Here is a 72,089-nt window from a genome sequence, read left to right on the forward strand (position 1 = left end):
CAACCTCAACCTCAACACCAACCACAACACCAACCACAAGGACAACAATAACAACAACCCCAACACCAACCTTTACCTCAACACCAACCTCAGCCACTACAACCACTACCCCAACCACTACAACAACCCCACCACCAACCCAACCACCAACCCCACCACCAACCACCACCAACCCACCACCAACCCCATCACCAACCCCATCACCAACCCCACCACCAACCCCACCACCAACCCCACCACCAACCCCACCACCAACCCCATCACCAACCCCATCACCAACCCCACCACCAACCCCACCACCAACCCCACCACCAACCCAACCACCAACCTCACCACCAACCCCACTAACCCCACCACCAACCCCACCACCAACCCCACCACCAACCCCATCACCAACCCCACCACCAACCTCACCACCAACCCCACTAACCCCACCACCAACCCCATCACCAACCCCACCACCAACCCCACCACCAACCTCACCACCAACCCCCCCCCCCACCAACCCCACCACTAACCCCACCACCAACCCCATCACCAACCCCACCACCAACCTCACCACCAACCCCACTAACCCCACCACCAACCCCATCACCAACCCCACCACCAACCCCACCACCAACCTCACCACCAACCCCCCCCCCACCAACCCCACCACCAAGCCCACTAACCCCACCACCAACCCCATCACCAACCCCATCACCAACCCCATCACCAACCCCACCACCAACCCCACCAATGTCAAACAACGACTCACGTGTGTACTGAGGGCGGATGGTCGTAGACATCATAGGGCAGGTGTGGAGGCTGGCCGGACGTGGAACAATACGACGAGCTGATCTGCTGCTGTTGCTGATGGTGTTGTGTCTGCTGCTGGTGGTGCTGCGTCTGGTGCTGGTGCTCGCATGAACTGTTTTGTGGTAGGTTCTGCTGGTGTATGCTGTACTGGTAGTGCTGCTGTTGGTGCTTCAGCTGGTCGGCCAGCAGGTTGAGGTGGTGTCTTTGATTGGACGGGTCGTGGGTCAGATGACCTTGACCCTGGCCTTGACCCGAGTAGCTGAGGTGCGAGAGGCTGCAGCTGCCGTTGGAGCCGTGGTTGTAGGGGGAGCCGTGGCCGAGAGCCGCTAGGGTGAGGGCCTCGTCTTGAAGACACCTGGAGGGGGGAGAAATGTAAAGGTGAGTGGTACTGTCAGGTGTATGGTACTGAAGGTAGGTAAGGTAGAGTTTATGTGAGGGAGTGTAAAGGTGAGTGGTACCGTCAGGTGTATGGTACTGAAGGTAGGTAAGGTAGAGTTTATGTGAGGGAGTGTAAAGGTGAGTGGTACCGTCAGGTGTATGGTACTGAAGGTAAGGTAAGGTAGAGTTTATGTGAGGGAGTGTAAAGGTGAGTGGTACCGTCAGGTGTATGGTACTGAAGGTAAGTAAGGTAGAGTTTATGTGAGAGAGTGTAAAGGTGAGTGGTTCCGTCAGGTGTATGGTACTGATGGTAAGGTAAGGTAGAGTTTATGTGAGGGAGTGTAAAGGTGAGTGGTACCGTCAGGTGTATAGTACTGAAGGTAAGTAAGGTAGAGTTTATGTGAGAGAGTGTAAAGGTGAGTGGTACCGTCAGGTGTATGGTACTGAAGGTAAGGTAAGGTAGAGTTTATGTGAGGGAGTGTAAAGGTGAGTGGTAACGTCAGGTGTATGGTACTGAAGGTAAGTAAGGTAGAGTTTATGTGAGAGAGTGTAAAGGTGAGTGGTACCGTCAGGTGTATGGTACTGAAGGTAGGTAAGGTAGAGTTTATGTGAGGGAGTGTAAAGGTGAGTGGTACCGTCAGGTGTATGGTACTGAAGGTAGGTAAGGTAGAGTTTATGTGAGGGAGTGTAAAGCCCAAAAGAGAGGTATTTTACAGAAAGAGATATAATAATAAATAAATAAATAAATGCATTTCATACACAAACACATAAATGAATAGTCGCCGAAAAAACTTCAATACGACGGAAGACAAATTCTTACCGTAACATTTTTAAAATTCAAATTATACACATTTCCATGTCGAACAGTTGTACAGCATCCAGTTAGAATCTACAGTAATCAAGATGTTCTAGAATATTCCACAGGTGCTCTATAGTAACAGTGTGTTCTAACTATGTATCACATTGAAAGCCTACTGTAGCAGTGTGTTCTGAAGCGCTACACTGATATTGTATACTTTATAGTGGCACTATGTTCCATGGTGTACAAAGGCTCTCCAGTACATGATTTATTGACGCATTAACGAAACCGCTAATTACTGGTAATTAAAGGCCTAAACCACTTTGAAAAAAAAAAACAGTAAACTGAAATCGCTAATTGCTGATAGTTATAAGTATAAAACACTTTTTTTTAAAACGTTCAGGTCTAATTTTTTTTTTTAATTTAGTTAAATATTTTTTAAATAAATTATTTTATTTAGTCTCCGAGACTGTTTCACAAGTCCAAGACAAACAATATTTAAAATACAGGATTTGAGACTAGATAAATAGAACTGGTTTGACTTGTAAAACGATGCGGTTAATTAAGTACATGATCAGCAATACGTTGGGAAAATAATCAGTTGAATTAATTGGCTGAATAGTAAATTAATTGATGACAGGGATGAGAATAACTTAGCTGACTACTCATACAGCAATGTTTTTTTTTAAGCCGGGGCAGTTTTATTCAAGCAGGTTGTCCGATGGCCAAGAGAAGGCGGTGGAGGGTAGGAGACAGGGCTATTAATTAATTTCCTGTTGAAACAACTGATTGGGGGGGGGGGGGGTGCGGAGGTTCTGTGTACACTGCAGAAATTTAGAAGAATATCACAGAAACAGGTGAACTCTACTTCATCTTACACATGGGTTGCTAGGTCCGGAGTGGGAACATTCTTATAAATGGGAAATCATAATTTGCTGAGGTTGGTCACATGGACGCCAGCAATGTCCGTCTCTAGATCTACATCTACATCCTGTCGCGGTCTGATTGGCTTAAGATCATTGGTCGAGCCGGTTAGTTCGTGTAAAGAGGGATCAACCAAAAGCCAAGTTACTACGAGTATATACCATGGTAGGTGGCGCTATTCGCGAGATTACAATTTAAAAAAAAAAATTCAGAGACCCGGGGAAGTGTAAGTCTGGCATTATGTAAATCGTGAGGGACGTGTGTTCGAATTAGGCAACATAAGAAATGGCGCTAAATTGGACGCATCGAAGAAAGAAAGGGAAGGCCAATGGAGATGTGGAAGAGCACTGCAGGGAAGCAGCCGAGACAGGACTGTCATGAGGGACTGCCGAGAATATCGCCAGAGACCGGCAAAAGTGGAGGGAGCTTTCTGTAGTGGCCCCATGAGCACAAAGGGAAGAGATGATGAATATTTGACAATTGTACCAAGAACAAGGTCACATAAATATTATTCAAACTGTGTGCAAAAATTTCAATAAATTCTTTAATAATATTAATGTAGAATGTATACCGTAAAGATTTTAAACACTTAGGAATGAATGCGTGGTTATTTTTTAAGTGGCTCATAATGGCATTTGGTAATACATTAGGAGGGGGGGGGGGCTGAAGCGGAGAAGGTATGGGATTATGGAGGGATTCTATCACTATTGGTCAAGCCATCGGCCCATTTATCAATAGCAAATGTTTCAAGGTAGGCCTACTTCTTAGGGGTGACAATTTACTGAGGTCACAATGTCTGTCCGTGGGTTTGGGCTCAAATCCTGCAACTCGGCGTGGTCGAGTCGGTAAAGCTCATGGTTGCTAAACCGAAAAGTCTCGAGAGACAACTCTAAAATCAAACAACTGCTGCCTTGTAGTTTGTTCTTGGTTGGACAAAGGCTATGGAAGCAAATCCAAAAAGAAAAGCAGGCTGAAATCGGAGTCAATGGCCTCAATGGCGCATAACCAGTTGACACGTAATCCTTAATTGTGATGGAAGCATGGTCGAGTCGGCAAAAGCTCATGGTTGATAAATTCGAAAAAAAAGTCTCGAGTTCAACCTCTCTGGCAGATAAGGCTCGATCCCTCCCAACACTTAAAATTAAGAACGGAGAAGAAGAAGAAGATATTCTAATGCAGCGATAACCAGATAAACACATCTGCGATGACAACGCAAGGATGTATAGTTAACAATGTAACTAGGTATTAGTCATTAATAATAATTCAAAGTACTATATTCAATAACAAAGGGATGGGGGTGATCACGGGTAAGTAGTATCGATCTATCGATCAACCAGGTGACTGAGGTGATTTGTTCACAGCTGTTTTCACACCTCAGACCCGGTGCAAACATTAATATTAATAAAGGGTAGATAACTGTCGTTTAAGTTAGCAAGCAAGTGATGGGGAGGGTGGGGGGGGGGGGGTAGGGTTTACGTGAAACCGTGTGGCAATAGTGGGAAATAATAGAGGGGAATAGATCTAGATCTATGTGTAACTAGTGGATTGCCACAAGGCTGTTATCATTGCGTAATTTTTTAAATTAACTTTATACTAGTTTAGTTACATATGTTTTAAGCTTTGAAAATATTCATCATATATTGTATTACAGTTGTACACAGTGTAATAAAAAGTCGATGTTAGACAACAAACTTTTTAAATTAAGGCGAACAGACTTGATAATGTTTAACCTTGTACAACGTTAATTGTATTTTTATAGTAATTCGAAATCCAGCACTTATAAGCTAAAGAATTATTTTTGACACAAACAATATCCACATTCACAGATCCACATTCCACTTAATTCGAATTGTTTTTATCCCATCGGAATCCCACTATCGAAAACAGGTTGAGTCAGTACGTACAATAAACCACCGCAGCCCGGTAAAGACGACATTGTGTTTTTTATGACCTAATGGCGGGGGACAATGTATCCACTTCCTGCACGAGTTGAGATGTTACCGTACACCTGTCAAAATTTGTCGTCTCGTACCGTACACCTGTCAAAATTTGTCGTCTCGTACCGTACACCTGTCAAAATTTGTCGTCTCGTACCGTACACCTGTCAAAATTTGTCGTCGCGACACTACCGTCAGTGTCAGCTTTTGGCCAGTGGTGTGGGTGATGGATGGACGGAGACTATTTGAAGTGGGCTGTAAACCCTCGTGTTTTCATTCAGTTAGGGGGGGGGGGGTACTTATATTGTACAGTACAGTTGTCGTTTTATGTGCAGTATAGGAAAAACAAATTTTAATTATGGCTTGATACAATTATAATGCTCTAATCAATTAGACATACCCATTTCTTGGGTTAACAAGCCGATAACAAAGTGTTAACACTTCGGATTAGACTTAAGGCATGGTTTAAGGTCAAGATTAGTGTTGTGTTAAGTAAAAGTTTGTGGTCAAGTAACATGGGGTTATGAGTATGGCTAGTGTGGTAGATCTACCAATGTAGGCCTACTCAATGTAGCAAACCCGTTAACAAACTTTCTTACCTTAAATTCTGGACCCAATCCACAGTAAAAATGGCACCGTTAGTTAGATCTTAATGAATTGACTCAAAAATGTAATCACAGTAAACTCGACTGCCATGTGGAGTTTATGATATTCTATGTTGTCCAACAAAACACTGATTAAAACATGAGATTTTGTAAGTTCTTACAGAACAATGATAAAACGATGAGATTTCCCCTCTGCTACTTTAAGGAAAGAAAAAAAAAACACATAGGGCAATGTTGATATGATAATTTATTCAGATTGAGGCTCGAGGTCACGAATCTGATTGGTTATAAATTCTATAATCATTCAGTCTATGTAGACTATACTGTTGATTTTTTTTTATTTCACTAAATTTAACATTGTACTGAACCTACACGGGACAATTTTAAAAAAAAATTAATTTAGCAGCACCTAAAGGCCATTTTAAAACTCAAAGCATTTGATATTTGACCTCAGTTCGTCCCTCCACATTTCATACTGTTCATCAGACAAGCACAGAAAGAATGATTAGTATGCAACACATTGTTTTTTTTTTAATGCTGCTTATTTTTAAATACAATAATATCAAATATTCTAATGTGTGTGTACAAATGTAATCATTATCAGCTTTTTAAAAATATAACTTTTTGATGGGGTCAGGAACGAAACAAAACAGTGTTTGAAAAATTACCAATAAAACACAAACGAAGACAAACAAGTTTCCGAAAAAAAAAAATTGAAGTTATCTTTTGTTAAAAATTTAACCGGAGCAACACATTTTTTTTTCTATACTTTCCGTACCAGGCCGAGCTGTCCCCACCGAGAATGTGTAACCTCTCGCACCTCCGCACACCCCGACCTACGTTATGTCTACGTGAAGCGCAGGACAGAAGGGGAGCTAAGCACGACCTGGCTGTCACTTTTGTCTTCCCCTGTCTGCGCTTGAAACACTTATTGTCGTTCTTATATTGAAGTGTTGAAACAAGTCAGAGGCGTAGCGAGGGGGGGGGGCGGGGGGGGGGACATATGTCCCCGGGCGCCGACCTTAGGGGGGGCGCCAAATTGAAAGTTTGAGGGGGGGGGTGCAAATGAAAAGTTCGAGGGGGGGGGGGGTGCAAATCGAAAGTTTGAGGGGGGGGGGGTGCAAAAGAAAAGTTCGAGGGGGTGCAAATCGAAAATTTGCTCCCGAGGGGGGCGCCAAATTGAAAGTATGTCCCCGGGCGCCGGGAAGGGTCGCTACGCCTCTGAAACAAGTTCAACGGTTGATTGCAGCCTATCAACATACTGTAACCATGTTTTAGGTTTATTTAGACGTGAATACTGTTTGATATATTTTATAAATAAATTGCCTGTTATATCATTTATCTGCTTTAAAAAAAGTTAAATTCAAAAAGTTAAATTCACAAAGATAATAGCAAGAGATCCACAATCAACTCTATGTTAATAATGTTATAAAATTAAAATGTGGGAATGTATCAACTAAAATCTATACTTTTTTTTTTCAATTTAGGTGTTATACATTTTATAAAGAAGAAGACATAAAAATTAATTTTTTAAAGTGTAGATTTCACAGTACCAAAACAATAAGCTTTAATTTAAAAAAAAAGAGGAAGTTCTTGACATTGAAAGTATACACTCAACAAATGTAAACAGCTCAAGATGTAAGAGTTTGTGAGACAGTCGCGACACAATCGTGAGATTTCTGTGGCTGTCGACGGGAACATTTTACAGCCTAGTCTGTGTGTATACCTCGTGTGTGTGTCTGTGTAGTGTGTGACAGTGGGTGTAGTGTGTTTAGTGTGTAAAGATTGTGTTCGTGTGTTTCTGTCTAGAGTGTGTAATGAGCGTGTAGTGTGTAACAGTGTCATTATTGTGTGACATTTGGAAAACAAATACATTTAATGAAGGTGACATTATAGAAATCCCCCCTGACCAGTTAAACTACAATTGAAAAGAGTGAAAATTTTACTAGAAAAAATAAAATAAACGAATGGGCCAAAGGTACATAACTCAGTATTTATTGTAAGTACGTGGCTTTAAACTCGATTCGCCTCCCTTGTTTTAAACTCCTCCAAAGCCTGTTATCAGGCGTTCAGATGTTGGTTTACCCAGTTGACAGAAACAAAGCATAATACTTGTATGCTTGATTCGTCTATAATAAAACGTTATTATGATAATATGGGCCACTGCACGGGCGTTAATAAATCATATAATGTAACAAAAAATGAGATAAAGAATATTTAATTTTAATGGTAGGCCTACTAATTAATTTAAAATTTAAAAATGGTGAAGCACTAAATCTAGACTAAAGCTTTTCAAAGGTAAAAAAAATCGTTTTAGTGTTGTTTTTTTTTAAATAGATATCATAACATTATGAGGGCAGTAACCAAAATCTAGGCCCTATTATTGGCAACTAGTGGTCTACAACTACCACTCACTGACTAGAGTCTTAGGAAACCTTGACCTTGTCTTAATGAAAAACTGACGTAGTTAGGGAGTCATGTTCTCGTCTGGTCATTGACTGATGTTTGTCATGTTAGGGAGCCTGGAACACGAGTAAATCAGGGCATTATTTTATCGAGACCATCACGTGACTAGAGGTCAGGTGATGTCGATCATGTGATCGTGACATTAGGTCACGTGATGTGTCTAGAATGACAGCCTGTACAGCTGTGGTTGCGTGGCTTGGGCTGGCATTGGCGCCTGAAATCCTCGATGTAGAATATTGAGTTATGTTCCAGCCAATGCTAGGCTACCACAGTTGCATGCTACCACAGTCTCAGGCTACCTTAGTTACATGCTACCTTAGTTACAGGCTACCTTAGAGGCTACCTTAGTTACATGCTACATAAGTCAGCGGCTACCTTAGTTTTATGCTACCACAGTCTCAGGCTACCTTAGTTACAGGCTACCTTAGTTACATGCTACATAAGTCAGAGGCTACCACAGTTTGATGCTACCACAGTCTCAGGCTACCTTAGTTACAGGCTACCTTAGTTACAGGCTACATAAGTCAGAGGCTACCACAGTTTGATGCTACCACAGTCTCAGGCTACCTTAGTTACAGGCTACCTTAGTTACAGGCTACCTTAGAGGCTACCTTAGTTACATGCTACATAAGTCAGAGGCTACCTTAGTTAGAGGCTACATAAGTCAAAGGCTACCTCAGTTTCATGCTACCACAGTCTCAGGCTACCTTATTTACAGGCTACATAAGTCAACGGCTACCACAATTTCATGCTACCACAGTCTCAGGCTACCTTAGTTACATGCTACATAAGTCAGAGGCTACCTTAGTTTTATGCTACCACGGTCTTAGGCTAAATTAGTTACAGGCTAGTTACAGGCTACCTTAGTTACATGCTACCATAGTTACAGACTACCTTAGTTACAGGCTACCATAGTTACATGCTACTTAGTTACATTCTACCTAAGTCGGAAGCTACCTTAGTTACATGCTACCCTAGTTACAGGCTACCATAGTTACAGGCTACCTAAGTCAGAGGCTACTTTAGTTACATGCTACCCTAGTTACAGGCTACCCTAGTTACAGGCTACCTTACTTACAGGCTACCTTACTTACAGGCAACCTTAGTTACAAGCTGCATTATTCAGTGGCTATCTTATGTGACCACCCCAGGGGTGGGGGAAGAGTAACAGAGATGACTTTTTTCTCTGGTGAAAAACAACTGTATATGTACGTAATAAAAGGATATAAAACAATATCGGATAACGTAACAAAATCTTACTATTTCACAACTCGCCCCCCCCCCCACACACACACACCCACACCCCCAACACACACTCTCACTGTGGATTACGATGGACTCGAAGAAAAATAAACTATTTAGGAACCCACAGGTTCTAGGTTCAATATTTATACAACACGAGGAAGACTGAACTATGTCACGAGTAAATATTATTTAAAAACTGTCCTCTGTTTCTCATTGGTTGGCTGCGCTGAGCAAACACAGACTATGAAAATAAGGGGGATAATCACATTTATTTGTTACTAAAATAAGGGGGATAATAAAAACACATAATTAATTATATTATTTTAAATCTGGAATTAACGGGTTTTCCCTGCTTATAGTTCTTGCTAACTATTTCGATTTTTTTTTCTACATTTAATTAATAATTTTCTTTCATATAACGGGTTTTCCCCTGAAATTCTAGTTTTACTTTAAATGTGTTTCTCGTAATCGACGTTATAAAATGGCCCTCTATTCTTGACTGAGCTCGTCTGTAAAGTTTAGCTTCATGTTGTCAATATTTGCTTGTTGTCTCGTCAATGGGGTAATCCGTAAACGACGTCACGCTTTATAAAATCATTTTTAGCTTCCTCCTGCCCTATTTCCATCATCACATTTTGTCTCAAATCGGCAAACATTGCCCCCTACCCCCCCCCCCCCCCCCCAAAAAAAATACAGACTCGACCCCACCGTCCAAAATTTGATGTTACACCTCATAACCTTAAAAATTCTTTTTTTTTTCCTTTTAAAACAGTGTCTTAGTACAAATTGAGAATGTTTATCAAATATTTCAAATAAGAAATAAGTCACTTCAAATCGCGAAACAACGGCTCATATTCTGTTTTCAAAATTACACTAGTGTAGCGTCACCCTTTCTGAACTTACGCCCCTGCTTTGATTATTTATCGTTACAAAAGTACGAACCGCCAGAGGCGTAGAGGGGGGGGGGAGAAAAACTTGCAAATTTGAGGGGGGGGGGGGGGGGGTGCAAATCAAAAGTTTGAGGAAGTGGGGTGCAAATCGAAAGTTTGAGGAAGGGGTGCAAATCGAAAATTTGAAAGTTTGTCCCCGGGAAGGGCGCTACGCCTCTGGGGGGGGGGGGTGACATCATTAAGTGCCGCACCGGGTGACACCCGACGTCGCTTCGCCACTGCGAACCGCCCCTCTCTCACCCTAGCAGTATGACGCCGTTCATGGACGACTCCCATATAGGGAGTGTGTGTGGCCTACAACAAATAGTATCTCGACCAACAAAATATTCCCTAAAACAACATAACAGCCACCAAACAATGTTCATTTATTGTTCCACAAAAATCTCTGCAGTCGTTTAAGAAGACCCAATTACCAAAGTAAATAAAATAGATATGCGGTCTCTTCAAAGGGAAGGAACTCAAAAAATTCTAAACCTAAATAACAACAAATCACACCACAGCACGGAGGGCAAGATTCCACACAAAGACTGTCGTTTCAAGGGAAGCAATCAGGAAAAGGATAAAGTAAATATGTAGGAAGAGTTAAGTGTCTTTGTTCAGTAAACACACAGGTTGTGTATGCGTGCTGTGGAATGAGGGGCGACAACTTTGGCTGTCTTAGATCCTGATTTTTCAGTGAGATGACTCAGCTTATTTGCACTGAAAAATAACAAAATCTTCGACTTACAGCAAAATTACCGACCTCTGTTTACATTGTGTTTACATTAAACTAACAAAATCATCAGATTTTCTATACGAAATCATCGGATTGTGTTTAGTCTAACAAAATTCTAAATTGAAAAAAAGGCGATAAGTCCTATTATGGCATAAAATTTAACAACTTTTTGAGCTCGCTACCCCACCCTGACCCTGACAATATTTTTGACCTAATCTTGACATGATCCTAACTTTGACCCCTGACAGCTAAATGCTAGTAAATTCTGGTTTTCCAATCAGCTTTCTTTTTTAAAAAGCCAAAACTCTGATTTATTAGATTTATTAGATTAAAAAGGAAGCAAGTAAACGAAACAATATAAAACTACTTTTATATTGCTGACCCCTGCAGCTTCCAAAGTGAATTGCTAGCGCTAATGCAGGCAAGCAACTTTTCACAGAAATGTACAACATGATAGACCCTATAAAGACCTCCATTTTTTAAGGAAAATTCCGCTTTAAAAAGACTACTTTAATCTCAAATATTACATTTTATCTCTGAAAACACAGCTAACTTTTGTCTCAGGAGAGTTTAAAATCAAGTGGAGATCTATCGATGCTGTTTTCACAATCATTAAGTTTGATCGCTTCTTTGACCATTAGACCAATAAGGATTATACTTAGAATATAAAAAAACTTGGGTGAAAAATATTTTAATGAGTTGAGTGGGATGAGGAGGTTCAGGAAAAGTCGTTTTTCAGGGGAGACAAATAGATATTTTTTAATGGTGGCGCCACCATCTTTTGGTTCTATGAAGTGAGGCGCCAATGTTTTTTTCTAAGATTTTTTTTTCTTTTAAAGAGAGGAGCCATGTTTTTTTTTTTTTTTTTTTTTTTTTTTTTTTTTTTGAGGCGCAGTCACCGTATAGTGATAACAAGTTGGAAATCCGCTGGCATCAACTGTAGTTAGGCCAACTGTTGGTAAGGCCAACTGCTGGTAAGGCCAACTGCTGGTAGGGCCAACTGTTGGTAGGGCCAACTGTTGGTGGGCCGACTGCTGGTAGGCCAACTGCTGGTAGGCCAACTGTTGGTAGGGCCAACTGTTGGTAGGCCAACTGTTGGTAGGCCAACTGTTGGTAGGCCAACTGCTGGTAGGCCAACTGTTGGTAGGCCAACTGTTGGTAGGCCAACATGCCCGATTAGTTGGGGATCAGACAGACTGATACTCTGTAAGAGATGCCACTTCATTCTTGGAACACTTCAGCTGAGTCACTCACTAGATGTTCGTCACACCATCCCCCCATTCGCCTAAACCTAACCCAAATCTATTGGGTTGTGGGGAACCCCCTGTCGCCAGCATACAAGAATTTGATTGGCCGACGTGTTGGTCAATGAGGGGAATATTTGTGGTGGAGTGCTCTCCCTCATTGAGATGTCGCGAAAGACGTCATCGCAAACGACGACAACAAAACAATATCAGGATGTTGTCAGGGTGAGTGTAAACTGCGACACTTGGAGTTTACTGTATTGAGTATAACAGGAAACAGCTGTCAAATCGTTTCAAGATGCAGCTAATGAATGACAACGGTATGGATTTGAGTTTAAACAATGAATGAAATCGGCAGCAAAAAAAAATCCAAAAATTTGCTCATAACCCATCTGAAATTCAACATTGATATTGTAGGATTTATTGTTGCATGGCTTTGGGTTAGGCGAAAGTTTATGGGTTTGGTCTAGTAGTTTGTGTGGGGTTTGGTTAGGGTTATGGTTTACAATGAAAACACGGAATTGTGAAGTGTGGTGTTGTTAATAGGTCAGTGACCTCTGTGGTGATGATTAGTTGAGCTCCTGTCACGAACGGCTCCAGCTCTTTTCATTGGTTACTCAACTTTAAACTCAAACACAATGTGGTACTAATATAGCCTCTAGATGTTTGTGTGAATACAAGTTTCGTGAGAATCTTAGATTGTGTGAAGTATGTTAGATATTATAACCTGTAACCCTTGCAAGGAACAAGTGCATAAAAAATGACAGCAGCACAACTTCAGAAAACACACTAAATAGAAATCAATAACAACTGCGCATCAACTACAACTTTTTCATATCAAATATCAAAGCTGCTCATCAACTATAACAACAGCACATTAGCTATAACAACAGCACATTAACTATAAAAACAGCACATTAACTATAACACATTATAACAACAGCACATTAACTATAACAACAGCACATTATAACAACAGCACATTAACTATAACAACAGCACATCAACTATAACAACTGCACATCGCCAAAGTAAATTGTCAGCAAAAATGGCATAACATCACAACAACGGCACCAACTACCGAGCAACAGCAACAACTGCACACCAACAAACAACAACAGTACACCAACACATTCTCAGTCACGAGCCCATACTACCACCAAACAATGTAACTACCTAACTGAAATGACAACATAACCTCACACACAACTCCACTTTCACAAAGCTGTTTTAAAAAAAACTCATCCCAACTACATTCTTAAGCTTAAAACTACCCCCTCCCCACCCCTCTCACCCCCGGTAAACAAATGGTATGACAGGTAAACATAATTACATTATACTACAACTCCCCCTGTCATTTAACCCACATACTCCCCACCCCCTTCTTTCCTCTGTCTGTCGTTCTCACAACATCTAGGCCAACATATTTATAACCGAGTAAAATACGGCTTTGGTGTAACATAACCACGGCCTGTCCAGAGTTAGCACAAGGGCAATCTAAAGTAGAGTTTCCTGCGCGCTCCACTCCTAGAAACACAAGACGTAATTAACTGCGGGACAGCTAATGACGGGAGTAGAAGTGACCGACAGTCGGAGGTTTCAAAAAAACTGTTTCGCCAGCTGAGAGATGTATAGACACCGACGCTGAGTTATCAGTGGCGTATTGAGGTTTTGTAGCGCACGTGAACTCAACATTTTTTTAACACGTTAACAACCGTGCAACCAAGTGTAAAACCAACATCATCTGCTTGTATGTTTGAATGTTGACGTTATATGTAGTGCTGTGAGCGAGGGAAAACAAGCAACAACATAAACGTGTATATGTATATGCTACACAAACGAAAATAATAACTGAATGGTTAGGTAGCCCATGCATTAGTTGAATAATTTAAGCCGATTCCTTTTAGTAAAACATGCTTATAATTTTATAATTTTAAACAAGGGGCAAGCTACTTCTTTAGGCTTAATGAACCCTGGTAAGTTTTAAAGACTTTTAAGGATTTATGAGCCCGGTTAGGCTATATGGGTCTAATTAGGTTTTTGGGGCCCCGATATGGGTTAAGATGGGACGGCATGGCCGGGTGGTAGAGAGCTCGACTGCTAACCCGATAGTCGCGAGTTCGGATCTCGGACTCGAGTCCGTGGGACGTCCCTGAGACCACGAGCTATGACCCTATGGAAAGTAAAAACGGCTGGGCATAGCGCTAATCACACTATCCCGGGTCAAGAAACAGATGGATTTTACTTTATCTGCCCTATGGAGCGTTAGGTTTACGAGTTTCGCTAGGAGAAAATATATATCTAGCTCAGCCCTCCCTCCATACCCGCACAGTCCTCCATACCGCGCAGCCCTCCCTCCATACCCGCACAGTCCTCCATACCCCCGCAGCCCTCCCTCCATACCGCGCAGCCCTCCCTCCATACCCCCGCAGCCCTCCCTCCATACCGCGCAGCCCTCCCTCCATACCGCGCAGCCCTCCCTACATACCCGCGCAGCCATCCATACCGCGCAGCCCTCCCTCCATACCGCGCAGCCCTCCCTCCATACCCGCGCAGCCCTCCCTCCATAACCGCGCAGCCCTTTCTCCATACCCGCGCAGCCCTTTCTCCATACCCGCGCAGCCCTCCCACCATACCGCGCAGCCCTCCCCCCATACCCGCGAAGCCCTCCCTCCATACCCGCACAACCCTCCCTCCATACCGCGCAGGCCTCCCTCCATACCGCGCAGGCCTCCCTCCATACCCGCACAACCTCGTTCCATACCCGCGCACCCCTCCCCCATGCCCGCGCACACCTCCCCCATATTTCCCATGTGTTAACGAACAATTTTGTTCAGAAACTGTGACTTCAGTGCGATGCCCTACACAACACACAACACACTACACACGACTGTTGGGGTCAAGTGTGTGAATGTTGTCGCATACTAATTGCTTTCACCTTGACCTTCATTAACTATCCAGAACTGTAGCCAACATGTGACATAATTAAAGCACACATCAGAAATATGTGATATAACAGAAGCACACATAAGACTTGAGATGACTAAAGCACACATAACATAGGTATAAGGTAAATAGCATTTTATGTTAGATATAAGTTGCCCATTTATTAAAAAAAAAACATAATAAGATAGGTGTTGTTATTTTTTTAGATAACGTGTATTAAATGTTTTATTTTATTTTTTATTCTACGTGGCATATCCTTAGTTGATATATGCTACAGTAGATGACATAGCTCATATACATTACCTGACATCTGTTAGGGGACATCCTTTTATGACACAACCTATATCAAATGACACGTCCTCTATCAAATGACATCAATCTAGATGTGCTACTTAAACACCCACCTATTATAAAATGACATGCTTTACTTATACGTTACTCCAATATTCATTGACATGACCTACATTAAATGACATCTCGTATCTTAAAATAAAATCTATTTTTTTCCGCACCATAGCCTCCAGGTGTGTCAAGCTTTGCCCCCCACCTGAGCAGGTTTCACACCCTACCTGTGACAGCCATCACCCCCGGGCTAGAGACTTTTATTAGCGGACGTGTCTTGTCCCGTATTGAGGAGACCGTTTCATGTCTTCAGGTGTTTTGGATTATTTATTTTTTATACAATGCTAATGTAAACTTGACAGACATAGGCAACTTGACGTACAGACGTGCAAGAAGAAGACATGGAAGACTGGAATAAAGTGGTGAAGCAGCTAAAGACAACCAACAGCAGGCTGTAGGGCCACAAGAATGGCTGGATGGACGGAATGTAATCTTAACGTCAACTGTATGTAGCCTTAACCAAAACCAGAAGCTTAAAAGCCTTTAAAAGCGTGATGGATTATCTATTAATGACGTCCCACTAATTAAGCATATATTCTCAGCTCGTAAAGTCAAACATCGTCACCAAAAACCGTGCCTCACTCATCCACACACATTTCCACCGGGAGCCGGACGGTTTCCCGAAAGACACTTGCCCGATTGCCGTTTGCCCGAATGCCGTTTGCCCGAATGCCGTTTGCCCGAATGCCGTTTGCCCGAATGCCGATTTCCCGAACCTTAAGTACCACAGTAATTTCCACCCTTCCACCTTAAGTACCACAGTAATTTCAAACCTTCCACCTTATGTACCACAGTAATTTCCACCCTTCCACCTTAAGTACCACAGTAATTTCCACCCTTCCACCTTAAGTACCACAGTAATTTCCACCCTTCCACCTTAAGTACCACAGTAATTTCCACCCTTCCACCCTTCCTTCCATGGGCGGCATGGTCGAATGGTAGAGCGTTCCAAAGCTAACCCAAAAGTCTCCAGTTCGATCCTGGTCTCGAGACGTTAGGATGTCCCTGAGTCCACCCACGTTAGGGAAAGTAATGCTGGCAAAATGATGGTCACACTATACCTACATATGCCGAGGTCACTGAATGACAAGACATGGCCCAACTGACAAGACATGGCCCAAATGACAAGACAGCCCAACTGACAAGACATGGCCCAACTGACAAGACAGCCCAACTGACAAGACATGGCCCAACTGACAAGACAGCCCAACTGACAAGACAGCCCAACTGACAAGACAGCCCAACTGACAAGACATCTGCCAACTGACAAGACATGACCCAACTGACAAGACATGGCCCAACTGACAAGACACGACCCAACTGACAAGACATGACCCAACTGACAAGACAGCCCAAATGACAAGACATGGCCCAACTGACAAGACAGCCCAACTGACAAGACAGCCCAACTGACAAGACAGCCCAACTGACAAGACATCTGCCAACTGACAAGACATGACCCAACTGACAAGACATGGCCCATCTGACAAGACACGACCCAACTGACAAGACATGACCCAACTGACAAGACATGGCCCAACTGACAAGACATTGCCCAACTGACAAGACAGCCCAACTGACAAGACATCTGCCAACTGACAAGACATGACCCAACTGACAAGACATGGCCCAACTGACAAGACACGACCCAACTGACAAGACATGACCCAACTGACAAGACAGCCCAACTGACAAGACATCTGCCAACTGACAAGACATGACCCAACTGACAAGACAGCCCAACTGACAAGACATGACCCAACTGACAAGACAGCCCAACTGACAGGACGTGGCCCAACTGACAAGACATGGCCCAACTGACAAGACATGGCCAAACTGACAAGACATGACCCAACTGACAAGACAGCCCAAATGACAAGACAGCCCAACTGACAAGACATGACCCAACTGACAAGACAGCCCAACTGACAAGACGTGGCCCAACTGACAAGACGTGGCCCAAATGACAAGACAGCCCAACTGACAAGACATGGCCCAACTGACAAGACATGGCCAAACTGACAAGACATGGCCCAACTGATCTAATCTTAGAGTTTGATTGGCAGGCTGACCTTGACCGAGTATTTCGGGCGAGCAACTTGTGTCTACACAGCGCTGACCTTGGCGTGGTGTGTCGATGTAAACAGATACATCCCACGTGACATGGAGCAGAGGTCAGTCCTAGACTTAAATGACGTCACACTCTAGTAGATGCGGGGGGGGGTGAACTTTTGTGACGATGTGTGACGATTTAAAGTTGAAGAGGTTATGTAAGTATAATATAATTTATTTTTAAAGAGATCATCCATTTATAACGTCTACTTCAAGGGTCGAAAGGAGGGGGGGGGGTCAGAAAAAAGTCAACTTTTTCTTAGCAACGTGTGATCTACAAAACACATGAAATCGCACGAAAATTAGCAAGAACCCCCTTGTGTCTTATCTCATTCATACTTTGAAGTTTGGTTTAAATTGTAAGTAAACATTGCGTTCTGTATTATATCGTGCACAACACAATGGAGTCAATAAGTTTTCACCAAAAAAAACAACAGCAAACTTGTCAACAACAGAAAAAACCTTAGTTAAGTTACAACAAAGTGGGTCAAGTTGCGCTAAGATCAAGAGGAGACAACCAGCCGTCGAGTGGGTGACCACGCCAACCCCAGTACCACGCCAACCCCAGTACCACGTCAACCCCAGTACCACGCCAACCCCAGTACCACGTCAACCCCAGTACCACGCCAACCCCAGTACCACGTCAACCCCAGTACCACGCCAACCCCAGTACCACGTCAACCCCAGTACCACGCCAACCCAGTACCATGTCAACCCCAGTACCACGTCAACCCCAGTACCACGCCAACCCCAGTACCACGTCAACCCCAGTACCACGCCAACCCCAGTACCACGGCAACCCCAGGACCACGGCAACCCCAGGACCACGCCAACCCAGTACCATGTCAACCCCAGTACCACGCCAACCCCAGTACCACGCCAACCCCAGTACCACGCCAACCCCAGTACCACGTCAACCCCAGTACCACGTCAACCCCAGTACCACGTCAACCCCAGTACCACGTCAACCCCAGTACCACGCCAACCCCAGTACCACGCCAACCCCAGTACCACGCCAACCCCAGTACCACGTCAACCCCAGTACCACGCCAACCCCAGTACCACGCCAACTACCACGCCAACCCCAGTACCACGCCAACCCCAGTACCACGCCAACCCCAGTACCACGCCAACCCCAGTACCACGTCAACCCCAGTACCACGCCAAACCCCAGTACCACATCAACCCCAGTACCACATCAACCCCAGTACCACGCCAACCCCAGTACCACGTCAACCCCAGTACCACGCCAAACCCCAGTACCACATCAACCCCAGTACCACATCAACCCCAGTACCACGTCAACCCCAGTACCACGCCAACCCCAGTACCACGTCAACCCCAGTACCACGCCAACTACCACGCCAACCCCAGTACCACGCCAACCCCAGTACCACGCCAACCCCAGTACCACGTCAACCCCAGTACCACGCCAACCCCAGTACCACGTCAACCCCAGTACCACGTCAACCCCAGTACCACGTCAACCCCAGTACCACGCCAACCCCAGTACCACGTCAACCCCAGTACCACGCCAACCCCAGTACCACGCCAACTACCACGTTAACCCCAGTACCAAGCCAACCACAGTACCACGCCAACCCCAGTACCACGTCAACCCCAGTACCACGCCAACTACCACGCCAACCCCAGTACCACGCCAACCCCAGTACCACGTCAACCCCAGTACCACGCCAACTACCACGCCAACCCCAGTACCACGCCAACCCCAGTACCACGCCAACCCCAGTACCACGCCAACTACCACGCCAACCCCAGTACCACGTCAACCCCAGTACCACGTCAACCCCAGTACCACGCCAACCCCAGTACCACGTCAACCCCAGTACCACGCCAACCCCAGTACCACGCCAACTACCACGCCAACCCCAGTACCACGTCAACCCCAGTACCACGCCAACCCCAGTACCACGCCAACTACCACGCCAACCCCAGTACCACGTCAACCCCAGTACCACGTCAACCCCAGTACCACGTCAACCCCAGTACCACGTCAACCCCAGTACCACGTCAACCCCAGTACCACGCCAACCCCAGTACCACGCCAACCCCAGTACCACGCCAACCCCAGTACCACGTCAACCCCAGTACCACGCCAACCCCAGTACCACGCCAACTACCACGCCAACCCCAGTACCACGCCAACCCCAGTACCACGCCAACCCCAGTACCACGCCAACCCCAGTACCACGTCAACCCCAGTACCACGCCAAACCCCAGTACCACATCAACCCCAGTACCACGTCAACCCCAGTACCACGCCAACCCCAGTACCACGTCAACCCCAGTACCACGCCAACCCCAGTACCACGCCAACTACCACGCCAACCCCAGTACCACGTCAACCCCAGTACCACGCCAACCCCAGTACCACGCCAACTACCACGCCAACCCCAGTACCACGTCAACCCCAGTACCTTGCCAACCCCAGTACCTTGCCAACCCCAGTACCACGCAAACCCCAGTACCACGTCAACCCCAGTACCACGCCAACCCCAGTACCACGCCAACTACCACGCCAACCCCAGTACCACGTCAACCCCAGTACCACGCCAACCCCAGTACCACGCCAACTACCACGCCAACCCCAGTGCCACGTCAACCCCAGTACCTTGCCAACCCCAGTACCTTGCCAACCCCAGTACCACGCCAACCCCAGTACCACGCCAACCCCAGTACCACGGCAACCCCAGTGCCACGTCAACCCCAGTACCACGCCAACCCCAGTACCACGCCAACCCCAGTACCACGTCAACCCCAGTACCACGCCAACCCCAGTACCACGTCAACCCCAGTACCACGTCAACCCCAGTACCAAGCCAACCCCAGTACCACGCCAACTACCACGCCAACCCCAGTACCACGCCAACCCCAGTACCGGTCTGGTGCTGTAGGCCCTACCTCCTCCTTTGGTGCCTGTCTCCCAACTTTTTCTTCTGTCACTGCCTGTAAATTCTCATGCACTTGATAGGATACCTATCATACCCCCGGGTAATGTTTTACAGACCTATATTTTAAATGGGGGTTTTAAAAATGTGCACCAAACGACCAGAACTTATTTTTATTATTCTTTGAAATTGCATTTAAATAAGTGATGATTGATACAAACTTATCCCAGAAGACGAACGAGCAGAGAATGTATTTGTTAAAGTCCTGCCTGAGGTTAGCCTACCAGTAAAATATTGACTTTGGGTCGTAAAACCTAATCACGTGACTGTGGCTAGGTGTTCAGTTGTAGGGGGGGGGGTGGGATTGTAAATATTATTGGAACAGAGTCAACATTTGTTTAATGAAACAAAATATGTTTTTATCAGGCTCAATGCGAATCGTGTTGCACTTTAAGCATTGTTTTCTGTGCTATTTGTGTGCTGTTTGTTTTGCTGTTTTGTGTGCTGTAATGTGTGCTGTTTCGTGTGGTATTTTGTGTGCTATTTTTATGTGCTATTTGTGTGCTGGTTATTTTGTTGTTAGTGTGTGCTGTATAATGTTCTGTTTTGTGTGGTGTTCTGTGTGCTGTTTTCGATTCTGTTTTGTGTTTGAAAGAGAAATGTCCGAACTGTAGCTGGTATGTCCATTAGAGAGTGTAATTCAGACCTAAGCAAGAGTTTAATTTTGAGCTATGGAAGGAGCTTACTAGAGTGTTTAGAAAAAGTACACTTCAGTGTTTAGAAAAAGTACAATTCAATGTTAAGAAAAAGTACAATTCAGTGTTTAGAAAAAGTAGAAAAAGTACAATTCAGTGTTTAGAAAAAGTACAATTCAGTGTTTAGAAAAAGTACAATTCATTGTTTAAAAAGAGTTTATTTCAGAGAGTGCTGTGCTCGCAAACAACACTTCAGGCTTTACAAACCTACAAACGTTCAATTCACCAGTATTGGAAGCAGTGGCGGAACTAGAAAAAAAAGGCTCCCCCGCAAAGAAAAAATTAGGACCCCCTATATATATATATATATATATATATATATATATATATATATATATATATATATATATATATATATATATATATATATATAATCTATATCCTAACTGAGTAATTTTGTCTACTTCATTGCAATATATAACAATTCTGATAGAACAAACCAGAAATAATTTAGTCCTAACTCATGTTAACCAAACAATGTCATTTACATGCTGGTCAAAAAAATATATAAAGACGTTAGCTTGATTCGTAAATGGTTTCTCGCGTTATGTTTATTTTTTTCATTTTTGGCTTTTATAATATCAATTTTGAAATCATTGATTTTTATAGCTATACTATTGTATAGTACGTTTTATTTATGTAACAATTCAGAGAATCAATTGCTTTTTAATATACATAGTACAAAACTATTTAAATGAGCTTCGTAGGCATCCCTATTTTAAAGAAGGGCAGTAAGTCATGGAAATAGTGTGAATGTTTACCTACCTTTCAAACTATAGCTCTTGTAGATTTTAAAATATTTTTCTACGCAACAATCTTAGTTATAGTAGACCTGTTGTTTTTTTTTTTTTTTACCAAACCACTTTCAAGATGCATGAAAAGCATAATTTTTGAAAAAAAAATTCATTGTTTTTGGTCGGAACTGGGCCCCTAAACGTCCTGCCCCCCCCCCCCCTCCCCCCCCCCCCCCCCCCCACGCATTGCGGGGTCTGGCGGTATGGTAGTTCCGCCCCTGATTGGAAGGAAGATAGAACAGCGGAGAGATAGGAACCATAAATACATTTAGCGTTGGGGAGTGGGAGAGGGGCCATGAATCATGTTAAATAAATAAGACGGGTAGTATACCTGTCCAAAGTGATAGTAGATTCACCTAACCTTGTCAGTGACTCTAACCATAACTAGAGCTCAAACTATAGAGCTCTAACGTTAACGTAAACACCTGTGTTGTAATAGAGCCTTGTGTTGGATTACACTCTGCCTTGTGGGTCTAAGAACTGAAATAGTTGACCTCAATATGGGGATAGTTCTATAAACGCAATATACTACCGGTATAATTTCAGAGAAACACTATTGGACCACTAATAAGAAGGCGGTATCATCCTGCAGTCACCGGATATCGACTTGATTAAGTTTATCTGATGATTGTTTTCTTAGAAAAGCGGGTGTGGAATTTACAGTTGGATTGATACAAAATTATAACTACAAGAATGTTATAGTTATAACTAAATTAAAATTTAACCATAATTATCAGATCATAATTATCATGGTGTGATTTTATGCTACACTACACGAAATAAAACTGCTTAGTTTATAAAGATGTAAACTATATTAATTTCAATATTTCTAGAATATTTGGGGTTTTTTTAACGGGAGTGTCGGGGCACCCACAAATTTTAAGGTCGGATCCGGGGTTGACACTATATAATGTCATTGAGCCCACCCAGCTCTGATGGGTACCTGGCATGTCTTTATGACGTCCCTGAGCTTACACAGTTATGACGGGTGTCTGGCCTGTCTATGTGCCGTCCTTGAGCCCACCCAGCTCTGATGGGTACCGGGCATGTCTTTATGACGTCCCTGAGCTTACACAGTTATGACGGGTGTCTGGCCTGTCTATGTGCCGTCCTTGAGCCAACCCAGTTCTGATGGGTACCTGGCATGTATCTGTATGAAACCCATTATTCCACCCAGCTCTAATTAGTACATGGCTTTAGTTGGGGAAAGTAAAGAGGCTGGGTGTGTTCCTGGCCATCTCCCAAATGCTACTTTACCCACAAGACTCGATGCCCCGGAGGCTCAAGTTGTATTTCCGCTCTGTTTACATTCTATGATGGACAGTTTTCAATGAAATGAGAGCAATGACTCAGGACAACCTTGTTCAAAAATATGGCGAAAATAAAATTGGATTGATAATAGCTTGGCAACAGTAGGTCACCTAGGAGTATTATGTCACATGGGAGTATTTGGTGACCTGGGAGAAGTAGGTCATCAAGGAGCAGTAGGTCACGAAGGAGTTTTGGGTCATATCAGAGTAGTGCAGGGGTATCCAAACTTTTCAGCCCGAGGGCCGCATTAACTATCAAATATCAGTTCGGGGGCCAGAGTTTCTTCCATGCATCTCTTTGGGGTGGCGGTGTCCCCGTGACCCCCCCCCTCCCCCCCCCCCCCCAACAAAATATAATGTATACAGAAATATATACACATTTAAAATGCCCCCCCTAGGAGAAAAAGACTGAAAGAAACAGTGTCATGGGCGACAACACACTCGAGGTCCAAGTTTGTTCTCCTTGGGCAAACACACTTTCTACCAGCAATTTTTTTTTTATTTGTCTCAAAGAAGTCATTTTCTTGCAATTCAACGACTTCCATCTGCAGTTCATCTGGGCAACTGGTTACATTTGCTTCAAATGGGTTTTTAAAGAGTCTTTTTTCTGCCTTAGAATCCTAGTCAGAAAACCGCTACTGAAACTGCAGCTGGAGGTCTTTGATGATCTCGCATGCAAATGATATGGGGAACTCGGCTATTGCTTCAGCAATAAAGACCTTGCACTGCTGAAAACGCGTCAAGTTGTTGCCCTGTACTTGTTCCAAAAACACGGAACAGCTGTCCAGAGACTCATCCATTGCAATTGAAAAATTGCGAAACTTGTTAGCAGTGTTCACTATTTGAGTCACAATGTTTTCATCAATGTCTGCACCACGAAGGGCAATGGTATTTGCACCCAAAGCTATATTTTCAAATTGTTTTGAATTTTCTGGGCAAAGTTCCTTAGCCACCTCTAACAAACATTTTTTTCCGTGCACAAAAAGATCTCTGCGGGCAGGATGAGAGGACCTCGCGGGCCACATGTGGCCCGCGGGCCGTAGTTTGGAGACCCCTGGAGTAGTGGGTCTTCAAGGATAAATACGTCACTAAAAAGCATTAGGTCATACGAAAGCCTATGGTTAGCTGGGAGAAGTATGTCCCCTAGGAGCAGTAGGCCAGCTTGGAGCAATAGGTCAGCTGGAAGCAGTAGATAAGCTGGAAGCAGTAGATAAGCTGGAAGCAGTTGGTCATCAAAGTCCAATGGGAGCAGTAGGTCACCTGAGAGCAGTAGGTCACCTGAGAGAAGTAGGTCACCTAAGTGAGCAGTAGGTCATCTGGGAGAAGTAGGTCACCCGAGAGCAGTAGGTCACCTAAGAGCAGTAGGTCACTTGTTCCTGTTTTCTCAAGCAGGCAGCAATGACATTGACGAAACGACATGCAGCGGAAACTACTTTGTTGTAGCCCAACATTTCTTTGTTTTATCTTATTGCTCCGAGACAGCGCCCTCTGGACGTATGCAAAGTCGTAAACCACATGACGTAACCAGGTGTGCGCTATTTTTAACCTGCATGTCTAACTACCGATTTCCACCCTTTCAAATTTAAACCAAACGGTAGGAATGTGTTCCCGTTTTAAATGTCACAGCGGATTTTTTCCGGTATGAAATAATGTGTTCGCTGACGAAGTTTTGGAAAGTCAACTAACTTGTTTTTTTTTTAACTTGACAAGGATGTCATTTGTTCGTCTAGACTTTGTTCTAAATGTGGACTGGTCATCTATATACTACTAAAAGTCAAGTTTGTTTACATGTTTGAATATTTATTTGTTTGCCTGATCGAAAATTGTGATATGTTCGACTCTATCTGGAAAGCTGTAAAATGGTATGCAGGTAGAGAATAATTTTTTAATGCAGACAGACTGTTGATCACAAATTTATTTAAAGACGTTAATTAATTAATTGATTTATTCATATGCAGATTAACCCATTTTTTTAAAAAAGATTTGAAAAGCCACTAGACTCGACGGAAACAGTGACGTCACATGATGTGTTTATTTTTTTACATCGATAATGGCGGCCTATCGAAGAAGATTGTGTTCCCATTCCAATGTTTAACGCGTTCTAAAGCTAATTTTCTGTCGGCTTTAACTTTAACAATACGTCCGTTTGCTGTATTTATTACGTTCCAACACTTATATCAATTTTCAACTGTCTTTTTCATTTAGTTTTACAATAAATTTCTCTAGATCTAAAGATCTGCTGTCGAAGGAAAGTTATGAATCTAGAATCTAGCCTAGGGCCTAGATCTAGATCTAGGTCACTAGACTCAATGTAAATTCTAGATCTAGATTAATGTAAATTCTACATCTAGAATCTATTTCGGGCCTTAATTATTTTATATAAATCTTTGTTTAGCTTCAATGATCATCTAATTCGAGAATACATGGGCTTTTTTTGTTATCTACGTTCTATATCTAGATAAAGTAGGATTACTCACTAGCTTGGAGGCGTGGTCGGCTGCTAACAACAATATGGCGTCCGGACCGGACGCATGACTTCCGATCATTTTTAGGCCATGTTTACCACGAACAAAATGGCGGGTGTTCACATTATTTAAACATTGTATAGGTGGCCAGGGCTAGATATGCCAGAAAAGCATTTTAAAATTTGCTTTGGAGAATGAAGGCTAAATTTTAAAGTCAGTGTCATAAACATTAATAGAACTTTTTTTTTTTTACGTTTTCAATTATTTTTTCTTAAGCCCTATATGTGAATGATAAGGTTGACTATCAGGACCTCGCGGGGCACAGGGCAGGTGAAGTAGGGTTCATCTGTTTCTTTGTCCTAAACAAATTAAGGGATAGTGTGGTCAGAGACATGCTCGGCTGGAATAGTTTTTGTTGTCTGAGACTTGGCGGGACACTGGGCAGGTGAAGTAGAGTTGAGTAGGTCACCTGTGACGTCAGTATATGAAGGGATAGTCCGAAATCGGTGTTTTCGGTGTTTTTAAAAGATAAGAAACATATTTTTGAATGTGGGGTCTGTTTTTTGTGACGATAAGTGACACTGCAGTAGCGTAGCGAGGAGGGGGGGGGGGGGGCGGGAGGGGAGGGGAGGCGGGGGGGGGGAGGGGAGACGGGGGGAGGTGGTGGGTGGAAGGGGGGGGGCGGGGGACATATGTTGGGGCGCCAAAATGGTTTGGAAAAATAAATTGAAAGGTTGAGGGGGGTTCAAATCGAAAGTTTGAGTGGGGGGGGGGGGGGGGGTTGAAAATCGAAATCTTGGGGGGGAGGGGGTTAAAATCGAAAAGTTTGTCCCCAGGCGCCGGGAAGGGTCGCTATGCCTCTGAGTGACAGACGTGATGTTTTTTGATGGATGACCCCCGAAACCCACAGTTATCCAACGGATGACGGGTATTCTAGTATATTTTTAAAATTCGTCAGTTGTAGCCAATATGGCAAGTCAAATAAAACTTTGCTGACGCAAACAACATACTTTTTCAACGAATAAAAAAAACGTATCTCCAACAAACTGCAATTATTGTAAACAACCAATTATTACACTAATTAAAAAGATGTACAACAAAAATATATAATAAGGCTCTATTAAAAAGACAAAGATTTTTAATGGGCTGATTCTCTAACTAAACAAGTTGACTGGCATTGGCATTGGATTTTTTACAAATCTCGACGTTTTACACCTCACTGATACGGAAAAACATAATTTTGCAATCTTGTCCGTGTGTCTGTGTGTCTGTGTGTGTGTCTGTGTCTGTATCTGTGTAAACACGATAACTTGAGTACCGTTACAGCTAGGTTGATGAAATTTCATATATAAGTATTTTATCAAATTCGTAGATCCGTATCAAGTTTTGAGCGATTTCCGATAACCGGAAGTGGTACTTTTTCTACTTTAAATTTTTCAAAAGCCTATAACTTAAGTACTATTTCAAATAGATAAATGAAATTACACATGTAAGTAAAAGATCTAATTCTCTACCTTCTGTCAAATTTTGAGTCATTTCCGTTGACCGGAAGTACTAATTTACGCTGACCGGAAGTACTAATTTACGCTATTTCCGATTTCTCAAAAAACGCATGTAAACTTATAAAGTACTAATAATATTGCGCACTATTATGCACATTTTGTTTTGGCGTTCGCTTGGTCCGCAATTCTTTTTTCTACGAGATTCTATTCTATTTTTAAAAGTTTAAGTAATTAAAAATCATGTCTATATTCCGAGTTATATAAGAATATTCGAGAAAGTTTAGGGGAGATCACTCCCGGTTTATTTGTTTTAATGTCTTTAGACTTAGAATATAAAGGGATTGTGTGGTCAGAACAACGTGATTGTGCCAAGGGATTGTGTGGTCAGCACAACGTGATTGGGCCAAGGGATTGTGTGGTCAGCACATTGTCCAGCTGTCATCACTTTTCCCAGCTTTGTTCCTGTACCCAAATCAAGTTCATACTATGGGATAGTATTAACCGCCATCTTACCCAGCCGCCCCCCCCCCACCAATTTCACGCCTCTTTTAGGATATAGACAGCCATTTTACCTAGCCCTACCCTCAACCCCCCCCCCCCCCCCACACACACACAAACACACACGTCACCTTGTATAACCACAACACCGTAAAAACACTGCCATCTGTTTCACCATTACAAAGTTTGGTGTTCGCCACAACACTGATACATATAATCTCAGCACATCTCCAAGGAAATGTTTACTTCTACCACACAAGTTATTTTACTAATTATTCTCATCGAAGAGTAAACAAAACCAAATCAGGAGTTATCTCTCCTGTTATTCATCTCCATCTCTAGGTAGGGTTATCGTGTATTTTCGTTATCTTCAATAACAATTTTCTTTTTTTTTTCTGTAAGCCATCCTCTGTCAGAAAAATCAACAACAAAAACACGTGTCTTAATCGTCTGCTGATGGAGTTTGTCGGTGCCTGGTCTAATCTCTGGCACCAGCTAGAGAAGTTGTGAGCAGGGGAGGAGGAGGTGTCAGATAATCTTGTGGTCAGGCTGGTGGGGGTCAAGTCACACATACACAAACATAACGGGGTTTTAGATACAGAAGGGTAAACAGACGAACACACACACATACAAGAAAGCAGTTGAACCCACTTCAGTACAAAAACACAAAAGAAGTTGTTGAAGCTAACTCTACATTACTTGAAAGCTAACTCTACATTACTTGACATACAAATGCCTCTTTCACTTTACAATAAATATGTAGTGCATATATAGTTGCATTAAATTGTATACTGAGATCTTAGTATATCTCTTTTACAGTAAATATAATAATGCCTTGCTTATTTAATCTCAAAGGCGTTTCTATGTGTGTAACCCATAAATATAACGCCGAGCGCATTATCATTTATAAATTAATAGTTTGCGAAAATTGTATTTGTAGTAAATTTATAGATCTGGGGAAAGGCCTGATTGAATATGGTAGGGCGTGTGGTTGCTAACCCGAAAGTCTCGAGTTCGGAGTCCACTCAGCTCTGATGGGTACCCGATTCACATTAGAGAATCAAAGGCCGAGGTAATAGAAACTGATGAACTCTACTTGATCTGCCCCATGTGTTTTGGACACAAACGAAAATAATTGAAGATGAAATTTATAGATCTAGTAGTTCAAGCCCTAGTTAAGTCTATGAGGATTCTCTTAATTCACTTATTAAGGAATAATTTAAATGCATGGAGAAGTCCAAACCAAAGTTACATACATCTATAGATTCTTTAAATTAAATAATTCAAGTCGGCGAACGTAGTCGTATCTGTTGTAGGCCTAACTTTTTGTACACCTTGGAAAGGTTAAATTCATTTGTGCCGTGTGCATGCCTCGTCACACTTGCAATCTATTTTCTAGCTACACACTACACGGTTGAATCTAACACCAAAAAAACTCATCTTCAAAAAATTTATTTCATTATTCGAATCTGATTTTGGATAGGATTAATTTAACATAGTAATGGAAAAATAAGTATTTTTCGTGGGCTAAATATTTATTGGATATGATTTAATCCAGCGATTAGACCAGCGTAGTTAAAAAAAAACTGCCCATAGCGTTTCGTGTAAACGGGCCGAAGTGCTAGTAAAGCAAATTAAGGTCAATAAATACTTACATGCCCTCGCTTTTTAATATATCCTCGAGTTCCGCTGGCAGGTCGTAGCCCGCGTTGTCTAGTCCTAATTCACGACCTGGAGGAAGTTAATTGCATTGTAATTAGTAACCTCATTAGTGATTTTTTAGGACATGCAAACTTCTTATTTTAAGAGCATCACAACCCAATACTGTTTGATTGTTTGTTTACTTGTCGTGTCTGTGTCACATCTCTAGGCGGGTTTTTTTATAATAGTTTCTATAATACATATTGGTATGAGGGGGGTTGGCACGGTTTATTCACCTGGGGTTGTTTAAATTTAAATACATGTATCACAATGTAATCAATTACAGACAGGTGGTCGGTGACGCCATATGCCTACAGCGAGGATGGGGTTGTGTGGCCAGCACAATATGATTGTGCCAAGAGATTGTGTGGTCAGTATAGGGGGTTGTGTGGTCAGTATAAGGGGATTGTGTGGTCAGTATAAGGGGATTGTGTGGTCAGTATAATGTGATTGTGTGGTCAGTATAATGGGATTGTGTGGTCAGTATAAGGGAATTGTGTGGTCAGTATAAGGGAATTGTGTGGTCAGTATAAGGGGATTGTGTGGTCAGTATAAGGGGATTGTGTGGTCAGTTTAAAGGCATTGTGTGGTCAGTATAAGGGAATTGTGTGGTCAGTATAATGGGGTTGTGTGGTCAGTTTAAAGGCATTGTGTGGTCAGTATAAGGGAATTGTGTGGTCAGTATAAGGGAATTGTGTGGTCAGTATAAGGGGATTGTGTGGTCAGTATAAGGGGATTGTGTGGTCAGTATAATGGGGTTGTGTGGTCAGTATAAGGGGATTGTGTGGTCAGTATAAGGGGGTTGTGTGGTAAGTATAAGGGGATTGTGTGGTCAGTATAATGGGATTGTGTGGTCAGTATAGGGGGATTGTATGTTCAGTATAAGGGGATTGTGTGGTCAGTATAAGGGGATTGTGTGGCCAGTATAAAGGGATTGTGTGGTCAGTATAGGGGGTTGTGTGGTCAGTATAGGGGGATTGTATGGTCAGTATAAGGGGATTGTGTGGTCAGTATAGGGGGTTGTGTGGTCAGTATAGGGGGATTGTGTGGTCAGTATAATGGGATTGTGTGGTCAGTATAAGGGGATTGTGTGGCCAGTATAAGGGGATTGTGTGGTCAGTTTAGGGGGTTGTGTGGTAAGTATAAGGGGATTGGGTGGTCAGTATAGGGGGATTGTATGGTCAGTATAGGGGGATTGTATGGTCAGTATAGGGCAATTGTATGGTCAGTATAATGGGATTGTGTGGTCAGTATAGGGGGATTGTATGTTCAGTATAAGGGGATTGTGTGGTCAGTATAAGGGGATTGTGTGGCCAGTATAAGGGGATTGTGTGGTCAGTATAGGGGGTTGTGTGGTCAGTATAGGGGGATTGTATGGTCAGTATAAGGGGATTGTGTGGTCAGTATAAGGGGATTGTGTGGCCAGTATAAGGGGATTGTGTGGTCAGTATAGGGGGTTGTGTGGTAAGTATAAGGGGATTGTGTGGCCAGTATAAGGGGATTGTGTGGTCAGTTTAAAGGCATTGTGTGGTCAGAATAAGGGAATTGTGTGGTCAGTATAATGGGATTGTGTGGACAGTATAATGGGGTTGTGTGGTCAGTATAAGGGGATTGTGTGGTCAGTATAGGGGGATTGTGTGGCCAGTATAAGGGGATTGTGTGGTCAGTATAGGGGGATTGTATGGTCAGTATAAGGGGATTGTGTGGTCAGTATAGGGGGATTGTATGGTCAGTATAGGGGATTGTATGGTCAGTATAGGGGGATTGTATGGTCAGTATAGGGGGATTGTATGGTCAGTATAGGGGGATTGTATGGTCAGTATAGGGCAATTGTATGGTCAGTAGAAGGGGATTGTATGGTCATTATAGGGGGATTGTATGGTCAGTATAGGGGGATTGTATGGTCAGTATAGGGGGATTGTATGGTCAGTATAAGGGGATTGTATGGTCAGTATAAGGGAATTGTGTGGTCAGTATAAGGGGATTGTGTGGTCAGTATAGGGGGATTGTATGGTCAGTATAGGGGGATTGTATGGTCAGTATAGGGGGATTGTATGGTCAGTATAAGGGGATTGTATGGTCAGTATAGGGGGATTGTGGAATCAAAGGAGATAGTGCGAGCACACTACAGTTCATTTGCCGAGGTCACAGAAACAGGTGAACTCTGCTTACTCAGTATTGACCGCCAAGATCGAAAGTGTAACTTTGCTTTCCCTTTTAGCATTTCGGCTGATTTTTTAATTCCATTATGGCGAAGAGTTGACTTCGGCCGACAGGAGGATATATATATATATATATATATATATATATATATATATATATATATATATATATATATATATAATTGAATTTGAACTTTACAATTTTTTACAACAATAAAGTTATGTTTCTTATATTTCCCTTTACCGCAGATAATTTTATTTTAGACCTAACCACAGTGACGTAGGCAGGGGGGGGGGGTTAGGGGGGGGGGGGTCATAACCCCCCATAGACCCCTCGGTATATATATATATATAAAGTATGAGGTGGGGGTGCAAATCGAAAGTTTGAGGGGGGGTGCAAATCGAAAGTTTGAGGGAGGGGGTGTGCAAATCGAAAGTTTGTCCCCGGGTAAAAATTGGAAAACCCCCCTTGAGACGATCCTGGCTACGCCACTGCCTAACCACACTACAGTATAGAATAAACCAAACGTATGGCCAGTGTTGGACGAAGGTTCTGATCCTCTAGTCCAAAAATATATGTGTACAACACACGTTCAATGTAAGAAAATGGAAGTAAAAACGGACAATGACTGGCCAAATAAAATTACAATTTGATTTCTCCGGTATAAGGATTTGGAGAATTGGTATTCTTAAAAAAATTGCCTTCCTTCAAGTTGAGCCGTGTCAATTCTTGTGTCCAGCTTTCGAGAACCGTCGCCCGGGCCCGGGCTAGAGCTTCCATCAGGTGTACCTGAGGTTAGTGACTCAGGCCCGTTACCATTCGCGTTACGCATAAGTATGTGCTCGGCGTTAGCTTAGTTTTTGTTTGCCGTCGTGTGGGTCAATACAGAGGTAGAGGAGTCCCACCCCAGGGCCTACACTAACTGCTCGTGTGTTTAAACACTCAATACAGCAGTAGAGGAGTCCCACCCCCAGGGCCTACACTAACTGCTCGTGTGTTTAAACACTCAATACAGCAGTTGAAACACTCAATGTTTAGCCCTACTGCTCGTATTTTTAAACACTCAATATAGCAGTAGAACCTTCCCAATCCATTGCTAGCCCTACACTAACTGGTCATGTATTGAAAGATAATGCTCTCATCCATAAGTCTCCTCTATGCGCTGTACACACTTCTCACCCAGATACCAGCACAACGATGAATAGTTCCATCACCTACGTCTTTGATAATAATCTAAATAACACCGAGTGTATACTATTAATGATAGGTTTATAGTTGTATTAAAATTATGTAAAATTCTCTTTCATACATCACGAACATAGGGGGATTAGAGTTATCGTTTTAGCATGGTATTTGAAGGAAAGTCAACACTGCGACCAGCCGATGTTACTTTCTGCCACTTAATTAAGTGAGGTACAGATTAGTTCTGGATGGACCAATAGATTGTCCATCAGAGCTAGGTGGACCAATAGGGTGGCCATCAGAGCTGAATGGACTAAAGGTAGTCTAGGGCTATGTTTCAAGTTTATGCCTCTATGACGTCACTCAGGAACGAACACGTTCAAATTTTTGATAGATCGTCGGAAGCCCATGAGCCCTCTGTATTCGATACCATAAGATCGTAGGAAGCCCATGAGCCCTCTGTATTCGATACCATAAGATCGTAGGAAGCCCATGAGCCCTCTGTATTCGATACCATTAGATCGTGGGAAGACCATGAGCCCTCTGTATTCGATACCATAAGATCGTAGGAAGCCCATGAGCCCTCTGTATTCGATACCATAAGATCGCGGGAAGCCCATGAGCCCACGGTATTCGATCCCTCCCTCTTCGACCAACGACTCGACCTCCACGAATACCTTTTGTTGACAGCGTGTGATCGAAACGCGATGACGTCACTGTAACTGTTCATGGGCGTACCGTGGGATGAGATAACGGACAGAATTCACCAATCTTTCTTCCACCCAGAGTCCTTAATGGCATCATCCCCCCCCCCTTACTACGCCATTCAAGCAAATCAAAATGTGTTACCAGCTCCACCTAAAAATCACCAAGCCCCATCAGTATCGTTGATACGACGTTCACACCGAGCGACCAAATAGAGAGTGTCACAGTTGAGATGGGTCTACTCAAACAAAACATTGCCAGCCACCTACGTGTTGGCCAACTGTTATATTTTAATGGACGAATCGTCTGCGCGCTGTTATATTGTAATAGATGAATCATCTCTTCGTCCATAGACAATCGAGCTCCATATTTCTGTACACATTTCACTCATGTGCTAGAGACATTCAGGTTTAGGAAATCACAAATATGTAGAGAACCTGAGTTCACCTTCATCGGCGGGTGGGTTTTTTTATGAGTTCATGCTATTTCCGGGCGGGTTTTATTAATAAAGGTGCACAATAAAGGATTAATCTTTTCGCGTGTTTCGTACAATTGTGATGTGTTGTTTGAACTTGTTTCATTACATCATCGTTATCAATAATGACGAACAATGACCTTTGCCCCAACTAATCAATATTCAAACATTTCCGATTGCATAACTTTGCAGGTTTTTTTTAATGTGTTTGTTAGTGATTATTATTGCAGCTTTATCAAAATACGAGCAAATTCTGAAAATAGAGTGTTTGTGGCTGAAGAAAAGCACTACAATGTATAAGATGGTTTATTATAATGGTTTGTGTAAGGTGGTTTAGTCCCTCTGTAAGGTGGTTTGTTGTATAGGTTGTTTGTTGTATACGTTTGTATAGTGGTTTGTTGTATAGGTATGTGTAAGGTTGTTTGTTGTATACGTATATATAATGGGTTGTTGTATAAGCATGTGTAAAGTGTTTTGTGCCAGGGTATGTGTACAGTGGTTTCTTTATAATGTGGTTTAGTCGGATATGTGATACTTTACCATCGTAAAACGTTATACAGACTGCGACAATGAGTGAAATCTCACCCAAATTATGAATTGAAAATTATTTTTAAAAATAAAACAGATCTACGAATCTATATCAATGTACGTAAATATTATTGCCGTACGTTAGCTCATAATTTAATCTTATCTAGTGATACGACTTTTACTTCACCGTTAAGATTCGAAAACAGATAAATCAATGATAAGCACTGATCTACGTAGGATCAGCCGATACAAATTTGAGATTATATTAAAGGTAATTAATTTAATATACGAACCTAAAATAAACAATAACAAAAGGGAACATAACGAGGCCAGTTTAATTTATGTGAAATTATGTACAAGTAAAAATACCAGTTTCGATCTGATTGTCAACAGGGCAGGTGAAGTAGAGTTCACCTTCCATTTTTCGAATGATCTCGATACACGGAGAGATAGGGTGTCATTGATATGCCCTGTCGTGTATATGTTCACCATAACGGGACATATAGAGCTGGGTGACCATGTGAAGTCATATAGAAACTAGCCTGGAATCAAACCAAGACCCTTGGGTGATCAATCGTACGCGCTACCTCCCGATCACACTTCGAGTAAGTTGACCTTAACTTACAAACGACTAATATAAATGACAGTTTGTTACATCTTAGTTCGAAACCCGCATTTCCATCGTTTGATATAAATTTGATGACTCAACTTAGAGCTACCAAAACAATAACAGTCATTGATAAACTGAAACGAGGAAAAAATCAAAACAAAAGGTATTTCAGCAATGTGATACGTAGTATCGACCACAGCTTAAATGGGAAACACAAGTATCTTGAAATTAGGGATTGACTTATGTAAGATATCAACGTATCAGAGGTCGGTAATTGTGCTTAAAAAAATAATTGGCGACACACTGCTTGAGAAGGTTAACCAAAAAGTAATTCCACTTCCAACGCCAACAAAGATCTATTTTTAGACGTCACGTGACCTTGTGCTTACACACGAGCGAAAATGACCCTGGAGGTCAACACAAGGTTCGTGAATTCTCGTCACAAAACAGGCTTAGTGGTTTCCCCTCCCCCACCCCTCGCTCCTATGTCTTATTCCTCACAACTTTAAGGACCCCCCCCCCTCTCCATTCCCTCTCCTATCACGTGATTTGTGGCTCTAATTGTGTCACCACAAATGTTAGGTTGTTGTCATAAAGGTTGTCTAGAGCAGGGGAATTATCCTGACGGTCCTTTTATTGTCTAGAGCAGGGAATTATCCTGACGATCTATTTGTTTAGAGCAGTGGAATTATCCTCACTATCCTTTATTGTCTAGAGCAGGGAAATTATCCTGACGATCTATTTGTTTAGAGCAGTGGAATTATCCTGAACATCCTTTTATTGTCTAGAGCAGTTAAATTATCCTGACTATCCTTTTATTATCTAGAGCAGGGGAATTATCCTGACGGTCCTTTTATTGTCTAGAGCAGGGGAATTATCCTGACGGTCCTTTTATTATCTAGAGCAGGGAATTATCCTGACCATATGGCTCTAATTATGTCACCACAAATGTTAGGTTGTTGTCATAAAGGTTGTCTAGAGCAGGGAATTATCCTGACGGTCTATTTGTTTAGAGCAGTGGAATTATCCTGACTATCCTTTATTGTCTAGAGCAGGGAAATTATCCTGACGATCTATTTGTTTAGAGCAGTGGAATTATCCTGAACATCCTTTTATTGTCTAGAGCAGTTAAATTATCCTGACTATCCTTTTATTGTCTAGAGCAGGGGAATTATCCTGACCATCCTTTATTGTCTAGAGCAGGGAATTATCCTGACCATATGGCTCTAATTGTGTCACCACAAATGTTAGGTTGTTGTCATAAAGGTTGTCTAGAGCAGGGGAATTATCCTGACAATCCTTTTATTGTCCAGAGCAGTTAAATTATCCTGACTATCCTTTATTCTATTTTACCCGTACTATGTTTTTAACAATCCTATGTAAGTTGACGAAATATCTCAGACAACATTTCTCAAGGCAACGTATTTATAGCTTTGAGAATGGTTTTTTTAATACTCTCGGGCAGATATGCACGTTAGCAAAGGAAAGCAATCCGTCTAAAAGGGAGAAAAAAAACTTCTAACTCAAACAATTACTTGCAGATTTGTCTTGGGTGGGCAAAGGATTTGGAAGCAAATCTAGAAAGAAAAACAGACTGAAGTAGGAGTCAATGGACATTATAGCGCATAGCATGTTGACATGTAATAAGTAATTGTGTTGGTGAATATCTCCTTCAACGATTTTGGATGTTTTGTCGCCCCCCCCCCCTTCAACACCATTTTCCTCGACGCCTAAGCACGTGATTATATTGTTTAATAGCTGATTCACTCATGCGTAGCATACATAATTGCATTTATTTTTTTAATAATTAATTTTTTTTTAAAATTATTATTTTGTGGGGTTAGTTAGAGATTCTGTGTGACTTTAATATAGTGTTGTGTGTGTGTGTGGGGGGGGGGTGACTTCTTTGTGAAGACGAGTGACGATAAAAAGGGTGGGAGGGGATTTGTGTGACGTCAATAAAATGGACCCCCCCCCCCCCTGCCCCCACGAGCCTTACCTTTCCCTTATTTTTTTTTAAATTTGCGAGACGATATAAAATAAACAAAATCTAATCCTCAAGTTTGCCCTCGGTAGGTCATCTTGTATGTCATGTCTTCTTATATGTCATGTCATAGTGCATGTCATCGTGTATGTCGCCTTATGTCATCTCATATGTCATCTTGTATGTCATGACTTCTTATATGTCATGTCATAGTGCATGTCATCGTGTATGTCGCCTTATGTCATCTCACATGTCATCTTGTGTATCATCTAGTATGTGATCTTGTATGTCATCTTGTATGCCACTCTGTATGTCATCTTGCATTTCACATTGTAAGTCACCTTGTATGTTATCTCATATGTCATCTCGCATGTCATCCTGTCTGTCATCTCGCATGTCATCATGTCTGTCATCTCGTATGTCACCTTGTCCTACGATAACACCCAGGACACCATACGATAATGCGGTCGATCAATGATGTCCAGCCTAGCGACAGTGTGGTGCTATCAACTGACGGTGTCTATCAGGTTTCCTCACGGCAATTCTGTCGTCCAGGCTGTAGTATTCTATAAGGTCAGAGGTCGCTTTGATAACTAGCATAGTACTACTCAACCAGGCTGCTCCTTCGTGAAACAGTCGTGCGTAAAAGTTGTTGTTGTAAAAAAAAAAGAGAGGCTGTTGTTGTGAAATTGTTTTTAAACAAAGGTGTAGAGAGCGGTGAGGTCGAGTTGTAGTGCTTAGCCGCAAGTATCGAGCTTGAGTTAGTAGATCGTACGTGAGTTCGTGCAGGTCGGGAGGGTGATGATATGGTTGATATTATCGGGAGGGTGATGATATGGTTGATATTATCGGGAGGGTGATGATATGGTTGATATTATGGCTGAGAGTATGTCTGATTATGGCAGATATTATGGCGGATATTATGGCTGATTTTATGGCAGATATTGTGCCTGATATTATGGTTGATATTATGGCAGATATGGCTGATATTATGGCTGATATTGCTGATATTATGGCTGAGAGTATGGCTGATATTATGGTAGATATTTTAGCTGATATTGCTGATATTATGGCTGATATTATTGCTGAGAGTATAACTGATAAATGCGGACCAAATAATAGAAGACAAATCGCAATACAGCCAGTGGCCCTAGAAGCTTTGAGGATTCAAAACATCTTACAGCTGTAGCAGACTATAGCGATTAGGATATAATTGCCACAAGGGCCCGGGATAACCTTAATTAAGCTTTGGGTCCCGGGTAACATTTCGCGATGGGCCCCGGATAATCTTGTGTTATGGGGCCCCGTGTGGACATTTTTGAAAATACGGATCAACGATTGTAAAATCAGCACAGCTTAACAAAGTGTAGGCCTATTAGGCAGAAGTTTCACTTCCCCTGTTACCACTAGCTATACACCCCAGCTGTACCAGTGTGTGTAACGCTACTGTGGGTACCGGCAATAAAGACAGGAAGGGGGGGGGGGACAGATTTATTACGTCATAATTTAGAGGGCTACGACTTTCTTTCCCACGTTTTCTTTAACTTGCTTTCGCGTCTGTTTGGTTCTCCAATCAAATCTTGCGATCGAAATTTCGGGCACTTCCCGGTTAGCTAGCGCGCTGTAATTTTCAGGGAAGCTTTGTTTCCGATGACCATAGAATATTCAATTGTTATTATTACTAAATTGATCCATGGAAACATTTTATTGAGCATTTTAGATCGCTATATAATGGTACAAAAACGTGGGGGAAAAGGGACATAACCCAGTAACTGTAATTTGATGAAAACAAGGTTCGGGACTCTCCCTCTTTTTGCTTACTGACTAGTGTTCACGCAGTGTTTGTGTACAAACAACAAGAACGTAACAACTGGTGGCCAGTATGGGGGAGACGATATGGTCGAGTGGTTGGGCACACGATTGCTATCCCACTCGGCGCGGGTTCAAATCTATGTGTTCTAGTCAGTAACGTATTCACACAACGTGTTTTTTACGAGTTGTCTTTTTACGAGACTTTAATGCTATACAACTTTTACGAGATTTTAATGCAAACAAACAGACAAAGACTAAAAAGTAGAAAATAACAATCATTAAAAAAGTTTTAAAAAACCCACGTTTTCTGATTGAACTAAAAAGTAGATAAAATACTTAAAAAAAACTTTTTAAAAAACCACGTTTTTCTTGTGGACTAAAAAGTAGAAAATAAATTTTCATACATTTGATGACAAAAAACGTGGGTCGGGCAGATGGGTCGGGAAATTTGATGGTGAACGTACCCACGTTTTTTGTCATCAAATGTATGAAAATTTATTTTCTACTTTTTAGTCCACAAGAAAAACGTGGTTTTTTAAAAAGTTTTTTTTAAGTATTTTATTTTCTCCTTTTTAGTCCGTTGCTACACATGAAAAACGTGTTTTTTAAAAAAGTTTTTTATATAGTTTATTTTCTACTTTATCTAATGACTTGATTAAGTATGAATTGACTAAGTGTTTATAAATACACGGACTAAAAAAATCTTGAGCGACCAGGATTCGAACCTGGGTTGTCGCGGCCACAACGCGAAGTACTAACCACTATACGATCACGGCCAGCGCGCTCACATCGATTGGGGCCGAAGTAACTGTGTCAACAAGCCTCCAGTCTTGTCGGTATCTTTAGAAATCATGTCCTCAATTTTATGGTCCTTTGGGCGTAATTAAATTAAGCTAATTACGGTCTCTAATTGCTAGTTTTTATGATTGCATCTGAAATTGTTAGGCGAAAGTAACCTGCATGCCAAATTTCAGATCTATAGAGCAATCAGAAGTGGGCTAATTTTCGATGTCAATTTTAACAACAAACACACGCGAAGCTGAGTTAATAAAAACGTGTTAAAAATAAATGTTATACATCACAATAATGCAAGCGATCACTCTACTATAAGCGATCAAAAACGTGGGGCGCCGTGATTTTCTTACAGTTTCTAATACTGTTGACTCTCTACAAGCTCCCTAATAAAAGTGGGTTTTTTTTAACTTTTTTATTTTAGATAGTGTTGCAGTTTACGGGAAGTGGGGAGGGGCGAAAGTAGCTAATAATAAATCAATAATCGTATGGAATCGTTATTATTAATATATATATATATATATATATATATATATATATATATATATATATATATATATGTTGAAGCATTGAATCATTGGATATTTCTTCACGTCTATGTTTGTGTGTGGCATTAAAAAGGTCGGTGGATGGTGGTTCGGTTGGTAGACTTTAACAGTATAGGCAGACAGAACAAAGACCACCAGGAAAGAAGTGGAAATGATGTCGTCTTAGAGAAACATTAAACTTAAGGCACGAGAGGAGTCAAAGACTAGGCCAAGAAGGCACAAAGAAACACAGAGCCACAGGACCACAAAGACTACCACTCTTAACACTTATTTAATCGTAATATCACGTGTATAACCTTCTCCAGAGTTTTTTTTTAAATTCATCAGTTTATGATCAAGGTTACTGTGAGCGATTAAGCCTAGAGTAATCCCCCTACACACACACACACACCACCGCTCGCACGTTTAAAAAAAAAACACTCGTAAATTGATCAAAATCCCATTGAAAAGTGCTGATAATTATTTTTTTTAATCTCTATGAAAGGGGCGTCACTCAGAGAAAGGGGGATTACCATTTATGCCTGGGGATATGTGAATGAATTTTTTTTTAAGGACGGTGGGAAAATAGCTTTCTGTATTTTTAGTAACCTATGTAGCCCGTATATCAATACAAAAATACTCTTCAGTGATATATTTAGTTTATTGGCCTGAAAGATCTTATGTAGGAGTGTTAAAAATTGAGAATTTGGTTTATATCCGGCTTGGTTATTTCGACAATCGTCAATTAAAATAATTAAATATACCACAAGGCATTATCAATCAAGACGATAATATTGTCGATATAGCACACATTGGAGCAACAAAATACTATTGCTGGTTTAATAAAAGACCCCACTGTTAATCACATTGTTAATTTATATAATATAAAACTGTATGGAGTCTCGATGCAAAGCTAAACTTAAACCCAACACCAACTCAGCAAAGTGCGACAATAAATTTAAACTTTAGATATAATCCTATTCTGCTGTTTAAAAAAAAAATTCTAGACTTATATAGCATAGAGCTAGTTCAGCTTTGTATATATATATATATTTATTTATATATATATATATATATATATATATATATATATATATATATATATATATATATATATATATATATATATATATATTTACTTATTTATTTATTTATATAGGCATATATATATATAGGAACACATACATAGGACTCCTATGTATGTGTTCCTATTAGGACTATAATATATATATATATATATATATATATATATATATATATATATATATATGTCCAGTTTTTTCAACCTTGTACTTATCGTTGTTGTGTTAGGTATTATATTCTATATAATATTTTATGTAAGGATTTTTTTTTCACAATAATTACAAAAATCTTTTCACAAAACTCCGATTATTGATATACATTTAGAACTCTATAGATTAGAATTAGATCTTAAAATAGAAGAATTAATGTAATTCAAAGCAATTTGAAATTATTGTAAAAAAAAATGTTTTACCTAAAACTCCATGAAGAGTTGGGTCGTCAGTTAAAACATCCATTTTTAATTATTATATTTTTCTTTCAGGGAAAAATATTTATACTAGTAAAATCCTTCATACGAATTTAAACACCACTGAACCACCAACATATCCACAGTCCAGATATTTTCCACATTGTACACCAAAGCGAAATTATAACTTTTAAAACTTTTCAGTTCAGATGTTTTGTTTTTGTTTTTTCCTCTTTTTTTTTCTTCTAGTTAACCCTTCATTCGCTTCATGTCAAATCCCACATAATTGTGTGTGGTGTGTGCCACACAGCGTGTGCACTAAGTATACACAAACTACACGCTTTCAGTTGCGTGACGTAGACCCGCGCGACACGATTTTTTTTTTTCCCTTTGCCAATGAAATGGAGAAGTGTAGTTTCTCGCGCGAGCGGCTTGGATAAGCAAGGAGGCGTGGCAAACGTGATGGCCGCTAAGATACGATTAGGTACGCTAGTGTTTTAACTGATCTAGCCTAGCCTACAACATACTTCAGCATAATGAAAACTAGGCCCAACGTTGATATCGGCCGAGTGATAATTTCAGTTATTTTTTTTTTAACGGAACTAGCCTAATGTGTTGTTTTTTTTATATGTACGACTTAGATTTAGTATGCGTTGGACGTTTAACAATCTATATTTTGTTAGTTGATAACACAGATAAGATAACGGACAGTGAAAATTGCAACACATTTAAAGCGTTTAACAACAAATGAGATGACAGCCGGCAGCTATCAGAGGAGTAGGCAGTGGGTTAGCCTCCCCGTTGCCCCCCCCCCCCCCGGAAATTTTAGTAAGCGCCCTTCCCCCAAAATCAGAATTAAATATATGGTCATCATAAATGCTAAAGTATTACAGCACATTGAAAGTTTTTGAAATCAGAGTTGGTATAAAACCACGCTTTTCAATATAAAAGAAAAACATTCGGAAGAATAACCTACATATAACTAAAATATCGGTCTTGCAGTTCAGTTCATACATTTTTTAATTAGCTACTGCTTTTTTGTGTTCTTTTAAGATCATTTTTTAGTATAATGATCAGAGTTTCTTCCAGGCATCTCTTCGGGGGGGCGAAGCCCCCCCCCGAAAATTTTTTACCGCCCCCCCGAACGAGATGAAATTTATATAATTTATATAGAAAATATATACTTTTAACAGTGTCCGCCCCCCCGAAGAAAGTGTACCGCCCCCCCCCCCGAAAATTTCAAGTGCCCCCCCCCGGAGAAAAAAGTCTGGAAGAAACACTGATAATGATAAGGTATGGGCTATGGGTTAGATAACTGTATTCTCACACACCTTTTTACTGGTAATTGCAAAAACAATATTCACAGAGATTTACGTTATAAAAGCTATGATTCTGGCGGCGTGATACTTTGGTAGGCTACATCATTACGCGGGGGAGGGGGTGCAAATCGAAAGTTTGAGGGGGGGGGTGCAAATCGAAAATTGAAAGTTTGTCCCCGGGCGCCGGGAAGGGTCGCTACGCCTCTGATAATACGGGGGCACGAAAAAAATTGCGGGGGGGGGGGGTCGCTTTTAATAAGTTTTGCCTATGGCGCTAAATAACCTGGCCCCGGCACTGGGGGGGGGGGAGATGTTCAAACTTCATTCGCCATTGTCCGGTCTCTTTAGGTCAATTATCCAACCCAGCGTGTACCTAGATGTGACATTAATGTCGCTCTACACAATTGTGTTGCTGAGGTGGGGGGGGGGGGGATAACCAACTCAGAGTAAACATAGCGTCAGTTTTTAGATGACTGTTCTAAACATACATTTTCAATTATACATGTATACTGTTTCAGAAATAGATTTAAATAAGTAGCAGTGGTATTATGACAATAATTTTTTTTACAGAGGGGTCCATGGGGGGGGGGTTGTAACCCCCCCCCCCTGCCTACGCCACTGTCCTCACCCTCCCTTATAGATCAGGCTAAATATTAAAAGTAGAATTTGGAATGTGTTGAGTAAAATAAAATATAGTTTTTCAAAAGTATACATAGGGCCTATATAATAAGTGATTGTGAATTTTAATTTAACAATTTCATTCCTATAAAAGACAAAAACTGGTGCAGGGCATTAAACTTATTGATCTTTTAAAATGGAAGAAAAAAGTTTTTAAAGTAGCTTATGTTGTCGTACAAAGCCTTTTATTTTAGTTTGCAAAAATTATTAAGTTAATAAACTAGTAAAAGGTGAAACTTTTTTTCTTAATTTTTTACTGTTAGCGGCTGACTGCAACCGAATGTTTATATTCGTTGATCCTGTGTTTTGTTTTAAAATGCCTAAATCAATAGAGTTAAAAACCTTAGATTTAAATCCAAATCACATTCAACTCTGTAGGCCTACCTAATTTAATTAGCCTAATTAGGATTGTGCATTTCCAAATTTGTAACACATTCCTGTTCCTGCTTTTCTCAAATGGCAGGTATGAACTAAAAATGTGAAGAAATTAGTTGTCAGTTTGAATTTGAGATCAGATTGCATTTTTTTTTTAAATTGTCTGACTGACTTACTAGATCTAGTTACTAGATCTAAATCTAGTAAGTCTAGTTGAGTGAGTTTTGCATTTAAATAGATTGGGCAAAAAGTATATTGCACAATGTGGCAATTGTGTCAGCCATTTGCCTTGTGCAAGCATAATTTTTTTTCCAAATTTTTAGACTCCTTAGAGTATTACTATTACTGATACATCATAGGCTATTTCATAGGCCTACACTCTACACATATTACATAATTCATAATACATATGGCCGGCATATGGCCTATTATAGTAACATATTTTGAGGGTTTTTTTTATTGTTTTTCAGAATATCAGAAAGAACTCACCAAGGTTGAGGAGGAATTGGAGCTGGTGGAAGTTGAGCTTCAAGAATTATTAGAGAGACAAAGTCAGCTACTGAACAAACGAACAGAATTAAAAACAATTCTTTCCCAACATGAGGAAGAAGCTCACCAGAAAAAGCTGGACATCAAATGGGATAGTGAAGGTGTGTGATGGGGAGGGGGAGAGGAGTAGATCATTGTAAGCATCAGAAGGGTTTTGTAATCTTTCGGATAGCTGTTATTATCTAAAAGATCAGTAGTTAACTTTCATAGTTCAAAGTCTTAAATCCCAGATGAGAGGCTTTTTCTACTGCATGTTATGCACTGAGTTTTTCCAGAATTTATTACTCTCTTGTTGTAAATAATGCACATTTCTGTTTAATTCAGTTCTGAGTTAGTGATCTATTGAATTCTCCAAATTGTGTTAGTAAGTTAGGAATAGAGTGTATTTAACACTTAGTTTTCCATGGAGGTAATTATCTTTGCTAGAAATTACATTTCATTTGAACAGCTTAATGTGTAACTCCATAATAGGTCACATATTGGCAGAGCATAGCTGAAGATTCCTTACTCTCAAGTCTATGAAATATCTCGTACATAAATCTTAATCAAGTATTCTTTTTACACTAGGATAAACAACTCACTTTACGTTGATTTCTTTACAGAAATTAATGTATACTTAAAACTGTCCATGTTTTAAATATGATTGTCATACATTTTAAAGACTTTTGTTTGAATAAACATGTTGGGATTAATTTGTTTATCTTTGGTTTAGATTTCCCTTGGACCAAAGAGATGGATGAAATTATGAAGAATGTGTTCAAAATTAAAGAGCTGCGGCCAATGCAGAGACAGACCATGAATGCCACCTTGCAGAAAGAGGATTGTCTTCTCATCATGCCAACAGGGGGTGGCAAGAGTTTATGCTTTCAGTTACCTGCCCTTGTTGACAAAGGTAAGATCATTACTGCAGTAGCTTTATTTATTGTTTGTGTTCATAGTTTTAAAAGTTGTGAATTTAATTGAAATATGGTATTAAATTTTTAAAATTTTAAAACCTTTTTTAATTATCTACAATTATTATTCTTTTTTTACTTACCAAATTTCTAATTTTTCAGCTAAGCATATAGATTAAAATGCAGTTCATGTAGAATTTCAAGTCTTCTAAAAAATTATAACAATAGATGGTTTAAATTTGATATTGTTTATATGAACTTTAAATTTATGTTTGTTTTGTATCATTTTTTTCAAACAGTAACACTTTTTGTATTCTCAGGTCTTACACTGGTAGTCTCACCTCTGGTGTCTTTAATGGAGGACCAACTAATGGCCTTACAAGAACTTAACATTCCATCTGCGATACTGTGTGCCTCAACTAGCAAGGAAGATATCAAATTTGTACAGGTAGCTTCAGATCTTTGTTTTTTTTTTTTTTAACGAGGTGCATAATATTAGGATATCAAATTTGTAAAGTTATTATTGAAACTGCATATTATTCGTAAGAGGTGGTTATAAGATTTTCAGATTTTTCTGTAGATGTCTTTTAACCAAATGTCTAATAATGAAAACTAGCAAAACTGTACAAACAAAATTTTAAAACAGTGGTTAACTTGAACTATTAACAGGTTATAATTTACACAACCATATTGCTACAACAATTACCCAAAGAAAATTAAATACAACTTTAAATTATCATCTCTTCTGTTATCTGTAGGATGATATGGTGAACCCCAAAGGTAAGCTCCGCCTACTTTATGTGACCCCTGAGAAGCTGGCCAAAAGTAAGAGGTTCATGAACCGCTTGGAGAAATGCTATGCGGTCAACCACCTGGCCAGGATTGTCATAGACGAGGTTCACTGCTGCTCACAGTGGGGGCATGACTTTAGGCCTGGTAAACTTTACTTTCTTGATTACACCTGGTAAACTTTACTTTTTTGCTTACAGCTGATAAACTTTACTTTCTTGCTTAGACCTAGTAAACTTTACTTTCTTGCTTATACTTGGTAAACTTAACTTTCTTGCTTATGCCTAGTAAACTTTATTTTCTTGCTTACAGCTGGTAAACTTTACTTTCTTGCTTACACATGTTAAATCTTTATTTATCTTTCATGCCTTGAAAACTTGACTTTCTCACTTTTGCATGATAAATTTTACTCTTTTTTTTACTTACACTTGATAAGCTTTACTTTCTCCCTTACACCTGTTAAATTTTACTTTTTTGCTTACACTAGGTAAACTTTACTTTCTTGCTTACATATGCTAATTCTTATGCTTACACATTCTAAATCTTACCCTCCATCCTACGCCTGGAAAACTTGACTCTCACTTTTGCATGGTTAATTTTTCTCTTTTTTTACCTACACCTTGTAAATGTTTATATTATACATACTTAACTCTGTATACTGAAATTTTGTTTTTATATAAGAAAGATTTCAATATATTAATAAAGAGTTGATACTCCATTTTTGATTAGATTACAAGTTTCTCGGAATAATGAAACGCCAGTATCCTAATGCCCCCATCCTTGGCTTGACCGCGACAGCCACACTGAAAGTTCTGGAAGATGTCAAAAAGATTCTGAACATCCCAAAAGCTTTGTTATTTAGGGCATCATTCAACAGACCTAATTTATTCTATGAGGTAACATAACTCTTGAGTAACTAAAATTTAAAATTTCTGCAGAAAGCTTTTTATTAGAGTGTTCTCCCCTTAGCTAGATATTACTAAAGCCTTGTTATTTATGTCCATGCTATTGTTGTTGTGCAAAATAATTACTTATTTTATTTGCCACTTTCTTAATTTTTTCAAGGTACAAGAAAAACCCAACTCACAAAAAGAAGCAATAGATAAGATACATCAACTGATAACTAGTCGGTTTAAAGGGCAGTCAGGCAAGTTGATGGCTACTCATTTATTCACTATTTTTATTGTGCTATTAGTGTTTCTTTGACTGAACTCAACTAGTACCTGATATGTAATTAACATAGGTTGACAGCCTAAAATAAAGATTTGAATCTTATATCATCCAACAGGTCGAAATGACATTTTAAAAGCTTATCACTATTTTTTGTTAAACTAATACTAACCCCAAGACAGATGAAAAACTAAATAAAAATACTGGTAGGACATAACTGTTTGGTTCCACTTTTTTTTTTTGGTATACCCATTACGGTCAAGTTTAGAATTTTTGTAGAGAAACTAGCAAAAGTACCAGAAACTAACATTGGTTATTATTTTTAACATTATTGTCTTCTGATTCCTGTTAGATTTGTGTACTATTTCTTGCAAGTTTAGTCTACTGTTTTTCAAGTTTTATATGCTGTTTCTTCTGGTATTGTGTACTGTTTCCCCAGGTATTGTGTACTGTTTCCCCAGGTATTGTGTACTGTTTCCCCAGGTACTGTTTCCCCAGGTATTGTGTACTGTTTCCCCAGGTATTGTGTACTGTTTCCCCAGGTATTGTGTACTGTTTCCCCAGGTATTGTGTACTGTTTCCCCAGGTATTGTGTACTGTTTCCCCAGGTATTGTGTACTGTTTCCCCAGGTATTGTGTACTGTTTCCCCAGGTATTGTGTACTGTTTCCCCAGGTATTGTGTACTGTTTCCCCAGGTATTGTGTACTGTTTCCCCAGGTATTGTGTACTGTTTCCCCAGGTATTGTGTACTGTTTCCCCAGGTATTGTGTACTGTTTCCCCAGGTATTGTGTACTGTTTCCCCAGGTATTGTGTACTGTTTCCCCAGGTATTGTGTACTGTTTCCCCAGGTATTGTGTACTGTTTCCCCAGGTATTGTGTACTATTTCCCCACGTATTGTGTACTGTTTCCCCAGGTATTGTGTACTGTTTCCCCAGGTATTGTGTACTGTTTCCCCAGGTATTGTGTACTGTTTCCCCAGGTATTGTGTACTGTTTCCCCAGGTATTATGTACTGTTTCCCCAGGTACTGTTTCCCCAGGTATTGTGTACTGTTTCCCCAGGTATTGTGTACTGTTTCCCCAGGTATTGTTTCCCCAGGTACTGTTTCCCCAGGTATTGTGTACTGTTTCCCCAGGTATTGTGTACTATTTCCCCAGGTATTGTGTACTGTTTCCCCAGGTATTGTTTCCCCAGTTATTGTGTACTGTTTCCCCAGGTATTGTGTACTGTTTCCCCAGGTATTGTGTACTGTTTCCCCAGGTATTGTGTACTGTTTCCCCAGGTATTGTGCACTGTTTCCCCAGGTATTGTGTACTGTTTCCCCAGGTATTGTGTACTGTTTCCCCAGGTATTGTGTACTGTTTCCCCAGGTATTGTGTACTATTTCCCCAGGTATTGTGTACTGTTTCCCCAGGTATTGTTTCCCCAGTTATTGTGTACTGTTTCCCCAGGTATTGTGTACTGTTTCCCCAGGTATTGTGTACTGTTTCCCCAGGTATTGTGTACTGTTTCCCCAGGTATTGTGTACTGTTTCCCCAGGTATTGTGTACTGTTTCCCCAGGTATTGTGTACTGTTTCCCCAGGTATTGTGTACTGTTTCCCCAGGTATTGTGTACTGTTTCCCCAGGTATTGTGTACTATTTCCCCAGGTATTGTGTACTGTTTCCCCAGGTATTGTGTACTGTTTCCCCAGGTATTGTGTACTGTTTCCCCAGGTATTGTGTACTGTTTCCCCAGGTATTGTGTACTGTTTCCCCAGGTATTGTTTCCCCAGGTACTGTTTCCCCAGGTACTGTTTCCCCAGGTATTGTGTACTGTTTCCCCAGGTATTGTGTACTGTTTCCCCAGGTATTGTTTCCCCAGGTACTGTTTCCCCAGGTATTGTGCACTGTTTCCCCAGGTATTGTGTACTGTTTCCCCAGGTATTGTGTACTGTTTCCCCAGGTATTGTTTCCCCAGTTATTGTGTACTGTTTCCCCAGTTATTGTGTACTGTTTCCCCAGGTATTGTGTACTGTTTCCCCAGGTATTGTGTACTGTTTCCCCAGGTATTGTGCACTGTTTCCCCAGGTATTGTGTACTGTTTTCCCAGGTATTGTGTACTGTTTTCCCAGGTATTGTGTACTGTTTCCTCAGATACTGTTTCCCCAGGTATTGTGTACTGTTTCCCCAGGTATTGTGTACTGTTTCCCCAGGTATTGTGTACTGTTTCCCCAGGTATTGTGTACTGTTTCCCCAGGTATTGTTTCCCCAAGTATTGTGTACTGTTTTCCCAGGTATTGTGTACTGTTTCCCCAGGTATTGTGTACTGTTTCCCCAGGTATTGTGTACTGTTTCCCCAGGTATTGTGTACTGTTTCCCCAGGTATTGTGTACTGTTTCCTCAGGTATTGTGTACTGTTTCCCCAGGTATTGTGTACTGTTTCCCCAGGTATTGTGCACTGTTTCCCCAGGTATTGTGTACTGTTTCCTCAGGTATTGTGTACTGTTTCCCCAGGTATTGTGTACTGTTTCCCCAGGTATTGTGTACTGTTTCCCCAGGTATTGTGCACTGTTTCCCCAGGTATTGTGTACTGTTTCCTCAGGTATTGTGTACTGTTTCCCCAGGTATTGTGTACTGTTTCCCCAGGTATTGTGTACTGTTTCCCCAGGTATTGTGTACTGTTTCCCCAGGTATTGTGTACTGTTTCCCCAGGTATTGTGTACTGTTTCCCCAGGTATTGTGTACTGTTTCCCCAGGTATTGTGTACTGTTTCCCCAGGTATTGTGTACTGTTTCCCCAGGTATTGTGTACTGTTTCCCCAGTTATTGTGTACTGTTTCCCCAGGTATTGTGTACTGTTTCCCCAGGTATTGTGTACTGTTTCCCCAGGTATTGTGTACTGTTTCCCCAGGTATTGTGTACTGTTTCCCCAGGTATTGTGTACTGTTTCCCCAGGTATTGTGTACTGTTTCCCCAGGTATTGTGTACTGTTTCCCCAGGTATTGTGTACTGTTTCCCCAGGTATTGTGTACTGTTTCCCCAGGTATTGTGTACTGTTTCCCCAGTTATTGTGTACTGTTTCCCCAGGTATTGTGTACTGTTTCCCCAGGTATTGTGTACTGTTTCCCCAGGTATTGTGTACTGTTTCCCCAGGTATTGTGTACTGTTTCCCCAGGTATTGTGTACTGTTTCCCCAGGTATTGTGTACTGTTTCCCCAGGTATTGTGTACTGTTTCCCCAGGTATTGTGTACTGTTTCCCCAGTTATTGTGTACTGTTTCCCCAGGTATTGTGGACTGTTTCCCCAGGTATTGTGTACTGTTTCCCCAGGTATTGTGTACTGTTTCCCCAGGTATTGTGTACTGTTTCCCCAGGTATTGTGTACTGTTTCCCCAGGTATTGTGTACTGTTTCCCCAGGTATTGTGTACTGTTTCCCCAGGTATTGTGTACTGTTTCCCCAGGTATTGTGTACTGTTTCCCCAGGTATTGTGTACTGTTTCCTCAGGTATTGTGTACTGTTTCCCCAGGTATTGTGTACTGTTTCCCCAGGTATTGTGTACTGTTTCCCCAGGTATTGTGTACTGTTTCCCCAGGTATTGTGTACTGTTTCCCCAGGTATTGTGTACTGTTTCCCCAGGTATTGTGTACTGTTTCCCCAGGTATTGTGTACTGTTTCCCCAGTTATTGTGTACTGTTTCCCCAGGTATAGTGTACTGTTTCCCCAGGTATTGTGTACTGTTTCCCCAGGTATTGTGTACTGTTTCCCCAGTTATTGTGTACTGTTTCCCCAGGTATTGTGTACTGTTTCCCCAGGTATTGTGTACTGTTTCCCCAGGTATTGTGTACTGTTTCCCCAGGTATTGTGTACTGTTTCCCCAGGTATTGTGTACTGTTTCCCCAGGTATTGTGTACTGTTTCCCCAGGTATTGTGTACTGTTTCCCCAGGTATTGTGTACTGTTTCCCCAGGTATTGTGTACTGTTTCCCCAGGTATTGTGTACTGTTTCCCCAGGTATTGTGTACTGTTTCCCCAGGTATTGTGTACTGTTTGTGTACTGTTTCCCCAGGTATTGTGTACTGTTTGTGTACTGTTTCCCCAGGTATTGTGTACTGTTTCCCCAGGTATTGTGTACTGTTTCCCCAGGTATTGTGTACTGTTTCCCCAGGTATTGTGTACTGTTTCCCCAGGTATTGTGTACTGTTTCCTCAGGTATTGTGTACTGTTTCCCCAGGTATTGTGTACTGTTTCCCCAGGTATTGTGCACTGTTTCCCCAGGTATTGTGTACTGTTTCCTCAGGTATTGTGTACTGTTTCCCCAGGTATTGTGTACTGTTTCCCCAGGTATTGTGCACTGTTTCCCCAGGTATTGTGTACTGTTTCCTCAGGTATTGTGTACTGTTTCCCCAGGTATTGTGTACTATTTCCCCAGGATATTGTGTACTGTTTCCCCAGGTATTGTGTACTGTTTCCCCAGGTATTGTGTACTGTTTCCCCAGGTATTGTGTACTGTTTGTGTACTGTTTCCCCAGGTATTGTGTACTGTTTCCCCAGGTATTGTGTACTGTTTCCCCAGGTATTGTGCACTGTTTCCCCAGGTATTGTGCACTGTTTCCCCAGGTATTGTGTACTGTTTCCTCAGGTATTGTGCACTGTTTCCCCAGGTATTGTGTACTGTTTCCCCAGGTATTGTGTACTGTTTCCCCAGGTATTGTGTACTGTTTCCCCAGGTATTGTGTACTGTTTCCCCAGGTATTGTGTACTGTTTCCCCAGGTATTGTGTACTGTTTCCCCAGGTATTGTGTACTGTTTCCCCAGGTATTGTGTACTGTTTCCCCAGGTATTGTGTACTGTTTCCCCAGGTATTGTGTACTGTTTCCCCAGGTATTGTGTACTGTTTCCCCAGGTATTGTGTACTGTTTCCCCAGGTATTGTGTACTGTTTCCCCAGGTATTGTGTACTGTTTCCCCAGGTATTGTGTACTGTTTCCCCAGGTATTGTGTACTGTTTCCCCAGGTATTGTGTACTGTTTCCCCAGGTATTGTGTACTGTTTCCCCAGGTATTGTGTACTGTTTCCCCAGGTATTGTGTACTGTTTCCCCAGGTAATGTGTACTGTTTCCCCAGGTATTGTATACTGTTTCCCCAGGTATTGTGTACTGTTTCCCCAGGTATTGTGTACTGTTTCCCCAGGTATTGTGTACTGTTTCCCCAGGTATTGTGTACTGTACTGTTTCCCCAGGTATTGTGTACTGTTTCCCCAGGTATTGTGTACTGTTTCCCCAGGTATTGTGTACTGTTTCCCCAGGTATTGTGTACTGTACTTTTTCCCCAGGTATTGTGTACTGTTTCCCCAGGTATTGTGTACTGTTTCCCCAGGTATTGTGTACTGTTTCCCCAGGTATTGTGTACTGTTTCCCCAGGTATTGTGTACTGTTTCCCCAGGTATTGTGTACTGTTTCTCCCGTAAAGACTCAGAAGAAGTGGCCCAGGAGCTGAAGTCAAGAGGTCTCAAGGCTGGCTGGTACCACGCAGACATGGATGCCAATTCTCGCAGTACAGTCCATAAAAAATGGCTGTCAGGCGAAGTCCAGGTAGCGTTGGTTGTTTAGTTAAAGTTGCTTCTTGTTATAAGAATGTGGCTATGAGAATTATTATTTAGTTCATCTTTGAAATATGACTCGAATAATTGAGTCTTTATACTTATTACAGTATTTTATATTTTTTTTTTTTTAAAAAGTTTACTTTTGTGTAATTTTCATTTAATATTGTTTTTATTAACTTAAATAATTTTATTGAAATAATTATTTACAATTATTACATAACATTATTTAAACAAGTATAAATAAGATTTTTTAAAATTTATTGTAACATTCTTCTAATTTTGGGTCGAAGGTGTTAACCTTTTTCACAAACTATCAAATTGTAACTTACATTTTTTTTTTTTTCAATTTTATCTATAATGCTTTTATCTTAATTTTAGAATTTTAACCCTTTGAGCCCTGGCCTCCCTGGCCTAGTTTCTCCCATTACCTGAGCTCCCAGGGCCAAACCAATTTTCACTTATCTGCTTCTAACTTTGCCTATAACTTTTGAACCGTTTGAGATAATCAGACAAAATTTTGTATCCAGACTCAGGATCAAACATCAAAGCAGAAAGATTCTGAAATTCTTTATTTGTTTATAATGTATGAACAGAAAAATGTATATAAAACGAACACGTAATTATTGTTTTGATAGAACATAGAAGAAACAAATTTACATTTAGTAATTGTTTTTTTATTATTGATACCTGGCCATACTAGTTCATAGACAGAAGTCCACTTTTGTGTGATAACTTTCAAAACAGTTATCACTGCCGGACCCGATACAAAGAAAAACTTCGCATGTTTTGCTCCAGTAAACAGTTGTTGTTTTTTTCGTTTCGGCAAGTCTTTGTCATTGGCACCACGTGCATCATAACGTACTAGAACAGTTTCATTGTCACTATCAATTTCAATGTCACTGAGTTCAGTCTCAAATTCAACGTCACTATCATCATAATATAGACCAGGAATATTATCTTCTTCATCAGAATCAATAAGTAGATGTATTGCCTGAGATGCAGTCATTCTACTTCTTTTGTTGATATTTCGGTCTTTTGCTTCATCTTTTGCACCAGCTTTATGTGCTGAAGTCGATGGCCGTGGCTCAGCTTTTCGTTTCGGCGGCATTGCTACGTATTGTAAACACTTTCACTTTTCCTAAAATCTATTTTTAGAATCATAATCACGCACTAAAAAGACATATGCGCAGTTTTAGTCAGTATTCCGCTAATTATATTTAATTAGATGGTATACCGGCCGCTAGAAATATGACGCTAGATCATCGGGCCGGAAAACCTGCTTTTCGGACATATATGCCTAATGTTGAAGCCGGTTTACCGGCCTGGCGGGCTCAAAGGGTTAAAGATATAAAAAGATCTAAAAATATGTTCATTTTTGTCAAACTTAATTAAACTAGGTATTGTTCAGAAATGTGTTAAGAGTCATATTGTTTAGAAAAAATAGATGAGGGTTTAAAAATAATTTGTTCAAGTTGAGAAAGAGGTATCCAAATTGTAATGAACATTTTCAGATAATAGTTGCCACTGTGGCCTTTGGTATGGGCATTGATAAGCCAGATGTGAGGTTTGTGATACACCACTCCATCAGCAAGTCTATGGAGAATCTTTACCAGGAGAGTGGCAGGGCTGGTGGGTTTTTAATTACAATTAATAAAAATGTGTTAGTCTAGCCTGACTGACAGTATAGTATTGTATTGTTCTATAGGTCATGACATCTGACTGTATAGTGTTGTATTGTTCTACAGGTCATGACATCTGACTGTATAGTGTTGTATTGTTCTATAGGTCATGACATCTGACTGTATAGTGTTGTATTGTTCTACAGGTCATGACATCTGACTGTATAGTGTTGTATTGTTCTAAAGGTCATGACATCTGACTGTATAGTGTTGTATTGTTCTACAGGTCATGACATCTGACTGTATAGTATTGTATTGTTCTACAGGTCGAGACATCTGACTGTATAGTGTTGTATTGTTTTATAAAGCATGTCATCTGACTGTATAGTGTTGTATTGTTCTATAAATCATGACATCTGACTGTATAGTGTTGTATTGTTCTATAGGTCATGACATCTGACTGTATAGTGTTGTATTGTTCTACAGGTCATGACATCTGACTGTATAGTATTGTATTGTTCTAAAGGTCATGACATCTGACTGTATAGTGTTGTATTGTTCTACAGGTCATGACATCTGACTGTATAGTGTTGTATTGTTCTATAGGTCATGACATCTGACTGTATAGTGTTGTATTGTTCTACAGGTCATGACATCTGACTGTATAGTGTTGTATTGTTCTAAAGGTCATGACATCTGACTGTATAGTGTTGTATTGTTCTACAGGTCATGACATCTGACTGTATAGTGTTGTATTGTTCTAAAGGTCATGACATCTGACTGTATAGTGTTGTATTGTTCTACAGGTCATGACATCTGACTGTATAGTGTTGTATTGTTCTATAGGTCATGACATCTGACTGTATAGTGTTGTATTGTTCAATAGGTCATGATGTCTTACTGTATAGTGTTGTATTGTTTTATAAAGCATGTCATCTGACTGTATAGTGTTGTATTGTTCTATAAATCATGACATCTGACTGTATAGTGTTGTATTGTTCTACAGGTCATGACATCTGACTGTATAGTGTTGTATTGTTCTACAGGTCATGACATCTGACTGTATAGTGTTGTATTGTTCTACAGGTCATGACATCTGACTGTATAGTGTTGTATTGTTCTACAGGTCATGACATCTGACTGTATAGTGTTGTATTGTTCTATAGGTAATGACATCTGACTGTATAGTGTTGTATTGGTCTACAGGTCGAGACAACAAAAGGTCTGACTGTATAGTGTTGTATTGTTCTTTAGGTCATGACATCTGACTGTATAGTGTTGTATTGTTCTACAGGTCGAGACAACAAAAGGTGTGACTGTATAGTGTTGTATTGTTCAATAGGTCGAGACAACAAAAGGTCTGACTGTATAGTGTTGTATTGTTCTTTAGGTCATGACATCTGACTGTATAGTATTGTATTGTTCTAAAGGTCATGACATCTGACTGTATAGTGTTGTATTGTTCTACAGGTCATGACATCTGACTGTATAGTGTTGTATTGTTCTATAGGTCATGACATCTGACTGTATAGTGTTGTATTGTTCTACAGGTCATGACATCTGACTGTATAGTGTTGTATTGTTCTAAAGGTCATGACATCTGACTGTATAGTGTTGTATTGTTCTACAGGTCATGACATCTGACTGTATAGTGTTGTATTGTTCTAAAGGTCATGACATCTGACTGTATAGTGTTGTATTGTTCTACAGGTCATGACATCTGACTGTATAGTGTTGTATTGTTCTATAGGTCATGACATCTGACTGTATAGTGTTGTATTGTTCAATAGGTCATGATGTCTTACTGTATAGTGTTGTATTGTTTTATAAAGCATGTCATCTGACTGTATAGTGTTGTATTGTTCTATAAATCATGACATCTGACTGTATAGTGTTGTATTGTTCTACAGGTCATGACATCTGACTGTATAGTGTTGTATTGTTCTACAGGTCATGACATCTGACTGTATAGTGTTGTATTGTTCTACAGGTCATGACATCTGACTGTATAGTGTTGTATTGTTCTACAGGTCATGACATCTGACTGTATAGTGTTGTATTGTTCTATAGGTAATGACATCTGACTGTATAGTGTTGTATTGGTCTACAGGTCGAGACAACAAAAGGTCTGACTGTATAGTGTTGTATTGTTCTTTAGGTCATGACATCTGACTGTATAGTGTTGTATTGTTCAATAGGTCGAGACAACAAAAGGTCTGACTGTATAGTGTTGTATTGTTCTTTAGGTCATGACATCTGACTGTATAGTGTTGTATTGTTCAATAGGTCGAGACAACAAAAGGTCTGACTGTATAGTGTTGTATTGTTCTTTAGGTCATGACATCTGACTGTATAGTGTTGTATTGTTCTACAGGTCGAGACAACAAAAGGTGTGACTGTATAGTGTTGTATTGTTCTTTAGGTCATGACATCTGACTGTATAGTGTTGTATTGTTCTACAGGTCGAGACAACAAAAGGTGTGACTGTATAGTGTTGTATTGTTCTTTAGGTCATGACATCTGACTGTATAGTGTTGTATTGTTCTATAGGTCGAGACAACAAAAGGTCTGACTGTATAGTGTTGTAGTGTTCTCTAGGTCATGACATCTGACTGTATAGTGTTGTATTGTTCTATAGGTAATGACATCTGACTGTATAGTGTTGTATTGTTCAATAGGTCGAGACAACAAAAGGTCTGACTGTATAGTTTTGTACCGTCTGGCTGATGTAGCCAAACAAAGCTCAATGGTCTTCACTGAACAAACTGGGCTGAGGAATCTACATGGGATCATACGCTACTGTATAGATGTACGCAGGTGTGTTTTTATTATACGATATTGTACGAGATTTCTTCAGATTTGCAGATTTTATGTTTATCGTCATTGCACATAAGCTTGTCATTTTATATTGTGGGTAACTTGATAGACTGATTGAGATTAGTAACTTTAGTGTAATATAAAAAGGGAGTGGGGAAGTTTTTTAATTTCTAATTGGTTTATGGTTTGAGGCTTTGTGTGCCTTAATGTAGACGAATGTGGGAATTATACATTTTAAATACTTACATAAAAAGTGATAGGTGGTTGTAAAATGACTGTACAATTTGATTCCTAGAGATATTCTTAAAGAAACTTCCAAAAATCTCAAGTTTGTTTACTGACTGTGTTTGAGTTAGTAGAATGTCATTATGCTCATCCAGAATATGGAAGGCGATTGTCCAACCACAGAATCCCTCATATACTGAGGTCATGTAAATAAATATAATTGACCACTTTTACTGTATGGTCTAACAGAAAAAATTTCTACTATCTGTCATCAGATGTTTAGCTACCCTCTGTCACAGTTTTAAAACCAACTCACTCATCCATTCATCAGTTTTATGAAGTTTACCACTATAAACTTGACACTTAATCTACCTTGTTGATATTATTATATATGTTGTTAATGTGTTGTTTCATTTTTTATCAACATAAGCTGCCGGAGGTCAATCATCGCCCGCCATTTTGGGGAGGTGTGGGAAAGTTCACAGTGCGATCAAATGTGTGACCATTGTCTGAGATCTCACCACATCAAAGGTGACTTAAAAGTCCATTGCTGGACACTACACAACAATCTTCCCCTGCACATGAAACATGTTTTAAAAACATTGTTATTTATTTAGAACATTTGTTGTTGTGTTTGTTTGATTTATGACTGTGTATCAGTTGTGTTGTTATAAGAAATGACCCTATACAATGGTTACTGCAGTAAATAACCCTATTAAACTTACACACAAATGACTTTCTTCTATACTGCAGTAGATGACCCTACACACTCCTACCTTAACACTGTAAATGACCCTACACACTCCTACCTTAACACCGTAAATGACCCTACACACTCCTACCTTAACACCGTAAATGACCCTACACACTCCTACCTTAACACCGTAAATGACCCTACACACTCCTACCTTAACACCGTAAATGACCCTATTTACTATTACCTTAACACCGTAAATGACCCTACACACTCCTACCTTAACACCGTAAATGACCCTACACACTCCTACCTTAACACCGTAAATGACCCTACACACTCCTACCTAAACACTGTAAATGACCCTACACACTCCTACCTTAACACCGTAAATGACCCTACACACTCCTACCTTAACACCGTAAATGACCCTACACACTCCTACCTTAACACCGTAAATGACCCTACACACTCCTACCTTAACACCGTAAATGACCCTATTTACTATTACCTTAACACCGTAAATGACCCTACACACTCCTACCTTAACACCGTAAATGACCGTATTTACTATTACCTTAACAAATTACCTTAACACAATAAATGACCCTACACAGTAAATGACCCTATTTACAATTACCTTAACACAGTAAATGACCCTATTTACTATTACCTTAACACAATAAATGACCCTATTTACTATTACCGTAACACAATAAATGACCCTACACAGTAAATGACCCTATTTACAATTACCTTAACACAATAAATGACCCTATTTACTATTACCTTAACACAATAAATGACCCTATTTACTATTACCTTAACACAATAAATGACCCTACACAGTAAATGACCCTATTTACAATTACCTTAACACAATAAATGACCCTATTTACTATTACCTTAACACAATAAATGACCCTATTTACTATTACCTTAACACAATAAATGACCCTACACAGTAAATGACCCTATTTACTATTACCTAAACACAATAAATGACCCTATTTACTATTACCTTAACACAATAAATGACCCTATTTACAATTACCTTAACACAATAAATGACCCTATTTACTATTACCTTAACACAATAAATGACCCTATTTACTATTACCTTAACACAATAAATGACCCTATTTACTATTACCTTAACACAATAAATGACCCTATTTACAATTACCTTAACACAATAAATGACTCTATTTACTATTATCTTAACACAATAAATGACCCTATTTACTATTACCTTAACACAATAAATGACCCTATTTACTATTACCTTAACACAGTAAATGACTCTATTTACTATTACCTTAACACAATAAATGACCCTATTTACTATTACCTTAACACAATAAATGACCCTATTTACTATTACCTTAACACAATAAATGACCCTATTTACTATTACCTTAACACAATAAATGATCCTATTTACTATTACCTTAACACAATAAATGACCCTATTTACTATTACCTTAACACCGTAAATGACCCTACACACTCCTACCTTAACACCGTAAATGACCCTACACACTCCTACCTTAACACCGTAAATGACCCTACACACTCCTACCTTAACACCGTAAATGACCCTACACACTCCTACCTTAACACCGTAAATGACCCTATTTACTATTACCTTAACACCGTAAATGACCCTACACACTCCTACCTTAACACCATAAATGACCCTACACACTCCTACCTTAACACCGTAAATGACCCTACACACTCCTACCTTAACACCGTAAATGACCCTATTTACTATTACCTTAACAAATTACCTTAACACAATAAATGACCCTACACAGTAAATGACCCTATTTACAATTACCTTAACACAGTAAATGACCCTATTTACTATTACCTTAACACAATAAATGACCCTATTTACTATTACCTTAACACAATAAATGACCCTACACAGTAAATGACCCTATTTACAATTACCATAACACAATAAATGACCCTATTTACTATTACCTTAACACAATAAATGACCCTATTTACTATTACCTTAACACAATAAATGACCCTATTTACTATTACCTTAACACAATAAATGACCCTATTTACAATTACCTTAACACAATAAATGACCCTATTTACTATTACCTTAACACAATAAATGACCCTATTTACTATTACCGTAACACAATAAATGACCCTACACAGTAAATGACCCTATTTACAATTACCTTAACACAATAAATGACCCTATTTACTATTACCTTAACACAATAAATGACCCTATTTACTATTACCTTAACACAATAAATGACCCTACACAGTAAATGACCCTATTTACAATTACCTTAACACAATAAATGACCCTATTTACTATTACCTTAACACAATAAATGACCCTATTTACTATTACCTTAACACAATAAATGACCCTACACAGTAAATGACCCTATTTACTATTACCTTAACACAATAAATGACCCTATTTACTATTACCTTAACACAATAAATGACCCTATTTACAATTACCTTAACACAATAAATGACCCTATTTACTATTACCTTAACACAATAAATGACCCTATTTACTATTACCTTAACACAATAAATGACCCTATTTACTATTACCTTAACACAATAAATGACCCTATTTACAATTACCTTAACACAATAAATGACTCTATTTACTATTATCTTAACACAATAAATGACCCTATTTACTATTACCTTAACACAATAAATGACCCTATTTACTATTACCTTAACACAGTAAATGACTCTATTTACTATTACCTTAACACAATAAATGACCCTATTTACTATTACCTTAACACAATAAATGACCCTATTTACAATTACCTTAACACAATAAATGACCCTATTTACTATTACCTTAACACAATAAATGACCCTATTTACTATTACCTTAACACAATAAATGATCCTATTTACTATTACCTTAACACAATAAATGACCCTATTTACTATTACCTTAACACCGTAAATGACCCTACACACTCCTACCTTAACACCGTAAATGACCCTACACACTCCTACCTTAACACCGTAAATGACCCTACACACTCCTACCTTAACACCGTAAATGACCCTACACACTCCTACCTTAACACCGTAAATGACCCTATTTACTATTACCTTAACACCGTAAATGACCCTACACACTCCTACCTTAACACCATAAATGACCCTACACACTCCTACCTTAACACCGTAAATGACCCTACACACTCCTACCTTAACACCGTAAATGACCCTATTTACTATTACCTTAACAAATTACCTTAACACAATAAATGACCCTACACAGTAAATGACCCTATTTACAATTACCTTAACACAGTAAATGACCCTATTTACTATTACCTTAACACAATAAATGACCCTATTTACTATTACCTTAACACAATAAATGACCCTACACAGTAAATGACCCTATTTACAATTACCTTAACACAATAAATGACCCTATTTACTATTACCTTAACACAATAAATGACCCTATTTACTATTACCTTAACACAATAAATGACCCTATTTACTATTACCTTAACACAATAAATGACCCTATTTACAATTACCTTAACACAATAAATGACCCTATTTACTATTACCTTAACACAATAAATGACCCTATTTACAATTACCTTAACACAATAAATGACCCTATTTACTATTACCTTAACACAATAAATGACCCTATTTACTATTACCTTAACACAATAAATGACCCTATTTACTATTACCTTAACACAATAGATGACCCTATTTACTATTACCTTAACACAATAAATGACCCTATTTACTATTACCTTAACACAATAAATTACCCTATTTACTATTACCTTAACACAGTAAATGACCCTATTTACAATTACCTTAACACAGTAAATGACCCTATTTACTATTACCTTAACACAATAAATGACCCTATTTACAATTACCTTAACACAATAAATGACCCTATTTACTATTACATTAACACAATAAATGACCCTATTTACTATTACCTTAACACAATAAATGACCCTATTTACTATTACCTTAACACAATAAATGACCCTATTTACTATTACCTTAACACAATAAATGACCCTATTTACAATTACCTTAACACAATAAATGACCCTATTTACTATTACATTAACACAATAAATGACCCTATTTACTGTTACCTTAACACAATAAATGACCCTACACAGTAAATGACCCTATTTACAATTACCTTAACACAATAAATGACCCTATTTACTATTACATTAACACAATAAATGACCCTATTTACTATTACCTTAACACAATAAATGACCCTACACACTCCTACCTTAACACAATAAATGACCCTATTTACTATTACATTAACACAATAAATGACCCTATTTACTATTACCTTAACACAATAAATGACCCTACACAGTAAATGACCTTATTTACAATTACCTTAACACAATAAATGACCCTATTTACTATTACATTAACACAATAAATGACCCTATTTACTATTACCTTAACACAATAAATGACCCTACACACTCCTACCTTAACACAATAAATGACCCTATTTACTATTACCTTAACACAATAAATGACCCTACACACTCCTACCTTAACACAATAAATGACCCTATACATGGCTGCCCTCAACAGATGGGACAGTTCAGAAGGACGTGACCAAATACTGTAAAGATGTTATAGCACTACTAGACGCTGCAGCTTCAACAGAGCAGCGGGTCACCTCGGCCAAGTTGTTGGAGGCCTGGTTCAGTAGGGGGGTCACTAGTTTAAAGGTGAGTGGGTCACTGGGGGGGTGGGCACTAGTTTAAAGGTGAGTGGGTCACTGGGGGGGGGGCACTAGTTTAAAGGTTAGTGGGCCACTGGGGGGGGGGGCACTAGTTTAAAGGTGAGTGGGCTGGTTCAGGGGGGGGGGGGGGGGGGCACTAGTTTAAAGGTGAGTGGGTCACTGGGGGGGGGAGGGGCACTAGTTTAAAGGTGAGTGGGCTGGTTCAGGGGGGGGGGGGCACTAGTTTAAAGGTAAAATCTCCCTACCATTGCGTAAAATCTCCCTACCCTTGCAGGTAAAATCTCCCTACCATTGTGTAAAATCTCCCTACCATTGTGTAAAAATCTCCCTATCCTTGCAGGTAAAATCTGTGTCTGTGCCAGCCATGAGTAAAGAGCAAGCAGAAAGAATTCTGGCCCACATGTTGGTCGAGGGCTACCTACAGGAAGATTTCCACTTTACGGCCTACAGCACAATCTGCTACATTCTACCAGGTATGTAGGTCTGCTTGCTTTTTCTTATTTTAAACACCACTAGGTACGTAGGTCTGCTTGCTTTTTCTTATTTTAAACACCAGGCACGTAGGTCTGCTTGCTTTTTCTTATTTTAAACACCAGGTACGTAGGTCTGCTTGCTTTTTCTTATTTTAAACACCAGGCACGTAGGTCTGCTTGCTTTTTCTTATTTTAAACACCACTAGGTACGTAGGTCTGCTTGCTTTTTCTTATTTTAAACACCAGGCACGTAGGTCTGCTTGCTTTTTCTTATTTTAAACACCAGGTACGTAGGTCTGCTTGCTTTTTCTTATTTTAAACAACACTAGGTACGTAGGTCTGCTTGCTTTTTCTTATTTTAAACACCAGGCACGTAGGTCTGCTTGCTTTTTCTTATTTTAAACACCAGGTACGTAGGTCTGCTTGCTTTTTCTTATTTTAAACACCAGGCACGTAGGTCTGCTTGCTTTTTCTTATTTTAAACACCACTAGGTACGTAGGTCTGCTTGCTTTTTCTTATTTTAAACACCAGGCACGTAGGTCTGCTTGCTTTTTCTTATTTTAAACACCAGGTACGTAGGTCTGCTTGCTTTTTCTTATTTTAAACACCAGGTATGTAGGTCTGCTTGCTTTTTCTTATTTTAAACACCAGGTACGTAGGTCTGCTTGCTTTTTCTTATTTTAAACACCAGGTACGTAGGTCTGCTTGCTTTTTCTTATTTTAAACAACACTAGGTATGTAGGGCTGCTTGCTTTTTCTTATTTTAAACACCAGGTACGTAGGTCTGCTTGCTTTTTCTTATTTTAAACACCAGGTATGTAGGTCTGCTTGCTTTTTCTTATTTTAAACACCAGGTACGTAGGTCTGCTTGCTTTTTCTTATTTTAAACACCAGGTACGTAGGTCTGCTTGCTTTTTCTTATTTTAAACAACACTAGGTATGTAGGGCTGCTTGCTTTTTCTTATTTTAAACACCAGGTACGTAGGTCTGCTTGCTTTTTCTTATTTTAAACAACTTTTTTAAATGGCCAGCTATGAGATATTTAAATAATTAGCAAGTTATTGAGGTTTTTTACTTTGTAGTATATACGAAGTATAGAGAAAGTCTTGTAATCGTGCAAAAAAAAAATTGAGATTTTTACAATTCTCGACATTTAACACCTCACTGATACGGAAAAACATAATTTTGCAATCTTGTCTGTGTGTGTGTGTCTGTCTGTGTGTAAACACGATAACTTGAGTACCATTACAGCTAGGTTGATGAAATTTCATATAAGTATTTTATCAAAATCGTAGATCCATATCAACTTTTGAGAGATTTCCGATAACCAGAAGTAGTACTTTTTCTACTTTGAATTTTTAAAAAGCATATAACTTGAGATAGATAAATGAAATTTCACATGTAAGTAAAAGATCTAATTCTCTACCTTCTATCAAATTTTGAGTAATTTCCGTTAACCGGAAGTACTAATTTACGCTATTTCCGATTTCTCAAAAAACGCATATAAATTTAAAAAGTACTAATAATATTGCGCACTATTATGCACATTTTGTTTTGGCGTTGGCTTGGTGCGCAATTCTTTTTTCTACGAGATTCTATTCTATTTTTAAAAGTTTAAGTAATTAAAAATCATGTCTATATTCCGAGTTATATAAGAATATTCGAGAATGTTTAGGGGAGATTACTCCCAGTTTATTTAGAATAATTTTTTCAATATTTAAGTCAATTAACAGTCTAAATGTAAGCAGCAAATATTTCTCTGCATGTTTTGTGTGACTTTTCACCTTAAAAGTTGTTAATGTACAGTAAAGTTCCCTTTCAAACATGACGATTCATGGGGCAATTGAATTACAGTTCACCTGTTTCTGTGACCTTGGCATATGAAGGGGTAGTGTGGTCAGCACTATGCCCTACTTCCTTTACTTTCCCTAACTTGAGTCAGGTACCACTCATAGCTGGGTGGTCTCAGGGACATCATACTGACTTTAAACCCAGATTTGATCTAAAGTCTTTCAGTTTTATGCTCTACCATTCTACCACAGCGTCACTTCTACATATATGTAGAGAATATATTCACTCTTTAAATTGACTTGCTTTTAATTAACACAATCTATGCTTCACAACCACTATTGATTTCTAACTTCTGATTGTTTTGTTATCTTCCATCAAATTCAGGACCTAAAGCCAAACACCTTAGAAACAATGTCGCCTCAGTGTTAATGGACTTTGAAAAATCTGGGAAAGTCCCTTCAAAAAATCCAACCAAACCTGACCCATCTTCTGATGGCTCTCCTGCACTAAAGACTGAGAAGCAGCAGAAGCCTAGTCTTGTTATTGTGAACCCTGAGAAATCTCACTTCTCCACCTCTCTGCCCCCTCAACCTTGCAGACAAAAAAAGAAAATGACCAGCGCACAACAAAACGGTGTCACACCTAAACAAAAACTCGACCCCGTTGCTCCTGATTGTAAAATTTCTGATGTCAGTTTGAACTTTGATGATTCCGATGAAGGGAGCTCATCTACCAGACCCAACAACAGAAAATCCAAGTCTCCCTCAAACAGTCAAACACCCAAAACCTCGTTAAAAAAAAGGAAACGGATTTTGGTCAGTGATGACTCTGACTCGGACTATGATGAGAAAGTAACAAAAATAGAATCCAGTGCTTCTTCCTCTCCACACCAGTCCATTCTTGTCAGTGATGATGAAGATTTTCAAACTTGATTTAAAATTTGTAATAAATTGTTAATATTTTTAAAATGCTTTGTTGTCAAATATATTCTGATTAAATAAATATTTTATTTTAAATGAATTTTATGGTTATATCTGGTTCTGCCTGACACAGAAGAGGCTGTGACCATTGCATGTGGGGGTGGGGCTAGCTAAAACCTAACTGAAGCAAAACACTAACCTTGACCCCAGTCAAAAGTTCAGCCATAACACCAGCCAGTATGTCATGCGCTACCATGAAGTACACATCTAGTTATCAACATCCTAGGACTATGTTTACAATGGCAGATGTTTCATAATAGGATTATGCTTTTTTAATATGTCCTATACTTGCGGGTTAAAAAATAAAAAATTTATTTGGTAGCTTTCCTACGTAGGTTTCTCAGAATGTCCACATTAAACAGTTTTCTTAAACTATATTTGATTACAAGATGCTCTAAAACCTGGCCACTCCAAATTGCCACATAAAACAGTTTTCTTACACTACATTTGATGATAAGATGCTCTAAAACCTGGCTACTCTAATACAGCAACAGCCTCATAAACATGACACAAGAGTTTAAATAGATGTTAACATTCTTTTATTACATTTTCATCTAAGTTACCAACAGTTGTTCCCGTTACATTTAGTAACAGCAGTAACTTTTATTGTTTCTGTAAAATTTGTGTTGTTGATGTTACTGTAATGACATTAGTGTCTACAACATTATTCATGACTGATGTTACTGTAATGGCATTAGTATTTGATGTAAACATAATGACATTTGTGGTTACAACTTTATTCGTGGTAGATGTTACCTAGTTCTCATTGTCCCTCATGTCATATGACATTACATTGGGTGTTTCCTACATGACATTTGTGGCTAATCTTAGGCGCCATTTGAGGTTGATGTTACGTGGCATTGAGGTTGATGTTACATTGAAACTGATGTTAATACAATGACATCAGGTTGTGGTCTTTAAGGCCAAGCTTAGACAAACTATAGGCCACTCATAGAGTTGAAGAATATTGTATACATACAAGTGATCTTGTATCTTTTTAGGAAAATGTAGGGGGGGGGGGTGTGTAAAGAACCAAGGGGGGGGGGGGGGTGAATATTTAAGCGGGGAATGAGAGGTAGCATGTTTTTTTTCTGGCTATACACACACATATATATATATATATATATATATATATATATATATATATATATATATATATATATATATATATACATATACATATATACATAAATATATTTATGTATATATATACACACACGATACAATTTACCCTACTGCTGACAGCCCATTTAAGTGAATACCTAATAATGGTCAAGATCCCAATCCTATCTTAGAGCCAAATTTTTAGGTATACTAAATATATTCTTCACCTAAAGTAAAAGGCCTACATAAAATAATAATTACAGCTTTTCTTCCATTTTTTTTTTTTTGGCTCTTTTTTCCCCGAGTGCGTGGTTTGAAGTTCTCCGTTTGCCCGCCCCATGAGACGTCTCGGTACTCAAAGCCGTACTCCACGGCCAGGCGGCAGAAAGGACAGAACATGGAGCGGAGCTTGCTTTTCTTGTTCTCGGTCTGCGACTCCTTACTGGCAGTCTCCACCGGGGGCTTCTCGATGATCTCCGGCTCGCCTTTCTTGCCTTTCTTCTTTGGGGGTGGCGGTGGAGGGGCTGGTGCGGGAGCGACCGAGGGTGGTGGAGGTGGGGGTGGTGGCGGGAGTGAAGGCGCCGACGGGGCTGCAGCTATGGTGACTTGAGACTGGGCGGCGCCAACGATCGCTGGTCAGACACATACAACTGGGTTAGCTCAATTTTTTTTTTTGTTTTAAGAATTTAAGGCTCCGGAGGGGGGGGGGATACAAAGTTTAGTATGGTGAAATGCCATTAAAATTTAATTGTTATATTTAATCGTATTTTACCATAACAATTTTAAATATTCATACATGAATGATCCCTGTCGTACATGAATGATCCCAGCCATACATGAATGACCCATGTCTTACACGAATAATCTCTGTCAATTGTGAATGATCACTGTCACATATGAATGATCGCTGTTCCATAACTGATCCCTGTCATAAATGAACGATCCGTGTCATACATGAATGGTCCCCGTCATACATGAATGATTTCTGTGCCACACGTGAATGATCCCTGTCGTAGATGAATGATGCCCGTCATACATAAATGGTCCATATCACACATAAATGATCCCTGTCATGGATATATATATATATATATGTACATATATATAGATATATATATATATATATATATATATATATAGATAGATAGATAGATAGATAGATAGATAGATAGATAGATAGATAGATAGATAGATAGATAGATATAGATATATATAGACAGACAGACAGACGGACGGACGGGCGGGCGGGCTGGCAGACAGGCAAGCAGGAAGGCAGGCAGACAGACAGACAGACAGACAGACAGACAGACAGACAGACAGAGATATTTTTATATAAGCAACTTGGTGTCACCCCCACCCCCACCAACAACTATATGAAAGGCCATAAGATATACTCTAGTCTAAGCAACTCGGTGTCACCCCCATCTCTAAGTGTGTCACCCTATGCCTAAAAAAAACTTTAATGAGTAGAATTTCTCATTAAAATTTGTTACATTTCGTTGTGATGTCACGCCTTGGCTGGTGTCACCCGGTTAGAAGGGATTGGCTATGTACTAAAATATACATCGTGTTGCTAAAACCCTGACCACCCGGTTCACCCAACCAACTCCAGCTAGAAAAAATGAAGCGTACGAGTACGATTGGAAGCCCTCCATGTCGGATGAGGGGTCGAGCATGACGTACTTTCGACCTTTCATCTGCTGGCTTTTGCGGCTGTCGGCCTTGTGTTTCTTCTTGCTGTGACCTTTGCCCTTGTCGTCACCTTCGGCGGCACCCTCTGTAAACACGACATGAAAACATGGTTGAGCCTTTGCCACTGGCTACCTAGTCTTAGCTACTGGCTACCTAAAGAGTCTTTGCTACTGGCTACCTAAAGAGTCTTTGCTACTGGCTACCTAGAGTCTTTGCTACTGGCTACCTAGAGTCTTTGTAACTGGCTACCTGTAATGACTTTGCTACTTGCTACCTAGTCTTTGAAGGTCGATATCTTTAACTATCAATACACAACTATCTTGTGTATTTAATATCTCTGAAGCCCTAGCTTCTTGCTATCTTTGCTATTCGCTACCTTTAGAGCCTTATGATATGGCTACCGCTGCTACACACTACGTTACGTTGGGTCAGGGGCTTTTATTAAGCCAGCATTAGAAAGTAACGTGTAGTTACCTGTGGTAGATGCCTGCTGTTTCATGCCCGATGCCTTGACTTGCAGCTCCCCAGGCTGGGAGAGCTCGATCGTTCGTTGCTTGACCGCCTCCTGGATGTAAGGGGGATAAGGCAGTTAGTACACATGTAGGGGACAGCATTCGGTCACGGCAATCATTTCATTCAGTTATCTCTACAAACTCTTAGAGGGTGTGCACATATTATAATGCAATAATACACTGATATAACATTTTCGAAGTAAACTGTATGGCTACTTAGTACATCGTATATTTCCCGTAAACCGCGACTTATCATATTATATATATATATATATATATATATATATATATATATATATATATATATATATATATATATATATATATATATATATATATATATATATATATATATAAAGAGAGAGACAGACGGACAGACAGACAGAGATATTTTTATATAAGTAACTTGGTGTCACCCCCACCCCCACCAACAACTATATGAAAGGCCATAAGATATACTCTAGTCTAAGCAACTCGGTGTCACCCCCATCTCTAAGTGTGTCACCCTATGCCTAAAAAAAACTTTAGTGAGTAGAATTTCTCATTAAAATTTGTTACATTTCGTTGTGATGTCACCCCTTGGCTGGTGTCACCCGGTTAGAAGGGATTAGCTATGTACTAAAATATACATCGTGTTGCTAAAACCCTGACCACCCGGTTCACCCAACCAACTCCAGCTAGAAAAAAATGAAGCGTACGAGTACGGATTGGAAGCCCTCCATGTCGGATGAGGGGTCGAGCATGACGTACTTTCGACCTTTCATCTGCTGGCTTTTGCGGCTGTCGGCCTTGTGTTTCTTCTTGCTGTGACCTTTGCCCTTGTCGTCACCTTCGGCGGCACCCTCTGTAAACACGACATGAAAACATGGTTGAGCCTTTGCCACTGGCTACCTAGAGTCTTAGCTACTGGCTACCTAAAGAGTCTTTGCTACTGGCTACTTAGAGTCTTAGCTACTGGCTACCTAAAGAGTCTTTGCTACTGGCTACCTAAAGAGTCTTTGCTACTGGCTACCTAAAGAGTCTTTGCTACTGGCTACCTAAAGAGTCTTTGCTACTGGCTACCTAAAGAGTCTTTGCTACTGGCTACCTAAAGAGTCTTTGCTACTGGCTACCTAAAGAGTCTTTGCTACTGGCTACCTAAAGAGTCTTTGCTACTGGCTACTTAGAGTCTTTGCTACTTGCTACCTAAAGAGTCTTTGCTACTGGCTACCTAAAGAGTCTTTGCTACTGGCTACATAAAGAGTCTTAGCTACTGGCTACCAAAAGAGTCTTTGTAACTGGCTACCTGTAATGACTTTGCTACTTGCTACCTAGTCTTTGAAGGTCGATATCTTTAACTATCAATACACAACTATCTTGTGTATTTAATATCTCTGAAGCCCTTGCTTCTTGCTATCTTTGCTATTCGCTACCTTTAGAGCCTTATGATATGGCTACCGCTGCTACACACTACGTTACGTTGGGTCAGGGGCTTTTATTAAGCCAGCATTAGAAAGTAACGTGTAGTTACCTGTGGTAGATGCCTGCTGTTTCATGCCCGATGCCTTGACTTGCAGCTCCCCAGGCTGGGAGAGCTCGATCGTTCGTTGCTTGACCGCCTCCTGGATGTAAGGGGGATAAGGCAGTTAGTACACATGTAGGGGACAGCATTCGGTCACGGCAATCATTTCATTCAGTTATCTCTACAAACTCTTAGAGGGTGTGCACATATTATAATGCAATAATACACTGATATAACATTTTCGAAGTAAACTGTATGGCTACTTAGTACATCGTATATTTCCCGTAAACCGCGACTTATCATTTTATATATATATATATATATATATATATATATATATATATATATATATATATATATATATATATATATATATATATATATAAAGAGAGAGAGAGAGAGACAGACGGACAGACAGACAGACAGAGATATTTTTATATAAGTAACTTGGTGTCACCCCCACCCCCACCAACAACTATATGAAAGGCCATAAGATATACTCTAGTCTAAGCAACTCGGTGTCACCTCCATCTCTAAGTGTGTCACCCTATGCCTAAAAAAAACTTTAATGAGTAGAATTTCTCATTAAAATTTGTTACATTTCGTTGTGATGTCACCCCTTGGCTGGTGTCACCCGGTTAGAAGGGATTGGCTATGTACTAAAATATACATCGTGTTGCTAAAACCCTGACCACCCGGTTCACCCAACCAACTCCAGCTAGAAAAAATGAAGCGTACGAGTACGGATTGGAAGCCCTCCATGTCGGATGAGGGGTCGAGCATGACGTACTTTCGACCTTTCATCTG

The 72,089-nt window shown here is 40.0% G+C and overlaps 3 protein-coding genes across 3 annotated transcripts in view; 1 reads left to right on the top strand and 2 right to left on the bottom strand.

Moving 5' to 3' along the window:
• Positions 1–757: 757 nt before the first annotated feature.
• LOC131953066 (ell-associated factor Eaf) lies at positions 758–42,197 on the bottom strand (the record flags this gene model as incomplete). Its single annotated transcript, XM_059316088.1, has 3 exons — positions 41,729–42,197; positions 29,410–29,485; positions 758–1,153 (listed from the first exon to the last, which is right to left on the bottom strand). Coding segments are annotated over exons 1-3 (515 nt in total), but the record flags the coding sequence as incomplete, so codon positions are not given.
• Positions 42,198–43,996: 1,799 nt separating this feature from the next.
• Positions 43,997–66,425, top strand: LOC131953080 (ATP-dependent DNA helicase Q1). Its single transcript, XM_059316111.1, has 14 exons — positions 43,997–44,182; positions 44,565–44,744; positions 45,356–45,535; positions 45,857–45,984; positions 46,295–46,472; positions 47,055–47,221; positions 47,391–47,472; positions 52,919–53,067; positions 54,590–54,707; positions 57,376–57,514; positions 58,170–58,270; positions 63,075–63,214; positions 63,569–63,701; positions 65,878–66,425. The coding sequence occupies exons 1-14, from the start codon at positions 44,176–44,178 to the stop codon at positions 66,423–66,425; spliced, it is 2,250 nt and encodes a 749-aa protein (XP_059172094.1). The 5' UTR covers positions 43,997–44,175.
• Positions 66,426–66,521: 96 nt separating this feature from the next.
• Positions 66,522–72,089, bottom strand: part of LOC131953081 (formin-binding protein 4) — a 9,562-nt gene continuing 3,994 nt past the window's right edge. Inside the window, exons 3-8 of the mRNA XM_059316112.1 lie at positions 71,292–71,382; positions 70,480–70,625; positions 69,744–69,834; positions 69,181–69,354; positions 67,933–68,209; positions 66,522–66,537 (exon numbers count right to left, since the gene is read on the bottom strand). Of these exons, the coding sequence (XP_059172095.1) occupies positions 66,522–66,537; positions 67,933–68,209; positions 69,181–69,354; positions 69,744–69,834; positions 70,480–70,625; positions 71,292–71,382 (795 nt within the window). The remainder of the gene's footprint in view (positions 66,538–67,932; positions 68,210–69,180; positions 69,355–69,743; positions 69,835–70,479; positions 70,626–71,291; positions 71,383–72,089) is intronic.

The sequence above is a fragment of the Physella acuta genome, unplaced genomic scaffold (assembly GCF_028476545.2).
Source record: "Physella acuta isolate Inbredline_101_S28 unplaced genomic scaffold, ASM2847654v3 ptg000904l, whole genome shotgun sequence".
NCBI lineage: Eukaryota > Metazoa > Mollusca > Gastropoda > Physidae > Physella > Physella acuta.

Excerpts from the sequence above, each read along its gene's own strand:
- LOC131953080 (XM_059316111.1), top strand. Across the intron at positions 46,473-47,054 it reads GGGGCATGACTTTAGGCCTG|ATTACAAGTTTCTCGGAATA; the intron begins GTAAACTTTACT and ends ATTTTTGATTAG. Across the intron at positions 57,515-58,169 it reads TACTGTATAGATGTACGCAG|CTGCCGGAGGTCAATCATCG; the intron begins GTGTGTTTTTAT and ends TATCAACATAAG.